This window comes from Notamacropus eugenii, chromosome 5 (assembly GCF_028372415.1).
Source record: "Notamacropus eugenii isolate mMacEug1 chromosome 5, mMacEug1.pri_v2, whole genome shotgun sequence".
In the NCBI taxonomy this organism is placed as follows: domain Eukaryota; kingdom Metazoa; phylum Chordata; class Mammalia; order Diprotodontia; family Macropodidae; genus Notamacropus; species Notamacropus eugenii.
Genome location: NC_092876.1, coordinates 23311520 through 23383380, shown reverse-complemented (window position 1 = coordinate 23383380; position 71861 = coordinate 23311520). Strand labels below are relative to the sequence as shown.

The 71861-nt window shown below is 44.3% G+C and overlaps 1 protein-coding gene and 1 long non-coding RNA gene across 2 annotated transcripts; both read left to right on the top strand.

The window, feature by feature from the left end:
- The first annotated feature begins 17241 nt into the window (after positions 1-17241).
- LOC140503608 (uncharacterized) lies at positions 17242-21656 on the top strand. The gene is made up of 2 exons (XR_011966835.1): positions 17242-17910; positions 18097-21656. It is a non-coding gene; the product is annotated as an uncharacterized lncRNA (long non-coding RNA).
- A 6674-nt stretch (positions 21657-28330) lies between these two features.
- LOC140507414 (sialic acid-binding Ig-like lectin 5) lies at positions 28331-58471 on the top strand. Its single transcript, XM_072615511.1, has 16 exons — positions 28331-28448; positions 28532-28894; positions 29550-29843; positions 30328-30378; positions 31958-32218; positions 32319-32603; positions 32707-32803; positions 38059-38125; positions 38279-38472; positions 51232-51386; positions 51471-51839; positions 52454-52738; positions 53086-53136; positions 54488-54748; positions 56290-56404; positions 56581-58471. The coding sequence occupies exons 1-16, from the start codon at positions 28337-28339 to the stop codon at positions 56636-56638; spliced, it is 3018 nt and encodes a 1005-aa protein (XP_072471612.1). The 5' UTR covers positions 28331-28336; the 3' UTR covers positions 56639-58471.
- Positions 58472-71861: the final 13390 nt, after the last annotated feature.

Here is a 71861-nt window from a genome sequence, read left to right as displayed (position 1 = left end):
TTACCACTTATAGGTTTGAACCCAAAATGCTCAGTAGACATACTTTGGTGGACGTCCTAGTAGCATAGGACACTGAGACAATGGAATGGGTGAGATCACCAAGTTGGTTGTTTCCTGTTTTCTAAGAGGATCAAAATGACATCCTCATGATAAAGTGAAGTTTCACTGTGTCTGACTATGGCTGCTCAGTCCAATAAGAGGTAAGAAAGCTCTACCACAGGTTGGGCACAGATAGCCCATGTGAATATTTGAGGTGAATACTCCAAATTCGTGCATCCTACGTTTACTTTGCTGTGTCTCACTTCTGCTTTGCTCATAGACCACAGCACCTTTCTGATGTGGGCACACCATGCTGAGGGTTCCTGTGAGAGCGTCTCCTATGTTGCACAGTCAAATCCAAAGTTCTTGAGAGAGACCTTGACAGTGCCCTTGTATCACTTCTTCTGACCACCATGTCATCACCTACCCCATGTGAGTTCTCCATAAAATAGTCCTTTTGGCAAGGCTACATTTTGCATTCTAACAACATGGCCAGCCCATTGCAGTTGCTCTCTCTGAAACATAGCATGAATGCTTAGCACTTCACCTTGAGCAGGAGCTTCAGTGTCTGGTACCTTATCCTGCCAGGTGATTCTCAGAATCTTCTTAGACAGTTCAAATGGAAGTGATTCAGTTTCCTGACATGGAGCTGGTAGACTGTCTATGTTTCTCAGGCATACAACAATGAGATCAGCACAACACCTCTGTACACCTTCAGTTTGGTAGTCAGTCTAATACCTCTTCTCTCTCAAACTTTCTTTTGGAGCCTCCCAAACACTCAGATAGCTCTGGCAACGCATGCATCAACCACACTGTCAACATGTACATCCCTGCAAAGTACACTACCAAAGTAAGTGAACTTAACTTAGCATTCAAAACTTCTCCATTTGGGGTAATGGATGGTTCCACACATACACGGTGTGGTGGTGGCTGATAGAACACCTGTGTTTTATTGGTGTTAATTACTAGGTCAAAATTACCACAGGCAACATAGAAATGATCCATACTTTCTTACATCTCAGCTTCAGAGACTGCACTGAGTGCACAATCATCTGCAATCAGAAAATCACCCACCAGCACTCCTTCCACTTGGTCTTGGCTTGTAGCCTTTTGAAATTGAAGAACTTACCATTAATAGAAGAGAGAACAAGAATCATGAATATATAGAGGTTGTAAGATCCTCACAGTGAGTGAGCATAACGTGGATGAGAACAAAACAAAAGCAGCTAAGAAAGAGCAGTCAGACAGGTAGAGGCAGGAGACAGGTAGACAGGTAAGAGTAACCAAGAGAGAGCATTGTTTCAGTGAGAACCTGAAGAGGAAACTGTCCAGGACAAGAGAGCGACCAACAGTGTCTATGACTGCAGAGCAGCCAAGGAGGATGAAGATTGGTAAAAGGTCTGTTCAATTTGGCAACTGTGAGATCCCTAATAACTTCAGAGTTTCTGGTGCTTCATGAAACAGGAAGCCAAACAGAGCAGGATTTAGATTAGAGAGACAGGAGACAGCACAGGCCCTTGTAGAGGGCCTTCCAGAGGAACTTAGCCATGACCAGGAGATGAGATCTAGCAAGGCAGCTATCAAGGATGGCTGGAACATGAGGTAGATTTGGTGTTTTGTTTTCAGTGGGTAGATATAAACATATTTCTAGGGAACAGAAGAGCAGTCAGTAAATGGTGAATGACTCAAAATAACTGACAAAGTGGGGATGATAACAAGGGAAATCCTTTGCAGAAGTTGGGATGGGGTCAAACGTGAATGTTAAGACTCTGGCCTTGACATGAGAAGGTCATTGCTTCATCCAAGACCAGAGTGAAGAAGTATAGGGTAGAGGAGACTTTTGAGTGATAGGAGATGAGGAGGAATAAACAAGAGAAGTTCTTGGGGAAAGGCCTCAATTGTACAGTGAAGTGTGAAGCCAGGTCATCAGCTGCGAGGGAAGTGGGATGGGTACCATGGGAGCCTTCAGAAAGATGAAAGCTTTTGGAACAGTCACTGTGGAGAGTGAAAGAGTGAGATGATTCCAGTGGCTTCCCAGAGGGAAACCTAGTGGAGACTGTATTTGAATACAAATTTGCTGCTGAGAAAGTCTGAAGTTTTCTTTCCCTCTCTTCAGAACTTTCATTGGAGCAATGGTGGCAGGTGGTGGGTCTAATCCAATACTGTGACTTGCCAAGGAATGATCAGAAATAGGTCATGAAGGTGCCAAGGACTCACTTTTAAAGGTAAATATACACCTGAAATAATTAAGAATTTTAAAAATGAAAATGATTAAAAAGTAAGGAGTAGAATGATTAGAAATTATGATGAGAAAAAGGAACAAGGTGAGAGACCATAGGAGGGAGAAGGATAAAAGAGTATAGTCTGAAAAAAGAATTTTGGAATTCATGATCATAGAGGTGGAGTAGTTTGTCATCATGGCCAGATCAAAAAGATGCCTATCTTTGGGTGCAGTTGAACTGCCATGGAAGAAGCAATCACAGACAGTGACTAGACTGACTAACCTGGAAGGTCTGGGGTTTAAGGGAGCATCAGTATGTATGTGGACATCCCCGAATCGATGGGCAGAGGTGGAGGAGGAGACACTGTGAGCCAGGCACTAAAGTCATTGAGGAAGGAGGGAGAACATCTGTAGTTGATAGATGATGGCTGTGAGAATTTCCAGGGGATGATAAATGCGAATGGCAAACACCTCAGAGGAGGAGAGGTTGGCCAGTGATGACGGCAGAATCAGAATCCAGCAGCAGCAAAGAGGAGCAAGGAGAATTCCAGCTAACTTCATCCCCCACATCCAGTAAGTGTAAGTGAATCTTAAACCAGTATTGAACAGAATGGCCAGGGACACAGTAATCAGGAGGGAGCTGTGTCTCAGTGAGGATGAAAAAGTGTAAGGAGGAGAAAGAATCAGCTTTAAGATGAAAGAAGATTTGTTACTTTCAGAGAAGGCATTCTAGAGAGTCCAGTAGAACCAGCAGGTGGAGATAGAACAGGATGGTGTGGGAAGATAAAAGCAGAACTGTGGGTAAGGGGAGGGAGAGAGTGGGCAGCTGGGGATGGACAACACAGTTGGTGTTTCAGGAGGGAAGATTCAGCATCACTGACCTGGGCAGATCATAGGGTGTGGGAATAAAGGAATCCCTGAAGAATGAGTGGGGGGTAGAGCATCAGTGTTTACAGAGAGGTCTGGGGAAACAGGCAGATGATTAGACTGGTAAAGGTGCTCCTGGGTGGACTGACCTCATGGCATCTGATAGTAGAATGTCCTGTGAGGTCCAGGATGCCTATTTCACAACATACAGAGGCAGGAGGAGATCTGTATGGCCCAGGAGAGCCCAGTGAAGAGGCAGAAGGTGGACCTGACCTCAATGTCTGACTCTGACTTCACCATCCCCAAGGTCTGAGCTCCTCTCACGTTAGGGGCCAAGAGGGAGCTGGTAACAGGGTAATGTTATGGGGACAGAAAAGGTACAGTGAGATATGGTGTGGGGGTATGGAGGAGGAATGAATAAATCGTGGAGTCAGATGGGGGACTCCTGCAAGTTGCTGGTTCCTGTGGCCTCAGCTGCTCTGGGGAAGCTTGATCACTGAGAAGGACCAAGGAAGGAGGAAATGGTGTTTACTCCCCTCCCCACTCCCATCCCTCCCCTACCTCCATTACCTGCACCATGTTCCTTTTCCCATAAACCTGATTTCCTATCTTCAGACGAGGCCTTCACAGCAAGGTTCAGGACAAGGGAAGAGCTGAGGGGAACATGTTCAATCACTGAGAATTCTCCTGGTCTTTCCTCCACATCCTTTCTGTTCCCCTTTTTCACACTTCACAAGCTCCTTCCTCCCAGAGACCTGTGTTATCAAGGCTGAGCTGACCTTGGAAAGTGTTGTGGTCTCTCATCAGCCCTGGATCTCACCATAGACCTACTGTTTCTGCTCCTGCCCTTGTTCTGGGGAGGTAAGTGGAGTCATAGCCAGAGCTGAGGATGCCTGGAGGAGAGGGGAAGGGTTTGTGTAGGGGGTGGGAATTAACCTTAGAGGAGCTGAGAGGGAGGATGAAAAACATGGGAGGACCCTGCCTTGAGTTCCTGCCACAGGCAGCCTGCATCGCTGGAAAGCTTCAGTGTGAGATGAAAAAGACTGTCACGGGGAAGGTGGGATGCAAGAGAGCAGTCCATTTATTAATATAATTAAATTATATTCAGCACAAGACATGGCACTAACCTCATCTGTCAAGTGACATTCCCAAAGACCAGAGTGAGAACAGAGACAACAGTCCAATTCAGAGTTGCTGTGAGTGCTGGGAGGGAGTGGGAATGGTACCCACATGCTCCAGAGGAAAGAAGGGCACAGGGGAAACATCAGGTGCAGGGATATGGCCTTGGGTTCAGAGACAATGGGGATAGATGGAGTCTATGGAAGCAAATATTTGGGTCTCCCCTGTTTCTCTCCCAGGTTCTGGTACTGAAGCTTCCAATGTCATCCCATCTCTGAGGATAAAGTTAAGGACACCAGCCTAGATCCAGGCATGGCCTTCCTCAGAACAGGATCCACAGTGTTTCTTAGAGACATGGGACAGAGAAGTTGGGAGGGGCAGTAGTAGATAGAATGGTGGTCTCGAGCAAAGCAGTGACTAGCCCAGCAGTCCTATCCTCTGCTTTCTCTCCAAGCCCAGTATTAAGGAGAAACTTGTCCTCCTTCCTCCTCCCAGAGTCAGTCCTTGCACCCAGGTTATGGGGCAAATAGCAGCCCCTGAGCCACAGAGTAGCAAGACTTGTGCTCCGCCAGCCATTGGACACAAAGAACCTGGACTAGGAACAGCACTCCCTGTAGCATTTGGGCTACAGAACTACTCTTGAGGTCATGCCCAGACTGATTATCTTGGTGGGGGTCACGGTTTCCTTGTCTTTTTCTGTTTCCCATCTGAGTACACAAGAGAACCTACACCCAGGTAAGAAGAGGTGTTGAAGGCAGTATTAGAGACTGGACCCCTGAAATGTGCCTACTGGACTGGGCTCTGTCTCCCACCCTAGAGAAATTCTAGCAGCCTATGGCCTTCAGAATGCAAAGAGAGCACTGTGGTCCTGAAACAGAGTGAGGCTGGAGGGGAAGAACCGAGGTCTGGGGGACAATGAGCCTCCTCCAGTCAGCCCCCAGCCTCCTCTCCCCCACAATCTTCTCTGCCCAGGAAAGAGCTTTTGGCCCCTGGTACACACATTACTAACTTAAGGATCCATTCCTGTGTCCTAGTATCAGTGGGCCGCCAGAAAAGTCTTCTGAGCAGAGAAATGACGTGGCCATGTCTGAGATTTAACAAGAATAATTTCTCATCTTCAGGGCAAAAGAAGACTATGAGGGCAGAAAGAACAATTAACAGGTGCATGCAGGCAGTCAAGGGAGGATTGATGAGGGCCTGAATTCTAGGGTTACCTCCAGGAAAGGAGAGACAAGATGAGATGTGACTGAGAGGAAATGGAGAAGATTTAGTCACTGACTGGGTATGTCAGGGAATCCAATGGAAAGGTGACAACATAACCTGAAGTTGCTGCCCTCAGGAGAATGGTGGTGCCTTCAGTGGACAATTGAGAAGTTTGAGGGACATCCAGATCTTCATAGGACCAAAGGATGCCCAGAGTCACGTAGTTCAACTGATAGCCCCCTAATAACAGGTCCTACAAGGTGACTGGAGCACCTTCCTCCAAGGAGTAAATGACCATTCCAATGTTGGTGACACTCACTCTGGACCTTTGACTGATAAAATGTGCAGGAATGATTTAGAGGGAGAAAGAACAAAATTCAAATGTTAGAAACCTAGGAAAATATCTTAGCTATCTACAACCCAGTGTAACTGAGCTTCCCGAGTGTACATAAAGAAATGACATAAAAATTGTAGTTCTTCCAGAAATATATAAAGTGATGAATATCATGGTAATGGTGAAGAAATCATACAGATCAACTTCACAGACATAGAGGAAATAGAGAGTCAAGCTAAGATCAACTGAAGACAGAGGACACTGACATGGAGAAATCCCACATTTCACTTACTACAAGTGTCATAAATGATATTAGAGTTTCAGGACACAAAAGCAGATGTTGTATGTATACACAAAGTGGGGGAAAAGTTTTATTTTTGTTTTGTTGCTATGCTAAAGTTAAATAATCCCAACTGGGTAAGACGACACTCAATAGAAACTTATTGAGATATTGTAAAATGGTTAGCTCATACTCCAAAATAACATAAAGTGCATTGCTGAGGTTTTTTGTTACAAAAAACTGTCAGCTAATGCAAAAGGAGAAGTGAGGAAGAGCATTTTAATTGTTGCCTAAGTCACACAAGAGCCATTGTTCAGTTCATGCAGAAGAGAAGCTTGAGATTATTCAGCCCTTCTAAGTGACTGGGGGTCTTTGGGGTTATGGTGTGATCCCTGGGGCAGAGAGTGCATAGAATTTGGAGTTAGGTCTCAGCCCCAGAGAAGGATCATATTAGAAAAGTCAATAGAGTGTGTCAGAGGGAACAAGGAGGAGAGATGGTTACAATGGATAGGGCTGGTCTCTAGGGCAGTCTCCCTCTCAGATGACAGACTTTACTTCTAAGGCCCACCAGAAGTTCCCAAACTTATTTGACCCACTGTATCCTTTTAAAAAAAAATATTCAGTGAGCCCCCACATTCCATCCCAGGAAATCTTCATTCTTTAATCCTTTAATTATTTTTTGACATTGTATCATTTCAAAATATTATGATTTTTTAAAATCATACTAAATAAATTTCATAACATGACAAAGTAGTAGTGTTTTTGCTGCATCAAATTTTTGATGAAACAATATTGCATCATATAACTGAATAGTATCATGTTGTAAACTATCATCACATGCACATATTCCTGACAGTGCATGCTGGACTTCCTGACAAAGGGAGACATGCTTGCTGCCAACACTTCCTTGTTAAGACCTGTTGTGGGACTTGACCACTGATGGCTTTACAACATGCATTTTGTGTACTAATTTGGAAAGCAGTGTAATCACTACAACTTTAATCCTGTTGTACAACAGATGAAACAGGTAGGATCAGTTTTTCAAAATGTTCTTCTCTTCTTTACTTATGTCTTCATTGCCTCCTAATTATTATTCAGCACCCACCAACTGCACCCGAGGCTACAACCACCCCAGCAGCATTCCATCAACCCAGGGAGTGATATCACCCACTTTGGGAACCTCTGAGGCCCACCTTCTCCTCACAGAGGGAGTTTCACAGTCCCAGAAGTACTTAGTTCAAATAATTAGCACTATGAGGAAGCAGAGAAGAATCAGACTGGAATAAACAAGCAGTGCTGGGGCTGCCCTAGAATGATAGGAGGGAACTGGGAAGGTTGTTCAGGGGAGGGACGTTTGTGCCAGGCAGGCTGTGCCAAAGTGCAGCTTCCAAGGCAGGGGACTTCAGAGGTCTCTCCACTTCTGCACTGCTACTGATTCTCAGGGACTCGACTTAACTTCACCTTTCTCCTATCACAATCAGGAAATTCATTTTTGTACCTGAGGGTGAGACTTTGCATTTCTCCCTGTTGGAGAAGAGGTAAGACAACAAGAATTTGTATAGTGCCCACAATGTCAGGCATTGGGCTAAGCACTTTTGGAATTGTAAGGGCATTTGATCCTCACAACAACCCTGGCAGGTGGGCGCTGTTCTTACTTCCATTTGACAGTGGAGGAAACTGAGGCAAACAGAGGTGAAGTGACTTGTCCAGGATGACAGAACTCTAAGTGTATGAGCATGGCACGCAGCTCTCCCTGACTTGATGCCCAAAGCTCTATTCACTGGGCCACATAGTGGCTTCTGTAAAATGTTAGATTATTAGATAAAACCCCGTTTTGCAGGCTCTTCACATCTTTTTTCATCTTGCCTCATCCACTGTGTTCCCTATATCTGAGAGCTCTGTGTCATTTCAAAATCTAATGAGCAGATCATGTATGCCTTTATCCAAGTCACTGGTAAAAATGCAGCACAGCACAGAGCCCAGGTCAGATCTCTGGGCTAGTCCCCTGGGGACCTCTTGCTGTGATGATACTGAACCATCAAAAATTGCTGAGTGCAGCCATCGAACTGATGCTAAAGCACTTAACTGTATTGTTGTCCATCTTCTCCGTAGGATGTGATCACCCTTCCAATACTGTGCTCAGGTCCAAGCCTTCTATGTCCACAGCTTCATTCTCTTCCTCTACTAAGTTACTGATTGTGTCCAGAAAAGGAAGCCAGGAGAGTCTGGGATGATCTTTGATTGGAGAAGTCATGCTGGCTTGTCAACATCACTACTTCACTATCTAACCATGATCCAAGTACCTCTTTAATCATCCATTTTGCCATACCCTTGAGTACTGAAGCCAAGCTCATAGTTCTAGTTAGTAGACTGTTCTCTTCCCTCTTGTAAACTGAGACCGTGTTTGCCCTTCTAAAATTTCCTTTCTCATGACCTTTTAAAAATTATTTTTATTTATTTTATCAAATATTTCCCAATCATGTAAACTTCTAAGTGTTACTTTCATTAACTTTGGAGTTCCCAACTCTCTCTTTCCCTCCTATTTCTTCCCTCTCTTTGAGAAATTGAGTACTTTTTGTGTATTTAAGAGAGAGATATGTGAGAAGAGAAAGGGAAAGATAGAAAGAATGAAAGACAACATGGAAAGAGAAAAAGAGAAGAGAGGAAATGAGATGGAGAGAGAGAGAGACAGAGAGAGATGTGGATATTTGAAATATCTCATCCCTGTTACATAAAATCATACTTGTTATCCAGTGAACAAATTCCACTTCTCTCTTGTCTTTTATAGTGAGGTAGTCTGTAGTATGGGAGGGAAATGCTTTTGTTTATTCCATCTTTCGTCTTTCTCCAAACACTCCATTTCATATTTTCCCCAAACTGATTCCCACATTCCCTCTCATGAGAACATGGAATCAATATACAATATTACTCTTTTCTAGACTTTGCTTACTCAATTACTTGGAAATTTAAAAAAAAATGGTAAGGAAAATGTAAAGTTAAAAATTGTAATCCTAAATGTCAATCTTTCCAACTATACAAAAAGAGGGGCAGGGGAAATGGAGTGATAGCAGAAGAAAAGCAATAAATTTTTTCCCATGGGATATATCTATATATACACACAGATAAATATATGCACACATGAATACATATGTACTCATTCAAAACCAATGAGTAGGAAAATGGGGTTTGCTGCACGTAATCCCCCAAAACATACTAAGCAGTAATATTCTCAAACAACATACAAAAGGAGAGTATTAAATGACCAGTTCAACTGTTCTTTTCATCACACGTGAAGTTTTGTCTCCAGGTATCCTTTACCTGGTTGAACCCAATAAAATATGATCACGTGAAGAGATAAAACTAAGACAACGACATCATGGTTGCAAACCTAGCACAAAATGAAGATGGACAAATAGATAGATATACATACACATACCCACATACATATTTTTGTTCCAAAAAGTGCAGCCTTTGAGTCGTTACAGGGAGTGTAAGAGGAATTTGCAGCATGTCTAGATAACCTGAAATGTCATCTCCCACATGGTTGCTTCCGTCTTAGGGTTTCTGAGCTGGACTCAGATTTGCATATTAAAGTATATATTTGTTGTGGACAGATGGGGTTCCAGCCTCACACCAATTAATCACTGGAGGTCCAGACCTCAGGAGGAAATCAATCAATCAATCAGTCAATGCCACCTCAAAGCAGGTGTTAAGAGATTTTCCTCTCAACTCCCCACACTGTATGCACAAGCCTTTAGTCAAATTTAAGGCTTTCTAGGACATTGAGTCATTGAATGAAGGCAGATGTTGCCCACAAAGGAATCATCATGGCACTGAGTGAAAGAATCAGAGGCAGGACTGAGCTGTTGTACCAAGCGGGCAGACAAGGATTGGAAAACTCCAAGCTGGGGAGGACTGGGAGGAGGCTGACCTTGGACCTTGTAGCACAAGTCACTAGAGGGAGAGCCCGGGGGGAGTGTCCCAGTTCTCCCCACCCAGCCTCAACTGTGAGTCTGACCAGTGGGAACTGCAAGAGGGAGCCCAGAAGAGCTTTTCACCAGGCTGTGCAGGAGCTTGTCCTCCCTCTGTCCTGAGTTGACACTAAGCTCCTTGAGGGCAGGGCCCTCTCGCTTGTCTCTGTATTAGCAGTGCCCTTACTGAGCTGGCACAGAGAAGGCTGCTCAGGAGTCATTGCAGGGTCTGTAGCTGAAACCTTGGAGAACAGGCCATGTATGTATAAGCTGATGACTGTTTCTAATGAGATTGAATCCCAATGAGATAAAAGACAAGACCCAAAGGTCCTAGAGCTACTAGAACATCCATAACAAAAGAGATGGTGACCAACATGAATAAGTAAAAGGCCAGGGGGGAGCCAAAGGTGTAGGGAAGCTGAAGGAATTACGTGGGATGAAAACACTGGAAAATAGCACTGGTGACATGACTTGCACTTGACTTTGTTTTGAGTGAGGGAGGGCTGTGCAGGTCACCAGGCTTACTTCTCCTCCAGAGCCATCTGAATCCACTGACCAGATATTCATTAGGACGACTGGAGATGACTCAGGATGAGGCAATCGGGATTAAGTGACTTGCTCAAGGTCACATAGCTAGTGAGTGTCAAGTGCCTGAGGTGAGATTTGAACTCAAGTACTCCTGACTAATGAATTGGTGCTCTATCCATTGAACCATCTAGCTGCCCTGCTATGGTTACAGGAATACAGAGAAGCACATGAAGGTCAGTGAACTGAAGCGTCATAGGAAAGGTAACTACAGAAAGACACTGAGGGCCAAGACCACAGGAATCCACATAGAAAGAACTGGTAGCCAGACAAGACTCACCAAGCATTTATTAAGTGCTTACTGTGTGCCAGGCATTGGATAAGCACTGAGGATAACAAGATAGACAAAACCAGGCCAAATTCACCAGGAAGTCAATAGCCAGGTACTTAGAAGAGACAGGGAGAGCAGAAAAAACAAATGGAAAGGGGAAGTGGGAAGTTGCATTATAGCTGAGGTTTCATTCAAACCAGGGAAAAGGAAATGAGGAGTGTAAGGCTTCCAGGCACAGGACACAGCGAGTGCAAAGGCATGGAGATGAGAGATGGAATGCCATGCCTAAGAAATAGGCAGTTGGCTGCTAGACCTTGGTGGGAGAGACTTTAGAGGAGAGTGAAGTTGTAATCATCATCACCAGCCTTTGTGCCATGGTTCAAGATCTTCACAACACTTGGTGAATATCACATTTGATCCTCACAACAAAGCTGAGAGAGAGATGTTGTAACTGTCCCCATTTTACACATGGGAAAACTGAGGCTCAGACAGAAGAAAGACTGACAGGAGATGCCTGAGGCAGGATTTCAGCTCAGGTCTTCCTGATCCCAGGTGCCCTTTCACAGGACAGGGGCAGCAGTGTTTAACGGTCAGCACCAGCTCTGGGAGAGCCACTGGTCACTGCCCCCCATCAGTCACATAGACAAGCTGGTCCATACAAGACCCACAGCCCCAGCCTGGGCAGCAGATCTGTCCTCCCCCAGCACCTGGTCCTGACTGTTCCTGCACCTGCCCCAGGACAGGAGGTCCCTCCCCACTGAGCTCAGCTAAGGAGGCCAGAAACTCACTGTGGAGAGAGGATAGGAGTTCCTCTTCTGAGGATAATCTTCCCATTCTTTTCACACCAGGGTTTCCTGTTTCCTCTTCCTCTTTTCTCTGGGCCTGACAGAGAAGTCTAGAGGGAGCCATTTGTGTTCAGGGAGTGATGCAGAGTCACAGCAGAGCCTGCCTCTGTCCTGTCTCATCCATGCTGCTGCTGCTGCTGCTCCTGCCCCTGCTCTGGGAGGGTGAGTGGGGTTGGGGCAGAGGGAGACTAGTTTGAGGGGTAAGAAGAGGTGGAGATGCTGACCAGGCCTCTGTCTGCCCTCAGGGTCCCTGTCTCAAAGACTGAATATACAACACTCCGTGACTGTGCAGGAGGGGATGTGTGCCCACATCCTCTGCACCACTGAAGATAACAGCACGTCACCCCATGGCCACAGCACAGTTTATGGCTACTGGTACAAAAACAACCTTTTTTATGACAGTCTCATGGCCACCAATCACCCATATGACAGAGTGGAGAAGGATGCCCAGGGAAGATTTCATCTCCTTGGGGACCCCAGGATGACTAATTGCTCTCTGAGCATCACAGATGCCCAGTCTTCAGACAAGGGGATGTACTTCTTCTATTTGAAAACAGGACATGGTACATACATTTACCTACAGCCTCAACATTATGTGAATGTGACAGGTAGGATGCTCCTCTCCTGGGAGGCTCTCAGTGGATGAGGCAGAGAGGTCTAGGGAATGGGCTGACTTTGGAGACCATGATCCTGCCTGTGGGAAGGGTAAGAGAATGTGGAGAACACATGGGGAAGCCACTCAGGAAGCAGAGCAGACCCAAGAAAGGGTGTGAAGAACTTGACTAAAGCTCCAGAGCTGCAGAAGGGAGGGAACAAGGTGAGTTCTACATTGTAAGGAACCAGGACCCCAGAAAAGGCTTAGAGGGTCCATGGTTGTGCTGGAAAGAACTCTGGAGCTGCCGCCAAAGGAAGGAGATTCAAATCCCAGGTCTGTGCCTGGACTCGCTTTGCGGCATTTTGCCCTATTATTTCCCTTCCCTCTCTGGGATTCAGTTTCCCCTTATGTACAATAAAGGTATTATTCTCTACTGCCTTTAATATACTTTCCTCATGACCTATAATCTATGAGTGACTCAGGGGCTGAGGATGAAGAGGATGCCCCTAGGAGGCTGTTAAGGAGAAGGGGCCTGAATGAGATCCTGGAACACAGTGGGAACCTGAGGGGTGGAGTAGGTACCAGCATCTGGAAGGACACTAAAGGCCTAATTCCTCTCTCCAGACCATGTCTTACTGTCTCTCTCCAGGCTCTCTAAAGGTGATCCAGAAACCAGACATCTGTATTCCAGAGGTGTTAGAGTCGGGAAACCCAGTGACTCTGAACTGTACATTGTCTTGGGCCTGTGGGGATAAAAGACCCTTCAAATTCTCCTGGATTGGGGCTCCCCTCTCTTCCAAGTCACAAAGCTCTGGGCCATCCCACTCCTCACAGTTCTCCCTCATCCCTGGGCACGAGCCTCATGACACCAACCTCACCTGTCAGGTGACACTTCCTGGAGGGCGTTTGAGCACAAAGAGAACTGTCCAACTCAACGTGTCCTGTGAGTGCTGGGGCAGGAGGCCTGCATTCCCCAAGTGAGGGGCTAAAGGAAGAGCACATTGGGGGACCAGACTCCATGACCAGCCCTGGAAAATCATATACCTTTTTTCCTGAGCCAGGGCAGAGAAAGCTGCCTCCTAATGCAAACAAAGGCCGGGATTTCCAATTTTTATTCATTCATTCATTCATTTATTCGTGGAGGGGGGAAGGCAAGGCAATTGGGGTTAACTGATTTGCCCAAGGTCACACAGCTGGTAAGTGTGTCAAATGTTTGAGGTCAGATTTGAACTCAAGCCCTCCTGACTCCAGGTTCAATGCTCTACTCACTGCACCTCCTAGCTGGGCCAGGGATTTCCTATTTTCTCTCTCTCTCTCAGCCTCTGTGGTTTCATGTGCCAATGTTAGTCTGTGACTCAAGAATTCAGTCTCTCCCCTGCCTGATGTTGAGCTGGGCAGAGAGCCCCACCCCCAGCCATCCTGGTCCTTCTGTTGCAAATGTTGTACAGAGTGTGACCATCACCATGGCCCAGGACAGCAGGACAGCAGGCATGAGCAGAGCCTCAGAGGGCAGGAAGGGAGCCTGAGGGTTTCAGCTTCTACTCTAAGGTTGGGTGTGGATATCAAGGAGAGGAGGGACACAGGAGAAACAGGTTCTCTCACTCTGCAGGCCCAGGTTCTCTTTGGCCGGGGCTGCCTCTTCTTCTCCTAGAATTTCATCAGCTCCCATTTACTCATGACTTTAAGGATTAGAAACCACTGTCTTCCCAACATTTCCAGGAGAAAAGGAGTGGAAGAGTTCTTGTGCTCAATTTCCAGATGAGAAAACTAAGGCTCAGAGCTGTGAGGAGGGTCTGACCTAGTGCACACAGGTCACAGCACCAGAGAAACGTGAACTCTAAATGTAGAGATTGAATTGCATGACCTCTCTACTGCTTCAGTCTTGGACTGACAGGAACAAGGTGCACCTTGAGGTCCAGTTCCCAGGGCAGTACTCTGTCTATCTGGACCCACCATGTTCTCCCTGTTTTGGAAGTTGACCCAGATCTCTGCCTTCCAGGCCAAAGCAGGAGATTTTGTTTCCTGGGGCATTGATGTTGCTTTCAGGGCTGATCTGGGGGTTTGAGGGGCTTGTGTAGGAGGAAGCTATGGGGGATGGGTCAAGGAACTGCTGTCAATGGGAGATAGGAGTGTGGTCACCAAGGCTGAGCTCACTGAGAGAGTGAGAGAGACAGAGAGAGAGAGACAGTGAAAGAGAAGAGAAGAGGAGAGAGAGGAGAGAAAAACAGAGACACAGAAAGAGAGACAGAAAGGAAGTAAGAAAACAAAGACAGGATACAAGGAAGAGATGAAGGGAGTGGAAGGTAAAGAAAGCAATATAGAAAGAAAAGAGAGAAGAGGGATGCAAGAAGCAAAACAGAAATACGGTAGGAAAGAAAAAAGGAAAAAGTCATGTAAAAAAAGGAAGAAAACAGAAGGGAAAAGGGAAGAGGGGGACAAAGGAAGAAAAGAGAAGAAAGGGCAAGAAGAAAGAGACAAGGCACAAAGGGAAGATCGAAGGGAGATAAAGAAAGAATGAAAGAAGGAAGAAAAAGGAGATGAAAGGAAAGTAGAAAAGAATAAAGGAAAAAAGAAGAAAAAGAAGAAGAAAAAGAAGTTATTAAGGAACAGAAACAAAATGATAGAAGAAAGAAAAGGAAGAAAGACAGGAAGGAAGGAAGGAAGGAAGGAAGGAAGGAAGGAAGGAAGGAAGGAAGGAAGGAAGGAAGGAAGGGAGGGAGGGAGGGAGGGAGGGAGGAAGGAAGGGAAAGAAAATAAACCAAATTCGATCTGAAATAAAGGCAGGGAATATGACCCAGGCTGAGTGAGGGCTGCTACCAGGAGAAGCAGGAATCCAGGCTGGACTGGAACTGGGGTTTCCCTTCCTGCCTGGGGTCCTGTCCTCTTCCACTTGCTCCTCCCTCATGGCATCTTGGGGGAGTCACACCTGTTTTCTACCTCCCAGTTTTCTGCTGAGTACAGTGAAGTTGGGGACTAGGGAGTCTCTGAGGTCCTTCCAGGTTCTCACTCCTGGGACCTCCTGATCTTTTTCAATTTTTGTCTCAGGAAACAGCTCAGCTCCAGTGGTACAGGAGGGAGAGTCCCTTCACCTGCTCTGTGCTGCCAACAGCAATCCCCCAGCTACACTGAGCTGGATCCTGGGGGACTAAACCCGATCTCTTCCCAGCCCTCAGAGGATGGAGTCCTGCCCTTGGATCTGCCCCACTTGGGCCCAGCAGATGGGAGCAATTACAGCTGCCTGGCTCAGGATCCTCTGGGCTCCAAGCAGGCCTCCCTGAGGGTCTCTGTGCAGTGTAAGTAGAAGGGGGCTGGGCATCATGGGGTGCTTGGGACCTTGTGGGGAAAAGAGAGAGTCACACACTAAGAGAGGGGGTCTCCTGTGTTTTTCCACAGATTCTCCAAGGATTATTAGCCCTTCTTGCTTCTGGCTCAAGGAGGGCTTATTCTATTCATGTTCTGTCCAAGCAGAGCCAGACCCCTCCGTGCTTTGGTGGGTAGAGGGGAAGCCTGTGGATGGCAGTAACAGCAGTGACACTTTCCAGATAATATCAACCAAGTCTGGATCCTGGACCAACAGCAGCCTGAGAGTGAAGGTGGACAGGGTCCCGAACTTCACTGTCAGCCATGAGGGGAAGAAGCCTCAGGGGACCCACACCCTGCTCTTCTAGCTGGTGCTAGGTGAGGGATGGGGAGGAGGCAGCTGGGGCACAGGGCCCTGAGGACAGTGAGCCCAATAAGGCCACCATCCATGTTCACCACAAACCAGTTCTGTCCAAGCAGCACCAACACCATACTAGTGCTAGTGATTCAGGGGGAAACTAATGGAAGGAAATAGTAGCAGACACACTTTCTGAGAGTTCTCCACCAAGTCTGAGGGTCTCCAGCAGCCTGAGGGTGAAGGTGGGGCCCAGTCACTAAATAAGTCCCTGTGGTGAGGTGAGGACCCAGCACAGGGAGGGCAGTTTCAGGGTCTGGCTGCTGCCAGGTAAGAAGGCTGGGGTACATGGAAGATGGGAGATCTGTGAGGGGTCCAATTCAGGGAGCAAGTGGGGGCCAGAGAAGAGAACTGAGTCTGAGGCATGTCAGGGATTGCCCATTTAGACCAGAGAGACATTCTGGGAGGAGGCTAGTACATGAGTCAGGAGTCTGAGCCAGAAGACTGGGGTTTGAAACACACCAGACTTCATATCTCTTTCCTTTACCCAATGAGACAGGAGAGTGTGAATTCCCACAAGGTTTGCTGGAATCCCAGAATGCTTTCTATTCAGTGTTCTCCTAATCCACTAACCTTGTCTAGGGGAATTTGAGATCCAACTCTGAGGTGGGAAACATGTTCCAACGTGTGAATTAACACCAGACTCAGAGGAAGTTGGTCACTAAAGAATGGACAGATATTTGGTGAACCTCTCTCCATACATATCAAAGGCCATGGACTATGTAGGACAAGAGATAGACCCATGCCAAGATATTTTTTTAAAGAGAAAGGAACAGACCATACAAAGCACAAGGTAGTGAAATTCAACTCAATTTTTGGAAAGTCTGAGGACAGAATTTTAAAGAGGTGGTTGGTGAACAGTGAGAAAGAAAAACTGTGGTTTCAGACTTCATGTATTTCAACAACACCAGACCGTGACAAGCAAAGCTATGTGGGTTTGCTCTTACTCTAACCTGCTCAGAGTGAGAAAAGCCAGAACTAAAATTTAGCTCATCTTCAGCCAAGTGTGAGAGAGAGAATTCATGTCATTCTTGTGGAGAAGAAGGAGAACTGTGGATTGATGCCATCACAATTGGTGGTAGGAAAGGAAGCCAGCTCCTTGGTCTGGAGCTAATGGAGGCCATACCCTTCCACATGGGATGCCCTTATCATGGATTCACTTCTCTCCTACTTTAAAATCAGGGCTTGAACTTCATCCTGCTGGCCTAGGCCATCTCTCTCCCTTTCTAAGATGGTGGAAAGACCCCACGAAGGCGTTATGAGGGCCTTGTGTGCCTTGTACCACTTCCTTCAACACCTGGACATCCAACATCAAATTTTCACAGTTTTAGACTTGAATCTCTGGAGGCAGACACATGCTGGCTTTCCATCTCTCTCTTAACCCATCTTCTGCAAAGTCATGTCAGCCAGTGTTTATTAACACCCATCAGGTGCCAGGAATATGGGTGTCTGTGTAGTGGTAGATGTGGTGATCAGGAGGACCAGCACCTGTGGGGAGAGGGCTGCTGAGCCCTTGGCAGGGATGCTCCTCCCTCTCTGAGGTCCACACTTTATGCAGTCTCACCTGGGGCTCCAAGAATCTGTAGCATGGATGGGGCCACACTCTGATCAAAGTGTCTCAGCAGACTGGCATTGAGGCAGAGGATGGATGAGAGGAGAACACTTGGTTGGGCAGCAGAATGAAGGGGAAGGACTGAGGTCTAGGGCAAAATGAGCACCCTCTAACCACACCTGGGTCTCTTCCCCATAGCCTCCTCTGCCCAGGAAAACAGCTCTTGGCCCCTGGTGCTCACACTGCTCAAGAGAACCCTCATGGGGGCTGGCTTTCTCCTCACTTATGGCCTCACCTGGCTCTATTACACCAGGTGAGTGTGTCTGCCTTCTGTCCCACAAACAAATGGCATTCTAATCTCCTCACACCCTGCCTCAACCCCCTCCTCATTGTTCTTCCCAGAAATGGTCCCTAGGGTCAACCCTCACTCCCACAGCCCCTAAATATACAGCCCGGACTCTTCCAACTATGACCAACACTAGGCCTGTTCCTCCCACAGGAAGCCCATAGGGAGGGAGCAGCTACCAGCTCCAGAAGCAGCCCAATCATCTCTTTGAAGGCTCCTGGCTTTGAACCTGACCCAGACCTGCCTCCTGCCCCTTCCACCCAATAGCCTCAGTTCTGCCCTCAGGGACCTTTCAAGTCAGATCTGACCCTGTAGCTATAGGACCAACCTCCCGGACTGGAGAACAGTTGTCAGGTCCCACTGGGTCTCCTCTTCTCCCACTATGCAACCCCCGGTCTGTCCCCCAATTGATGTATTGCATGGCCTGATTGAGGGAGGGATTAAGTGTCTATCCTAGGACCTCCTTCCTAGGACACTCCAGAGTCCCAGCAGCCCTAGTCTCCGGTCTGGAGGACAACCCTCAGCTGTGCACAGAGCATCCAGGGCCACACTAGATGCAGGATGCTTCTGTGGAGGTATTTTCTCCCAGGGTAAGTTTAGATGTCTCCTTGGGCATCAGTTTCCTCATCTGTAATGAGAATGCTGGCACAATATTCTCTGTTCCTGCCAGCAGAGTACCTGGTGCCTAATTCATTAGGGTCACCAGGTTTCTGAGCACTGCATCCCCCACCCCTCACTGCTGCCTTCGAGAAATGTGTGTCTACCACTGGGGTGCAGCGAGTGGAAGGGCTTGCTCCTTCCAAGACTCTGATGCTGTTCTCCATCTTTGCCATGAGAACTTGCCAGGTCCCTTCTTTTACTCATGGGCTCATTTTCCCTGTGAAACCTCACAGCTTCCCCAGGGGTCACTTCCCAAAGATGTCACTTGGGGAGGTCCCAGCCTCATACAAAGGCTTCCAACATTAGTGGGAAGGGTCCCTAGAATCCAACTGGCTCCAATCAGGGCTTCTCAACACATCCACAACAGTCTCAGTCAAAGGAGGTCCCTACAGCAGGGGCATCCTGTTCCCTGGATTAACCAGGCAGGGCAGCAGGCTGCAGTGAATCGGGAGGGTACTTTCTGTCTTCAGTGAAGGCAGGTTGTGTAAGGAGTGTGTCACTCTACCCTCCAGAAGTGGGAGGAGAGTGAGGGGACCTCTTCAGGTTTGCAGGCCAAAACCCCAAGTCATGAACCCACCCAGCCCAAAGTCAGGCCTGGGGAGTCTGCTCTCCAGTCATTGTTTGGTGCCTTGATGAAGTTTTCACTTGGAAGCTCAGAATTACCTCACTTCTAGGTCACTGCAGATGGAAGCAAGGGATGTCTTCTGCAAGCACCAGTAGGGCACCAAATCATTCTTGATATAGGGCAGCCTTTATTTCAGTCCACAAGTAATGTAAGAATGCAGAGAAAGGAAAATATTCCACAAAACTATTGATTTTAATCATATTTGCATTTCCTTTGACTCCCACCTTCCATACAGTGACCAGTCATGGCAAAATTGTCAAGGTTTAGGGATGTTTAAAAGTCAACCACTGACACTGTAATGTGAAAATTGACTATTACTAACCAATAACTGGTGTGGGCAGAGATTCAGAGCTCTCCTCTCTAAAGTCCAGATTTTCAGTTCAGTTCTTAAGGACATCACTCATGATGAGATTGAATTCCCTTTCCCATTCAAGGATCCCCTCTGGAGGAAACTGCTATTCTCCTGGGATTTTGGTGGGATATATATCCTTTGATATGGTGGCCTAAAGCTGGTCTAATAGAGCTAGTAGAGAGATACTTTCCCTATCCAAGAGATACCCAGTTCTTCATTTTAATATAGCCCATCTCCAATCAGGTAAAAATTAGCTTTTGTTGCTGTTTGATAGAGCACTTATTCTTTTCAAGGGAGTTTAAAGTGTGACCTCTGCCTGCCATGATGGCATTTGGTCCAAGAGGGAGGTCAAATGACCATCTTTTTACTAATAATCTGTGGGCTTATTAACAAAATGATAATCACCCAGAAATTATATATTTCTAATGTTTTTAAATGTCACACTAATCAGTCCCACTCTTTAACCTATGGTTGAATAAATCCCTCTTGCCTTAGTGTCTTGTCTTAGAAACTAAATGATATGGAACTGGCCTAGAATGGAAATGAACATGGAATTGTTAAAAGGCAACATCCTTCCCATCAGACCACAGGACACTGAACAGCTCATGTTAACAGTGGGGTACCAAGTCCTGACTTATTCCTCTCCATCATCATTCTCTGGCTTTCCCTCAAGTTTCAGAGCTGGAAAGACCCAGGGAACATGGAACATCAGATCTTGAAGGCCTATCCCAGCAATCTGAGCACAGGACCTTAAAACTGGAAGGAACGGTAAAATCCTCCTCCAATTTTCCCTTGTTGAATGAGCCCACAGCTCTCAGGGGGAAGGATTCATCCACAGCTGCCCAGTGAGGTAGTGGCAGAGTGATGACAGTTCAATCCACATCATTGCCAAACAACTAGAATTTACTTATGGCCAATTCCCTTCCAGGCACAGTTCTGGGTTCTGGGCACACAGAGATATAATGAGACAGTCCCTCAGGCTTCTGGGAGGTTTTGCTGTTCCTAGACATAAATCAGATGTTGCTAGAATATCAAATCAAAGACATGTTCAAAGTCATTTTGGAGAGGAGGGCACTGGTCTGAACTCAAGAGTAGTGAGTTCCCAAAAGACTGAGGTTCCAAAAAACCTCAATGGATGAGCAGAGAAGAAAGAACAGGAACAAAGGAAGGATGGGGCTGCCATGGATGGCTGTGAGGGAAGGGGGATGGTTGTTGAGGAAAGGAAAATTTGACCTAGGCAAGCTAGGGCTAAGGAAGGATTCAGTCAGTCAGTCCAAACATCAGTCCACAATCCTTTTGTAATACTAGGAGCTGCTAGGTGGCATATTGAACAGAGTTCTGGGTCTGGAGTCCTGAATGTCTAAGTTCAAATTAAGTCTCACAAAAACTTTGTAACCCAGGGCAAGTCACATAAACTCTGTTGGCCTCAGTTTCATCCTCTGGGAGATGGGGAAAATAACAACACCCTCAGGGTTGCTGTGAGGATGAGATGAGATGGGAAAGCCTGTGGTGCCCTGCCTGGCACATTGTGGAGCCACCTTGCCAAGGGCTTTGAATGCCCAGTGAAGGATCCAGTCCTGTTTCCTAGGAGCAGTGGGGAGTCAGTAAAGCATTCTGAGCAGGGAAATGACATGACCCTATCTGTGCTTTAGCAATAGTAATTTGCAATCTGAAGGGAGGGAGGAGGCCAGGAAGTGAGAGAGAACAATGAGGTGCATGCAGTGATTCAGGGGAGGGTGGAGGAGGCCCTGAATGCTGGGGCTGGCTCCAAGAGGTGAGACCAAAAGGCCCCATGAGCTGTGGCTGAAGTGAAATGGACATCAGTATCCATGTGTACAGAGAGACACATGAAGAAATTTGATATTGACTATGTCTGCAGAATGAATATGACATTATATATAACTATACCAATGGCTAACTCCATACAAATGTACATATATATCTAAATATATATGCATATTTTTGTATGTATACACATATATAAACTCACACATATACATGGACATGGGTGTACACATCTCTATGTATTTATACACAGATGCTTCGTTTCTTCTCCATTAGAATCTAATCTCATTATGAGCAGCAGTTGATTCATTCATTGACCTTCTCTTTTCACACCTAGAATGCAGACAAGGATGTGGTAGGCCTCAGATAAATACTTACTGATTGACTGGGCCCTCACTACTTCCCTGAGCCCTGTGCCCATCTTTGCTTAGCTCTCACAGTCAGGAAGTCTTTCCTCATATCAAGCCCAAATTGACCTCAGGGCTCCCTCCATCATTTCCTGCTGTTTTTGCCCTCTGGGGCTAAACTGAATAAGTCAAATCCCATTTTTACTGACTGCCCATAAAATACTTGAAGGACATTGTCCTCTCTCCCTTACTCTTCCTGTAATCTGAGTTTAATTACTTAGTGCTTTTTCACTAATTCTCATATGAAAGGCTGGAGAGAGAGTGAGACTGATGACTTTGCACAGCTCTACCCCCTCAAATCTAATTCACGTCCAAGTCAGGATATTATCCCCCTCCTGATGTCATTGGCCCTCCTGAAGAATTCAGGAAGAACAGGTAACTGTGAGGGGAAGCTGCCAACCTGGGGAGGCCAGGTTCAGTTGGGCATTACTGCACTTTTCTCCTCTTCCTGGTCTTCTCCCTCTGTCCACATGGGGAGTCTTTCCCCCACATATGGGTGCTGTGTCTGAAGGAACATCAATCCTGACTGTTTATACTTCACAAGGTATCATGGGGTTTGGCAACTAAGTTTTTCTTCCCATTTTTTCATTTGATCATCGGCTTTTCTTTTAAAGCTGAGACAATTAACTCTTGTCTCATGTAGTTTTCATTTATGATTTCTTGAACTACAGCTCTGGAAAGCCAGGCTTTAATAAAGGCCATTAGAATTCAGAGGGAGCCACTTGACTCTGCCTTTAAATTTAACTTTCTTTTCCTTTCACTGATTGGCCAGTAATGGGTCCCAGCACAAGCCTTGCTTGCTCATTGCTTGTGCTGTGATGGCTCAGAGTGAGTATAAACAGCACTTGTTTCTATTCTGGCCAGAAACTCTAAGGGTCCTCTCTCCTCTCACACTGATTCTTTTTGGGAAGGCCAACTACACCACCTTTTCCCTCTGTTCTTACCTAGTCTTTAAATACTGAATGGGTATTGGCCCAAACAAACTGAGACCTGGGAAAGACCTAGGTGAAAAATGCCAAAGTCTCCCAGTGAACCCTGGGTCATCACCAGTGGTCCTAATCCATGTCTCGCCACTGGACTTCAGTGACTCTGGAGAAGAAAGTGAGACTGATGATTTTGCACAGTTCTGCCCCACTCACATTCAATTCACTTGTTAGTCAAGACATTACCACCCTCCTGATGTCATTGGACATCTTCAAGAATGAAAGACAAACAGCAACTCTATGGAAGGGACTAAATGACCTTTCTCTTTCAGGTAATACCCACTCTGGATCTTTGACTGTTTAAAAGTGCAGGGAGGAGTTAGAAGGAGGAAGAAGAAATCTAAATATTTGAAATCTGGAAAAACAACTAAACTATCTATAACCCAAGCCAATCTAACCAAGCTTCCAGTTAGAATGACAAGAAAGAATCTAAAACACACAATGAGAGAACTACCATGAAGGTGGTTAAGGAATAATACAGAAAACTTCACAGACATAGTGGGGACAGAGAGTCAAGCTGAGATTGACTGAATCAGAGGACAGTGACATGGAGAAGTCCCACACTTAACTTACTAAGAAATGTCATAATTCACCTTTGACTTTCAGATCGCCATAGCAGATGTAGTGTGTGTTCATAAAGAAGGGGAACCATTTTATTGTTGTTATTTTCCATATGCTAAGGATAAATAAAGGAAATTGGATAAGGAGGCTCAGAATCATGTAGTTCAACTGACAGCTCCCCCAATAACAAGTCCTACAAGGTGCCTGGAGCACCTTCCTCCAAGGAGTAAAGGACCATTCCAATATTGGTGACAATCGCTCTGGACTTTTCACTGATAAAATGTGCAGGAATGATTTAGAGGGAGAAAGAACAAAATTCAAATGTTAGAAATCTAGGAAAATATCTTAGCTATCTATATCCCAAACTAACTGAGCTTTCCGAGGGTACAGAAAGAAAGAACTTAAAAACTGAAGTTCTTCCAGAAATACATAATGTGATGAATACCATGATAATGGTGAAGAAATCATACAGATCAACTTCACAGACATAGTGGAAACAGAGAGTCTAGCTAAGATCAACTGAATACAGAGGACACTGACATGGAGAAATCCCATATTTCACTTACTACAAGTGTCATACTTGATATTAGAGTTTCAGGACAAAAAAGCAGATGTTGTATGTATACACAAAGTGGGGGAAAAGGTTTTTTTTGTTGATATGCTAAGGTTAAATAATCCAAACTGAGCAAGATTACACTTAGTAGAAACTGATTGAGATATTGTAAAATGGTTAACCCATACTCCAAAATAACATAAACCGCATTGCTGAGGTTTCTCATTACAAAAGCTAAAGCAAGACCAGACATGAGGAAGAGCATTTTTAGTGTTGCCTAATTCACACAAGAGCCTTTGTTCATTTCATGCAGAAGAGAGACCTGAGATTACTCGGCCCTTCTTAGTGACTGGAGGTCTTTGGGGTTATGGTGTGATCCCTAGGGCAGAGAGTGCATAGAATTTGGAGTTAGGTCTCAGCCCCAGAGAAGGATCATATTAGAAAAGTCAATGGACTGTGTCAGAGGGAACAAGGAGTGGAGATGGTTACAATGGGTAGAGTTCATCTCTAGGGAAGTTTCCCTCTCTGATGACAAGCTTTTCTTCTAAGGCCCAGCAGAAGTTCCCAAACTTATTTGACCTACTGTCTCCTTTAAAAAAAATACTCAGTGAGCCCCCACACTCTATCCCAGGAAATCTTCATTCTTTAATCCTTTAGTTATTTTTTTGAAATTGTATCATTTGAAAAAATATGATTTATTTTAAATCATGCATATTAAATTTAATAACACAACAAATTTTCAATGTTTTTGCTGCATTGAAATTTTGATGACACAGTATTGCATCATATAACTGAATAGTATCATGTTGTAAACTATCACCACATGCACATATTCCTGACAATGCGTGCTGGACTTCCTGACAAAGGGAGACATGCTTGCTGCCAACACTTGCTTGTTAAGACCTGTTGTGGGACCTGACCACTGATGGCTTTATAACTTGCATTTTGTGTGCTAATTTGGAAAGCAATGTAATCAGTATAACTTTAATTCTGTTGCACAACAGATGAAACAGGTATGATCAATTTTTAAAAATGTTCTCTTCTTTCCTTATGCTTCCATTGCCCCCTAATTATTATTCAGCACCCCCCAATTGCACCCGAGGCTATGACCACCACCAAGAGTGTTCCATCACCCCTGGGGGTGGCATCACCCACTTTGAGAACCTCTGAGGTCCACCTTCTCCTGAGGGAGGAAGTTTCTGAGTCCCAGAAGTACTTGGTTCAAATAATAAGCACAATAGGGAAGTGGAGAAGAAGAGAATTGGAATAAACAAGCAGTGCTGGGGCTGCCCCAGAATGCTGGGAGGGAACTGGAAAGGTTGTTCAGGGCAGGGACGCTTGTGCTAGGCAGGCTGTGGCAAAGTGCAGCTTTCTACGCAGGGGACTTCAGAGGCCTCTCCACTTCTGCGCTGCTAGTGATTCTCAGGGACTCTCCTATCACAATCAGGAAATTCATTTTTGTACCCAAGGGTGCGACTTTGCATTTCTCCTGTTGGGGAAAAGGTAAGAAAATGAGCATTTCTGTAGTGCCCATAATGCCAGGTATTGGGCTAAACACTTTTGGAACCATAAGGGCATTTGATCGTCACAACAACCCTGGCAGGTGGGGGCTATTCTTATTTCCATTGGACCGTGGAGGAAACTGAGGCAAACAGAGGTGAAGTGACTTGCCCAGGATGACACAACTCTTAGTGTTTGAGGATGGCACTCAGCTCTCCCTGACGTCAAGCCCAAAGCTTTATCCAAGCCACATATTGGCTTCTGTAAAATGATAGATTATTAAATAAAGCCCAGGTTTGCTGGCTTTTCACATCTTTTTCATCTTGCCTCGTCCACTGTGTTTCCTATATCTGAGAACTCTGTCTTTTCAAAATCTGATGAGTGGATCATGTATGCCTTCATCCAAGTCAATGGTAAAAATGCAGCACAGCACACACCCCAGGACACATCTCTGGGCTAGTCTCCTGGAGACCTCTTGTCATGATGACTGAACCACCAGAAACTGCTGAGTACAGCCATCAAACCAGTGATAAAGCACTTAACTGTATTGTTTTCTGTCATCTCCATAGGATATGATCACCCTTCCAATACTGTGCTCAAATCCAAGCTTTCTATGTCCACAGCTTCATTCTCTTCCTCTACTAAGTTACTGATTTTGTCCAGAAAAGGAAGCCAGGAGAGTCTGGGATGATCTTTGATTGGGGAAGTCAAGCTGGCTGGTCAACATCACTACTTCACTATCTAATGATGATCCAAGTATCTCTTTAATCATCCATTCTGCCATAACCTTGAGAACTGAAGCCAAGCTCATAGTCCTTCAGTTAGTAGACTGTGCTCTTCCCTCTTGTAAACTGAGATCATGTTTGCCCTTCTAAACTTTCCTTTTTCATGACCTTTTAAAAATTATTTTTATTTATTTTATCAAATATTTCCCAAAGACGTAAAACTCTAAATGTTACTTTAACTAACTTTGGAGTTCCCAACTCTCTATTTCCCTCCTATTTCTTCCCTCTCTTTGAGAAATTGAGTACTTTTTGTGTATTTAAGAGAGAGATATGTGAGAAGAGAAAAGGAGAGATAGAAAGAATGAAAGACAAAAAGACAGAAAGAGAAGAGAGGAAATGAGATGGAGAGAGAGACAAAGAGAGATGTGGATATTTGAAATATCTCATACTTATTGTATAAAATCATACCTGTCATCAAATGGACTAATTCCACTTTCCTATTGTTTATTATATTGAGATAATCTCAATATTGGAGGGAAATGCTTTTGTTTCTTGCATCTTTGGTTTTTTCCCAAACACTCCATTTCATATTTTCCCCAAACTGATTCCGACATTCCCTGTCATGAGAACATGGAATCAATATACAATATTACTCCTTTCTAAACTTTGCTTACTCAAATACTTAGAAATTTTCTTTTAAATGGTGAGGAAAATGTAAATTTAAAAATTATAATCCTAAATGTAAATCTTTCCAACTATACAAAAATGGGGGGGCGGAGGGATGGGGTGATAGAAGAAAAGCAATAAATTATTTCCCATGGGATGCATCTATATATACACATACATAAACACATACACACGTGCATACATATGTATATAAATTCAAAATAAAAGAATAGGAAAATGGGTTTTGCTGCAAATAATCCCTCAAAGAATAATATGTAATAATATTTTGAAAGAACATACAAAAGAAGAGAAATAAATGACCAGTTAAACTGTTCTTTTCATGACACTGGAATTTTTGTCTCCAGGTATCATTTATCTGATTGAATCCAATAAAATTTGATCATGTGAAGAGATAAAACTAAGACAACAACATCATGGTTGCAGACTAAGTACAAAATTTTATAGATAGACAGACAGATAGATATACAGATACACATATACATAACAACATATATATTTTTGTTCCAAAACAAGCAGGATTTCAGTAGTTATAGGTAGTGTAAGAGCACTTGGCAGGGTGTCTAGATGACCCAAGATATCATCTCCCACATGGATGTTTCCATCTTAGGGTTTCTGAGCTGGCCTCAAATTTCCATATTAATGTGTATATTTGTTGTGGAGGGTTGGGGTTCCAACGTCACACCAATTAATCACTGGTGGCCCAGACCCCAGCAGGGAATAAATCACTCAATCAATCCCACCTCAAAAGAGGCATTAAGGGCTTTTCCTCTTAACTTTCCACAATGTATGGACTATCCTTCAGTCAATTTGAAGGCATTCTAGGACACTGAGTCATTGGATGAAGGTAGACATTGGCCACAAGGGAATCATCATGGCACTGAGTGAAAGAATCAGAGCCAGGACTCAGCTAACCCATGAAGGGGGCAGCCCAGAGCTGGAAGACTGTAAGTTGGGGAGGGCCTGAAGGAGGCTGACCTTGGACTTTACAGCACAGGGTAGCAGAGACACCAGAGGGAGAGCCCAGGGGGAGTGTTTTAGTCCTCCCCACTCACCCTCCACTGTCAGCCTGATCAGTAGAAGATGAGTGAGCCCAGAAGAGGTTTTCACGAGGTTCTGCTGGACCTTATCCTCCTCCTGCACTGAGCTGACCCTAAGCTTCCTGAGGGCAGGCACATATCCCTTGTCTCTGCATCAGGAGGGCCCTGCACAGTGCCTGGCACAGAGGAGGCTCTTCATGCGTCATTGCTGAAACCTTAGAGAACAGGATCTGACCTGCATAGACAAGCTGATGATTGTTTTTACTGAGATTGAATCCTAAGGAGATAAAAGACATGACCCAAAGATCTGAGAGCTGCTAGAACATGCAAAACAAAATTCATGACACCAGCATAAGTAAAAGGACAGGAGGCCCCACTCCTTAGCTGAGCTCAGCTAAGGAGGACAGAAACCCCCTGTAGGGAGAGGACAGGAGTTCCTCTTCAGAGCATGGTCCTCCCCTCCTTTTCACACCAGGGTTTCCTGTTTCCTCTTCCTCTTTTCTCTGAGCCTGACATAGATGGCCACAGGGAGCCATGGTGTTCAGGGAGTGACACAGAGCCCCAGCAGAGCCTGCCTCTCTCCTGTCTCATCCATGCTGCTACTGCTGCTGCTGCCCCTGCTCTGGGAGAGTGAGTGGTGTTGGGGCAGAGGGAGGCTGGTCTGAGGGGTGAGAAGAGGTGGAGATGTTGACCAGGCCTCTGTCTGCCCTCAGGGTCCCTGTCCCAGAGACTGAATATACAACCCTCGGTGACTGTGCAGGAGGGGATGTGTGCCCACATCCTCTGCACCATTGAAGATTACAGAATATCACCTTATGGCTACAGCAGAGTTCATGGCTACTGGTTGAAAAAACAATATTACAGTGACCGTCTTGTGGCCACAAGTGACCCATCTTGGACAGGGTTGAAGGAAGTCCAGGGGAGATTCCATCTCCTTGGGGATCCCAGGATGAACAATTGCTCTCTGAGCATCACATATGCCCAGGCTTCAGACAAGGGGACATACTACTTCTTTTTGAGAAAAGGAGATGGTACATACAGTCACCTACAACCTGAACTTTATGTGAATGTGACAGGTAGGATGCTCCTCCCCTAGGAGGCTCTTAGTGCATGAGGCAGGGAGGTCTGGGGAATGCGCTGGCTTTGGAGACCATGATGCTGCCTGTGGAAGGGGTAAGACAATGTGGAGGACACACAGAGAAGCCACTCAGGAAGCAGAGCAGATCCAGGGAAGGGTGTGAAGACCTTGCTTAAAGCTCCAGAGCTATAGAGGGAAGAGAACTTGGTGGGGTCCCCTTGGTGAGGAACCAGGACCCCAGACAAGGCTTAGAGGGGCCATTGTTCTGCTGAAAAGATCTCTGTTGAAAAGGAGCTGCTGCCAAAGAAAAGAGATTCAAATCCCAGGTCTCTGCCTGACTCTCTTTGGGGCATTTTGCCCTATTATTTCCCCTCCCTCTCTGGGATTCAGTTTCCCCTTATATACAATGAAAGTGTGATTTTCTACTGCTTTTAATATACCTTCCTTTTGACCTATAATCTATGAGTGACTCAGGGGCTGAGGATGAAGAGGATGCCCCTAGGAGGCTGTTAAGGAGATGATGGGGCCTAAATGAGAGCCTGCTATGAGGGGAACACTGTGAGAACCAGAGGAGTGGGGTAGGTACGAGCATCTGGAAGGACACTAAAGGACTAACTCCCCTCCCCAGACCATTTCTTACTCTCTCTCTCCAGGCTCTCCAAATGTGATCCAGAAACCAGACATTGCTATTCCAGAGGTATTAGAGTCAGGAAACCCAGTGACTCTGAACTGCACATTTTCTTGGGCCTGTGGGGGAAAAAGACCCTTCAAATTCTCCTGGATGGGGGCTGCCCTCTCCTCCAAGTCACAAAGCTCTGAGCCACCCCACTCCTCTCAGGTCTCCTTCATCCCTGGGCACCAGCATCATGGCACCAACCTCACCTGTCAGGTGACACTTCCTGGAGGCCATTTGAGCACAAAGAGAACTGTCCAGCTCAATGTGTCCTGTGAGTGCTGGGGCAGAAGGACTGCATCCTACAAGAGAGGGGCTGAGGGAAGATTGTATTTAGGGACCAGGCTCTAGGCCCAACCCTGTGAAATCAGATGCCTTTTTCCTGAGCCAGGGCAGAGAAAGCTGCCTCCCAATGCAAACAAAGGCTGGGATTTCCAATTTTTGTTCACTCATTTGTTTATTTATTCATGGAGGTGGGAAGACAAGGCAGTTGGGGTTAAGTGATTTGCCCAAGGTCACATAGCTAGTAAGTATATTAAGTGTCTGAGGTTGGATTTGAACTCAGGTCCTCCTGACTCCAGGTCCAGTGCTCTACTTACTACACCTCTTAGCTAGGCCAGGGATTTCCTATTTTCTCTCTCTCTGAGCCTCCATGGTTTCAATTGTAGTCTGTGATTCTGGAATTTAATGTCTTCCCTGCCTGATGCTGGGCTGGGCAGAGAGCCCCACCCCCAACCAGCCTGGTGCTTCTGTTGCAGATGCTGTGCAGAATGTGATCATCACCATGGCCCAGGGCAATAGGACAACAGGTATGAGCAGAGCTCCTGGGGGAGGGCAGAGAAGGGAACTGGGGGCTTCAGCTTCTCCTCTGAGGGTGGGTGTAGATATCAGGGGGAGGAGGGAGATGGGGGAAACAATTTCTCTCACTCTGTAGGCCTAGGTTCTCTTTGGGTTAAGTGTCTCTTCACCTCCTGGACTTACATCAGCTCCCATTTACTCTTGACTTTAAGGATTAGAAACCATTTTCCTCCCAACAGTTCCATGAAATGGAAGTGAGAGAGTTCTTGTCCCCACTTTCCAGATGAGGAAACTGAGTCTCAGAGCTATGGGCAGGGCCTGACTTAGCTCAGAGAGGTCCCCAGCACCAGAGAGGTGTGAAGTCTAAATGTAGAGACTGAACATAGTGACCTCTCCACTGTACCAGTCTTGGCCTGAGAGGGTCAAGTCCTACATTGAGACCCAGTTCCCATGACAGTGCTCTGCCTACTGGACCCATCAAGGTTTCACTGTTCGGAAAGCTGACCTGGATCTCTATAGTCCAGGCCAGATGAGGATGTTTTGTTACCTGGGAAACTGATGTTGATTTCAGAGCTGATCTGGTCTGGTGTGGGGGTGGGTTTGAGGGGCTTGGGGAGGAGGAGGCCATGGGGGATGGGTCCAGGAGGTGCTGTCAGTGGGAACAGGAGTTTGACCATCCAGGCTGAGTTTGAGCATTCAGTCACAGCAGGTACAATATTGGCCCTGAGGTCCCAGGGCAGCTGGTGGTAGGAAAGTGGATCCTAGTGGTGAGTACAGGGGGTTCCAGCTACAGTGATGACATCTCCCCAGATTTAGATTGTCAGGCTCAGTGTGCAGACATTTCAGTCTCCTGCGACCTTGTTTGTTGTGTCTGTGATTCACATTAACTTTCGCTTAATTAGTACAGTGACAGAGAGAGACAGAGAGAGGAAGTAAGAAAAAAAGACAGGATACAAGTAAGAGATGAAGGAAACGAAAGGTAAAGAAAGTAATATAGAAAGGAAGGAGGGAAGAGGGATGGAAGAAGCCAAACATAGAAATACAGAAGGAAGGAAAAAAGCCAGATAGAAATAAGGAAGAAAACGGATAGAAAGGAAAAGGGAAGAAGGGGACAAAGGAAGAAAGGAGAAGAAAGGGCAAGAAGAAAGAAAAAGGCACAAAGACAAGATGTAAAAGAGATAAAGAAAGAATGAAAGAAGGAAGAAAAAAGGAAAGGAAAGTAGAAAAGAATGAAGGAGGGAGGAAAAGAAGACAAACAAAACCCAACCTGAGGCAAAGGCAGGAACACCACCTAGGCTGAGTGTGCCCTGGCAGCAGCAGAGGCAGGGGAGGCCTCCATGGTCTGGGGAGCAGCCAGGGAAGATGCAGGGCAGGGAGAAGGGGCAAGAATCCAGGCTGGGCTGGGCCTGGGGTTCCCCTTCCTGCCTGGGGTCCTGTGCTCTCCCACTTGCCCCTTCCTGGTGGGATCTTGGGGGAGTCACACCAGCTTTCTAGCTGCCATGTGCCTGCTGGGTACCTTGAAGGTGGGAAACAGGGGGTGTCTGAGGTCCCTCCAGGTTCTCAGTGCTGGGACCTCCTGATGTTTTTCAGTTTTTGTTCCAGGAAACAGCTCAGCTCTTGTGGTGCAGGAGGGACAGTCCCTTCACCTGCTCTGTGCTGCCAACAGCAATCCCCCTGCTACACTGAGCTGGATCCTGGGGAACCAAACCCTGGCCTCTTCCCAGCCCTCAGAGGATGGAGTCCTGCCCTTGGATCTGCCCCACCTGGGCCCATCAGATGGAGGCAATTACACCTGCCTGGCTCAGCATCCTCTGGGCTCCAGGCAGGCCTCCCTGAGGGTCTCTGTGCAGTGTGAGTGAGAGGGGGCTGGGCACCATGGGGTGCTTGGGTCCTGGTGGAGAGAGGAGTGTGTCACGCACTAAGAGAGGGGGTCTCCTTTGTCTTCCCACAGATTCTCCAACGATTATCAACCCTTCCTGCTTCTGGCTCAAGGAGGGCTTGTTCTGTACCTGTTCTGTCCAAGCAGAGCCAGCCCCTTCCTTGCTTTGGTGGGTAGGGGGGAAGCCTGTGGGGGACAATAGTAGCAGCGATACCTTCCAGGTAACATCAACCAGGTCTGAGTCCTGGGCCAACAGCAGCCTGAGAGTGAAGGTGGACAGGGTCCCCAACATCACTGTTAGCTGTGAGGGGAAGAACCCCCAGGGGACCCACACCCTGGTCTTCCAGCTGGTGCCAGGTGAAGGATGAGGGAGGGAAGGCAGCTAGGGCAGAGTATCATGAGGACAGTGGGCCCAATATAGCCACCACCCTTCTTCACCCCAAATTCCCCTTCTGTCCAGATGGGTCCACGCCATCTCATGTGTTCCCACAAGGTATGATCCTGGGTGTCCTCTGTGGAGCTGGTGCCACAAGTCTGCTAGCCCTCTTCCTTCTTCTGTGAGTGTGGGGGCTGGGAGGATGAGGGGATTGGATAGGGGTTTGTGGGGGGAGGATTCAGGAAATGATGGCCTGCTGGGGTGTCTCAGAAATCCTCAGATGCTGATGTGTCCCTAAGTTCAGGCACAGATTATAAGACTGAGAATCAGAAGAGAAATCCAGCACCCTTCTTTTTTCAGATTAAAAAAACAAGAGATTCATAGAGGAAAAGTGAGTTGCTCAAGGTCACACATATGACCTTATCTAGTCAGGTCATGATTTCCAATAATCCAGGCCCCTGAGTTGACCTTCCAGGAGTACATGGGGAAGCTGGGGTTGCAGTGACTAGAGCACTGCGGCAAGTCCTGCCTCACACATTTAGAAGCTGTGTGAACCTGGGCAAGTCACTTAAAATGTTTGCCTCAGTTTATTCATTTACCAGCTGGGGTAATAAGAGTACCGACCTAACTCGTAGGGCACTGTATAAATGTTAGCTATAACTAAATGGGATCTATTTGTAATTGCGTGGTGCACTTCCTAGCACACAGTGAGTGATACAGGAACGCTATCTACTGTTATTATATTTTTAAGTATAGTCTTTGGCACAGTGCATGGCTCATAGTAGGTACTTGTCACATTCTTGATTCCTGCCTTGGTCCCTCCCCTCTTTCAGTTCCCCAAGCTGAATCATGGGTTCAGTGTCACAGTCAGTGAGGGGCCCACCTGAATTTAGCCCCACATCATCCAGGGTCCTTGCCCCAAAGTAAGATGAAGGAGAGGTGGTCTGCTGCCTGGCTTGATCATTCCTCCAAACAGGAATTTATATTCTCCTGGACATGAGGAGGAAAGATTCCAGGGTAAGAGGCTAAAAATTACACTCTTTAAAAAAAAATAAATTAGGACACTTATCCTTCTCCATTTTGTGGAGCCTCTGATCTACTGAAAAAGTTTTTTTTATTTTATTTTAGTATTTTCTCTCCCTCTGAATTAAGAAAAAAAATAAAATCTTGTAAGAAATTTACGAGTCCAGCAAAAGTCCAATTAAACACAGTAATGGCAATCAAAAATTGGATCTTCTGCTATTTTTGTTTTACTAAAAGTGCCTCTGATTGAATAATGTGATTAAAGAATTGCTGGGCCTGCCCCTTGAGGGAAACCAGATTAGGGAAATTGTTTTGTAGGAAGGTGCCAAGTACTTTTTTGTTTCTATTGAGGCCCTGGGTCAGAGGGTTATGCTGTAAAAAGTGTATAAATACTCTGAGGGTGAGGTTTTACTTTGGGGCTTAGTTTTTGGAAGGAAGTCTGTGTGCCAGATGAGAATCTGGAAAGCTGCTAAGCACCCCCTCCCCCACGAGGCTTTTTGAAAACCCAGATGCTGGTGCTTCCTTCTCTGGCAAAGATATGTGGATGTTAGTGGTCAGGCAGTCTGGAAGCTCTGTCTGTTGATTTTGGATTTCTCTGAAATTTTGATTTTGATTTTCTCTGATACACGTACTTGATTCAAGTGATCGTTAACCCCTCCAAAGTTGCCTTTCCTTTTATGAATGCAGATCTAAGAGCCTGTGAGTGCATACGTTGGGGTGCTTACTGTTACAAACACCCAAAGTGAAATTCTGCCATGCTTTCTCAATTCCTTTGTCACTTTCATTACATTCTTTTCTGTCCATTGGTCTTTCCCCTTGATGGAGAAAACAGAAGATGAGAATCTGCCTTTTCTCTGCAGGGCAACGTCCTTTCCCTCTACCATAGACAGTGGCCCTGTGCCTTTTCCTGCCTCTCCCCTCCACCCTTTTCATCATCCTTAGCTTTTCTCCCAGTTTTGTCTCCTTCCCAAGCTTGAAAAACCCTGATCACACCTTCCCACAGCATTACTACTGATAATGTTTAATATACAATTTTAGAATAACCTCTTTGTTCTCTCTGAAGCAAACTCAGAGGGTGCCTCTTCCTATGTCAACAAAGCCAGCCAAGGCTGACTTAACATTCCTTAAGAGACCTTTAACCTAAGACACTATCTTGAATAATGGGACGTTGTCCATATCTTAATATTTGTAGACATATACTATTTTATGGCATATTAATGGTAAAGAAAACACAGACATCTTAGGTCGTAATTTCTATTGAACTTTGTTTACCCTTTCCTATGTCAGTTATCTGTTTAGGGCAGGAAGCCTGCCAGTCACTAGTGGTGGGATTTCCTTCTTTATCACTGAAACATGTTTACCCAGCTGGAATCCCAAGGCCTGACCAACATTACTTTGTTAATTGTCTTGTCTTACTAAATTTATGATTTGTTCAACTAGGAGAGTTCCCTTCTCACGGCAAAATGTATATAAGCCAGAACATTTCTGGCTCCATAATGCATTATGTTACCGTTTTCTTTAATAGGGAATTGATCAATTAATTAATTAAATCATAAAATGTATGCATTTAGCCATGTTGCCTTTTCTCTAACCAAGTTTTCAGGTTAACACTACACTTGTATTCATTCTTCTTTATGTTGCCTGTCTTGGTTGAAAAGCCAAGCGGGTTGGTGAGCTCCTTCTGCATCTGTATCAGTCTTTTTACTTTATTTTTTTTTCATTTTTAATTAAAATTTTTACTTTCAGTTTTAAATTCTTACCCCCCCCAATTCATTGAGAAAGAAAGAAATATAATACCCATTATATATATGAAGTCATGCAAAACAAATTTCCAAAACAGGAAAAGCAAAAACAAAGAAGGAAAACATGCTTCAAGCTACATACAGAGTGGAGGCTGAGAAGTTTTTCATCGTGAGACATTTGGAATTTTTGGATCACTGTCTTAATCAGAATAGATAAATCTCTCATGGTTGAGCATCCTTACAAAAAATGCGTGCTGTTACCATGTACAAGGGTCTCATTCTGCTCCCTTCACTTTGCATTAGTCTATATAAAACTTTCCATGCTTTTCTGAACTCATCTACTTTTCCATTGCTTATAGCACAAGAGTATTCCACCATAATCATATACTACAATTTCTTCAGCTATTCCCCAATTGATGGATATACCCGCAGTGTCCAATTTTTTGCCCCCATCAAAAAATTCTTCTCTTATCAATAGATTTGGCAAGTAATTTTCTCCATATTCCTCTAATGTGCTTATGTTATTATCCTTTGCATGTAAATCATGTATCCACTTTGAGCTGATCTTGCTAATCGGGATGAGATTTGGTGTATACCTTATGTTTGCTGGACTGCTTTCCAGTTTATCCAATGGTCTTTGTTGAGTAGTGAATTCTTAGCTTGGTTTTTGAGTTTGTCTTGAGCAACTCTAGGTACTGTGGTCATATCCTTTGGAATGTTGTGTGCCTGATCCATTAATAAACCACTCTATTTCTTATTCAGTATGAAACTGTTTTGATGACTGCTGCTTTGTAGTAGAGTTCTGCTTGGCCTCCTTCCCTGTTGGATTAGATGAATTTTAAAATGTGACTCTTTTTGTGCCTGTGGGGGGGGATGAATATGTGTTTGAAACAGAGAGAGGAGGGATAGAGGGAGAAAAAGAGAGAGGGAGAGGGAGGGAAAGAAAGAGAGGGGGGGACAGAGAGAGTGAGAAAGAGAGAGAGAGAGAGAGAGAGAGAGAGAGAGAGAGAGAGAGAGAGAGAGAGAGAGACACACACACGCAATTGTTTCTCTTTGAGTCAATTCATATGAGAGTGAATTCCAAAGGATACCACTCCCCCCTCTACTTCCTCCTGCATTGTAAAAGCTCTTCCTTTTAGGCCTCTTTTATGTGTGATAATTTTCCCCATTCTTTTCTCCCTTTCCCCTTCTCCCAGTACATCCCTCTTTCTCAGTCTTCCATTCTTTTCTTTGACATCATCCCAACATAATAGTCTTGTACCTCTGCCTCCTGTCTATGTGCTTGACTCCTAAATGCCTCAAAAGTGATAAAGTTCTCAGGAGTTACAAGTATTATCTTCCCACATAGGAATTTAAACAGTTTAACCATATGGGGCCCCTCATGATTTCTCTTTCATTTTACCTTGTTGTGCATCTCTTGATTACTATTTTTGAATGTCAGATTTCCTATTCAGCTCTCATCTTTTCACTAGGAATGCTTGAAACTTTTCTGTTTCATTCAGTGTACATTTTTGTCCTATAAGATTATAATCAGTTTTGGCAGCTGGGTTATTTTTGGTAATAATCCTAGCCACTTTGCCTTCTGGAACATGATATTCCAAGCTCTCTGTTCCTTGAACCTGTAGTCCAATTGTGTCAGTTGGGCCTAACTCTTTGTGACCCCATTTGAGGTTTTCATGGGGAAAATACTAGAGTAGCTCACCATTTCCTTCTCCAACTCATTTGACAGATAAAGAAATTGAGGCAGAGTTAAGTGACATACCCAGGGTCACATAGCTAGTAAGTGTCTGAGGCTGGATTTGATCTCAGCAAGAAGAGTTTGCTGAACTTAAGTCCTGGCATTCTATCCACTCTCATATATAGCTGCCCTGTGTAGCAACCAAAGCTAAATCTCATGTGATATTGACTGTGGTTCCACAGTATTTGGACTGTTCCTTTCTGGCTGCTTACAATATTTTCCCACTGATCTCAGAGTTCTGGAATTTGGCCATGATATTCCTGGGAGTTTTCATTTGGGGATCTCTTTCAGGAGGGGATTGATGATTTTCATTTCTTAAAGATGGGGGCAACATAGAAAACATTTCTGGCAGTTAAATCAGGAGATAGGCAGAGATTTCAGACAGCAGAGAGTACTGCTATGGTGAGTGGGATAGAAAACTGATTAAAGAGGAGTAGAAGGATTGCCTTGCTCCAGTGAGGACCCATTAGAAAGCACAGTGGATAAAGCATTCAGCCTGTGATGACTGGGAACAGTGTTACCCCATAGGATCACAGGATGTAGAACTTGAACAGACCTTGAACACAATTTTATCCAAGCCTTTCATTTTACAGATTAGGACACTGAGGCCTAGATGGAGAAAGGGATTTCCCCAAGACATCAGGGGGAAATATTTCCAAGTGCAAGTCTCTTGATCTTGTGCCCCACGCTCGTGTTGTTCATTGGCTTGTGGAATTTGGAGCCCTGAGATCACTGAACAGGAGAATGTCATAGGGGAAGGGACCTTAGCGACCCTGGAGTCTAAATACCTCATTTTACAAATGAAAAAGCAGGAGACCATTGAGGGAAAATGGTATGTCCAGAGTCAGGCAGAGAGTGAGTGACAGGGCCCTCCTCTGCATCCACATCTCAAGTTTTCTCCCCTGTACCAACTCTGTCTTTCTACTTCCTCAGGGTAAAGAAGCTCAGGAAGAAGTCAGTGGAAGCAGCAGCAGCACAAGCATCCAGGGGGCGAGTAGAGGTAGAGTATGCCAGCCCTGACCTCCCAATTTTTCAACCAACTCTCTCACTCCCCACTCCCTCTCTGCCACAAAGTCATCTCCCCCCACTTTCTACTCCTTCTCTCATGATACTGGACCTGCTTTGACTGAACTCCCCTTTTCCCTTTCTCCAGGATCCCAAGAGACCATCCAGGGTGGACCTGTCCCTCAATCCCATTTCACCAGCTGTAGACAGAGCCCCAACTCCAGCAGCTCCAGAGGATGGACTAGATGACTTACATTATGCCTGCCTGAACTTCCAAGCAGGGAAAGCTAGAGAAGACCATGGATCCACTGATACCCTCAATGAGTACTCAGAGATTAAATTCCAATGAGTTGAGTCTTCAGCCTTGGTTCTACACTGGGTGGTTCACAAGTCAATTGCTTCCCTCCATTATCATATTCCACAACTATTTATTAAACCCCTGCTAGAGACAGATTTGTATAAGATATATCCCCGATGCTCAGGGAACTTTCAGTCTAGTAAACGGACCAAACACAAGCCCAGGGTAGTGGTCCCTCCCCAAACTTGGACTCCTCTTCACAGATTGGGATCCTGAGAGAGTTATCTGGCATCTTGTACTCTAGGAGTCATTTTCATGGACCACTATTATTTCAACTCCATAGCTCCTGAGCCCCCACCAGTGTGCTTCCCAATAACATTCAAGTGGAATAACAAGAATAAGAATTCCAAAACATCCATCCCCAAAACCTGGGACTGACTTTCCAACAAATACACAGAGGGTATGTCTGTATGGAGAGAAGGATCTTAGTGAATGATAATGAGGTGCATGGAGAGGGAACACATATGTCTAAGCTAACTAAAAACTCTGAAACTGCAAGTCCTCAATGACTTTTCTCCTTCCTGAAATGTCCTTGCAAAGTTCACTGCTGAGCATGGTATGTATGCTAGCTTTCTGGCCTTGTTGCTTCATTCGTCCAGTTCACTGCTAGGCTGGGTCACTCTACTACTGGGCAATATTAGCACTTCACAGGATATAGCATCTCACCTGAGTGGTTCAATCCCTTGTACTCACTTGGCTGAGTGTCTTTACTGTGCCTTTACTAAGCTTAGTTGGCTCCATTGTTAGAGCTACAGTCTCCAAAATTTTCCATTTCAGACTGTACACAAGAAGATACAAGATTTAGTTATTCCAAATTCACTGCCCCTGTGCATCTTCCAGTCAAGCAAGGAAATAAGATGCAAGCACAAGAAGTGCTAATATGTCAGAGTACTGAGTAAGTCCCAAGCAGTAAGGGCATTTATCAAGTATTTCATCTTAATATTTACTAAGTACCTACTATGAAGGTGCCTGGGTATTTCCAACTTCATCACACTAGTGAGGAAACTGAGGCTCAGAAAGAAACAGGGTATCTTAGATTTAGCCAGAAAAGGGACCTGTAAGGTTACTGAACCCAACCCTCTCATCATATGCATCAGGAAACTCAAGCAAAGAGAGATTAAATGACTTATTCAAGGTATACACACAAGTAACTATCAGATAAGATAGCATACCCATGTCTTCCTGACGCTGAGTCCAGAACCTCATCTTCTACACAGCACTGCACAAAAAACACAACCAGGAAGGGATAAGCCAGAACTCAAACTCCAATTTACTGTTTTTATTCCTTACTTTCTTTCTTCCTTCTTTTCTTTTTTCCCTTACTTTTTTACTTCTTCTTTCCTTTCTTTCCTTCCTTCCTTCTTTTTTGCCTTTCTTCTTTTTTCTGCCTTTCTTTTTTCTTTCTTTATCTTTCTTCCTTCCTTTCTTCTCCTCTTTTCTATTCTCATCTTTCTTTCTTCTTTTTTCTTTCCTTCATTTCTCTAATTGTCTCTGACTCTGTCTTTATTTTTTATCCCTGTTTGCTGTCTGTCTCTCCTGTGATTTCACTGGCACAGGAAATTCCATCTTTCAATGCATATTGGTACTTTTGGACTTAAAGAGTTATCTGAATTACTTAGGGTATTAAGAAGTTAATGACATGGCCATAATCGCAACATTAGTTGAGGCAGGAGACAGGATAGCACTGGCTAATGAATTATAGGATCTGTGTTCAAATTCCACCTTTGGTACTTCTTACCCTTGTGAACTTGCATATATCTCTTATCTTTCCTGGCTTGAAATTTCCTCACCACTAAAATAAGGAAGTTCCACCAGATCATCTTGAAGGTAGCTTGTGACTCAACATTTAGGATCCCATGACTTCAACCTAATTTTTCCTGGTGGAAAGGCCAACTCTACACCAGATTTAACTTACAATGACTTAACTGAGTATATATTGTATCTCCTCTTCCTCATACTCTAGGGGTATGTAAGCTCCTTGAGGACAGGCCCTGCTTCTCCCCTTTTGTCTCCCTGGTTCCTTCACCACAGTTCATATTTAATAAATTTTTCCTTATGCATTTCCAATAAGATCGGGGTTGAAACAAAGATGTCCACTATCACCACTATTATTCAATATAGTGCAAGAAATATTAGCTTTAGCAATAAGAAAAGAAAAAGAAATTGAAGGAGTTGGAATAGGCAAAGAAGAAACTAAGGTATTACTTTTTGTGGATGATATGATGATATACTTAGAAAACCCTAGAGAATCAAAAAAAAAATACTTGAAATACTAAACAAACTTAGCAACTTTTCAGGATATAAAATAAACCCACATAAATCATCTGCATTTCTATGTATTACTAACAAAGGTCAACAGCAAGAGATGGAAAGAGAAATGCCACTTAAAGTTACTGTAGACATTATAAAATATTTGGGAGTCTACCTGCCAAAACAAACACAGGGACTATATGAACACAATTACAAAATATTTTTCACACAAATAAAGTCAGATCTAAGTAATTGGAAAAATATTAGTTGCTTGTGGGTAGCACAAGATAATATACTACAAATGGTAATTCAACTCAAATTAATTTACTTATTCAGTGCCATCCCTACCAAACTACCAAAATATTATTTTATAGAGTTCAAAAAAATATATCAATATTCATCTAGAAGAAGAAAAGGTCCAAATATCAAGGGAATTAATGAAAAGAAATGCTAGGAAAGATAAGCTCAACATAGCAGTTCTTAAATTGTGTTATAAAGCAGCTATCATCAAAACCACTTTGTACTGGCTAAGAAATAAGGGGTAGATCAGTGGAATAGGTTAGGTATATAAGACACAGCAGTCATTGATTATAGCAATCTATTGTTGCATAAACCCAGGGATCCTAGCTTCTAGGATAAAACTCACTGTTTGATAAAAACTGCTGGGACAACTGGAAAATAATAAGGCAGAAATTAGGTATAGACCAGTATCTGACACTGCATACCAGAATAAAATCCAAATGGGTACATGATCTAGATGTAAAGACTGATACTATAAACAAATTATATAAATTATAAGGAATAGTTTATTTGTCAGATTTATGGAGAATCAAGAATTTGTGATGAAATAAGAGATAGGGAACATTGTGAAATACAAAACAGATAATTGTGATTACATTAAATTGAAAAGTTTTTGCATAAACAAAGCCAATGCAATCAAGATTGGGAGAAAGGCAGACAAATGGGAAAGAGTTTTTACAACTTGTGTCTCCGACAAAGGCCTCATTTCTAAAATATGTAAAGAACTGGATCAAATTTATAAGAATACAAAGTTACTCTCCAATTGATAAATGGTCAAAGAATGTGAAGGCAGTTTTAAAGTTATCTATAGTCATAAAAAAGTACTCTAAATTACCATTGCCTAGAGAGATACAAATGAAAGCAACTCTGAGGTACCATATACTCCTATAGATTGGCTAACATGACAAAACAGGATAACGATAAATACTGGAAATGATATGGGAGAGTTGGAACACTGATTCACTGTTGGTGGAGCTGTCAACTGATCCAACCATTCCGGAGAGCAATTTGGAACCCTCATATGACTCTTCAGATGTAACAGGAGGAGATTGAAAGCTTATGGTCGTTGTCACTTCTAAATCTATAATGCAATGATCCAATGTGGGATATCTCATGATAGTAGTTGCTAGCATTTAGATGGCATTTTAAGGATTCACAAGTGCTTTACAAATATTCTCTTACTTTATCCTTACAACAAGCTTATATTATCCTCGTTTCACAGATGAGTAAACTGAGTCAATCAGCAGTTAAATGTTTTGCACAGAGTCACAAAGCTAGGAAGTCTCTGAGGCAAGTTTGGAACTAAGGTCTTCCTGATTGCAGGTCCTGTGCTCTGTGCACTATGCCCCCATCTGGCTGCCTTCACAAACCTAGAAGTGTTATCTGTTATTACCTACAAAACCTTTTTCATGTCCCTTTCTCAGTTTCACTACATGCATTATAGTGTTTAAAAAACTTGACTTTCTGTGTGATCTTACAAGAGGTCCTTCCCCTCTCTGGGACTTTGACCACTTGTCACAGGTGACAAATCAATTATCTGGTACAACTTTCTTGCTTAGCAAATGGGAAAACAGAAGAGCAGAGGAGACATATAATTTCCATGAAGTTACATGTCTGGAAAGTGACACAGCCTGTTTTCAGACCAGGTTCCCCAACTACAAAGGAGGGTTTCTTTGTACACCCTGATGCTGTGGCCTTTTAAGCATGCAAAAGTCTGTCCCAGTGTCAGAATGAGTTGAACTGAGATACAGATGGTTAGGTAGAAAAATAAGCAGAAAGATATATAGTCACATAGCAGATAGAGATAGATTCAGAGAGGTAGATACAGAAAAACAGAGAGAGACTATGGTGGGTGAAATCTGCAATAATTGAGGAATCAAAGGTTCTAGCTTCTGAGAATATTAATTTATTCATTTTACATTTTTATTTTTTTCTCAATTACATATAAACAAAAATATTTAACATTAACATTTTAACACATATTTTGCTTTCTGTGTTCCTTTCCTTTCTCCTCCCCTCCCCCCTACTTGAGAAGGAAAGCAATTTGATATAGATTATACATGTAGAATCATGCAACATTTCCTTATTAGCCATATTGCAAACAAAAATGCAGATCAAAAAAGAAATAAACTAGAAAAATAAGAGAAAGTTTTAAAAGTATTCTTTATTCTGTATTCAAATGCCAGTTCTTTCTCTGGAGATGGATAGCATTTTTCATTATAAATCCTTGTCTTAGATCATTATATTGCTTAAAGTAGCTGTCATTCACAATTGATCATTGTACAAAATTGCTTTTCTTGTGTACAGTGTTCTCCTGGTTCAACTGTCTTTATTTTGCAGCAGTTCATGTAAGTCTCCCTAAATTTTTTCTGAAAACACCCTGCTAATCACTTCTTATAGCAAAGCATAATTTGTCCAGCCATTCCTCAGCTGATAGACATCCCCTCAATTTCCAATTCTTTGCCCCCACAAAAAGAGATGCTATAAATATTTTTGTCAATATAGAGCCTTTTCCTTTTTTCTTTGGTCTCTTTGGGGTATAGACCCAGTAGTCCTATTTCTGGATCAAAGGGTGGTTTATCAATTTTTTAAGCAATGCTTGTCACTTGCATAGCAAATTAAGAGCAGGTTACCTCAGTTTGGCACTGGACCCCAAACACAGGGGGACACAGATTTTTATACATTAAAAGATAACAAAATACGATATAGTCTGATTTCATATTGGGGGAAAGAAAGCTTAGGGACTTTTCGAGTTGGGAGAGGGAGTGAAAACAGATGCAATTCCCTCAAATCAGAAAAAGCTACATCACACTCCCCCCAAGTACCTGTATTCAATCACAGGAACAACGACACAATAACTCATTGATGAGTATCAGGCCAATTTTCAGATAAGACATATGGTGATTGAGATGTACAATTGTGAGAAAACTCCTTGCATGCATCTTTGGATCTGCCTAGGTTTCTGGTTGGTATAACCAAGGTCCATAGTTAAATGTCTCTAAGTAGCAGGTAGAGGGAGTCCAGCTTCCCAGCCACATAGGTATAGGTTGAAATAATGAAATGTAAATTCCTCACAATTCCCATAATTGAATGAAGTTATCTCAGAAGAAAGAAACTGGACAACAGTCACTAGACCCCTAATTGTAAAAAAAAAAAGAAAATGGAGCTAGATTCAGAATTGAGTCACAATACGGAATCAGTGAGGTTCATTCAAATCCCACACTTCCCAGAGAGAGAGTGGGAGATATGATAAAAACAGATAGACTAACAGACAGACAATAGAGATAGACAGATACAGATGGATATAGATAGCTAGAGATAGATAGATAGATGAGATAACTAGAGATAGACAGACACAGAGGTAGCCAGATACATATAGACAGTTAACTCCTCACATGCATATATATACACACATATACATCATATAGATGAATATATACATGCATATATATATATATACATCATGTAGATGTATATATATATACACATCTATATGATATATATAGATATGTATGTAAACATACATATTGTTTTCCTCAAAACTAGTCTTATGAGCTTGGGTCTACTCTTATGAGCTTGCTATGATCACAATTAAATATAACATTGATTTCATACAAACTTAATTAAAATATAAATTGGGAGGATGTGCCAGTGGAATTACCCACTGGTCTCAGACTGGGGAGAGGATTTTTTTTACTTCTGATTCTTCCACCAAATCTGAGTGACTTTATGCAAAGACTCTTCTCTCTGTCCCCCTGTCTTCTCATCTGTTGGAACAGAGAGCTAGCAGTGGGAGCATCAGAGACATAAGGTAAGGGGAGATAATAAAACAGAAATCCCGTGGGGACATATAGGTCTCTCCAGGGAAAAAAAGAACTCATCCTTCAAGACATCTGTTATTTCTACATGAGGGATCCCTCTTTCAATATAACCCTCTTTAAATTCCATTTAATGAACACACTTCAAGGGGATGGAGCCAAGATGGCAGAGAAAAAACAGGGACTTACTTGAGCTCTCCTCCAAAAAACACCAAATACTTGTAAAAAAAATGACTCTAAACAAATTCTGGAGCTGCAGAACCCAAAGAAGGAAAGAAATCCCAAAAGGAAAACTTCTAGCAACACTACAGACAAATTCTAGAATTCCCAAGTCAAGAAGAAAACATTGCAAGCACCCAGAAAGAAACAATGCTAGTACTGTGGAAACACAATCAGGATGACATGAGATTTAGCAGCTTCTACATTAAGGGAATGACGCGTTTGGAATATGATGTTCCAGAGGTCAAAGGAGCTAGGATTAAAATGAAGAATCACCTACCCACCAAAAGTGAGTATAATCCTTCAGGGGAAAAAAATGATTATTTCATGAAATAGAGGACTTTCAAACATTCTTGATGAAAAGGCCAGAGCTGAATAGAAAATTTGACTTTCAAACACAAGAATCAAGAGAAGCAAGGAAAGATAAACAGGAAAGAAAAACCATAAGAGACTTACTAAAGCTGAACTGTTTACTTTCCTACTTAGAAAGATATAATTTGTAACCCTTTAGAGTTTTCTCAGTATTGGGGTAGTTGGAGGGATTACAAATATATGTATATTATATATATATATATATATGTATAGATATATATATATGTATAGATATATATATATAGATATATACACACACACATATATATACATATATATGCATATGTGTGTGTATGTGTGTATAGAAAGAGGGCACAGGGTGAGTTGAATATGAAGGGATGACATCTAAGAAAATAAAATTAGGGGGTAAGGGGAATATGTTGGGAGAAAGAGAAAGGGAGAAATAGAATGGGATAAATTATCTCAAACATAAAAGAGCCAAGAAAAAGCTTTTACATTGAAGGGGAAGAGGGGGGAGGAGAGAGGGAAACAGTGAACCTCATTCTCATCAGATTTAACTTAAGGAAAGAATAACACACACTCAATTGGGTACCAAAATATATCTTACCCTACAGGAAAGGACAGGGGAGAGGGATGAGCAAGGTGTGTGTGTGGGGAGGGGGGCAGTAATAGAAGGGAGGGCAAAAGAGGAAAGGGGATAATTAGAAGGAAGCACTTTTGAGGAGGGACAGGGTCAAAAGAAAGAACAGAATAAATGGGGAAAAGGATAGGATGGAGGGAACTATAGTTAAAAAAGTGTTTTGTATGACCACATAAGTAATAACCTATTTTGAATTGCTTGCCTTCTCAATGGGAGTAGGGGGAGAGGAAGGGGTAGAATTTGTAACTCAAAGTTATAAAAACAAAGGTTAAAAATTGTTTTTACATCCAAATGGGAAATATGACACACAGGCAATGGAGTATAGAAATCTATCTTGCCCTACAAGAATATGGAAGGGATGGGGATAAGAGAAGGGAGCAGTGATAGAATGGAGGGCAGGTTGGGGGAAGGGGTCATCAGAATGCACGCTGTCATGGGAGGGGTGGAGGGAAGGAATGGAGAGAAAATTTGGGACCCAAATCTTGTAGAAGTGAATGTTGAAAACTAAAAATAAAGAAATAAATAATAAACAGAACTGATCCCTCACACGGGATTTCTTGAGGCAGGGACAGCTCTACATCCAATCTTGGTAGAAAGTAGTGATAGAAGAAGAGATCTTTTCCCCTGTAATGGTAATTTAAATGGGAAGATCTTTCCTATTCATTAATAGGGCCATGTGATCTGCCTGGGTCACATGGAAGCCCGAGTCACATGAGTCTATGATGGGAGGAATTGGCTGAAAGGGTGGAAGAAGAAGAGGCAGAGCTAGAGAAGAGTTGAGAGGAAGTAGGTCAGAGCAGTCAGAATTGAAGGAGACAACTTGCCAAAGGGGTGGGGCAAGAAGAGCAGAGCTCAGGGAGAGTGAAGCAGAGAGAGTGAGTGAAAGAGGGTGAAATTTTGCCTAGGGGAGTTTTTTTGTGATGAGGCCTAATAGAGAAAAGGCTTGACGGTGGCCTTGCTCCCTGCATTGATAATGTGTATAGATTTCTTTGTTACTAAGGTGGATGTGGCTCTCTAATATCTGAATAAATATTTTGGTTTTGTGTTCGAGGGAGAGAGTTTATATTTTGTGAATTTACCCTGGAAACATGCATGTCTATCCATAGCAACTGTTGTGGGTATCACATTGGCATTACAATGGCTTTCTCCTATCACACTTGGGAAATTAATTTTTGTCCTCAAGGATAAGACTTTACATTTCTCCCTCTTGGGGAAGAGAAAAGAGAATGAGCATTTCTATAGTGCACAGGAAGTGCCAGGCATTGTGCTAAGCATCTTTAGAGCTATTAGGGCATCTGATCCTCACAACAACCCTGGGGGTTGGGAGCTATCCTTATTTTCATTTTACAGTGGAGGAAACTGAGGCAAATTGAGGTGAAGTGACTTGTCCAGGATCAGACAGCTCTAAGTGGCTGAGGCTGAATTGGCATTCAGTTCTCCCTGACTTCAGGTCCAAGGGTCTATCCACTGGATCACACAGCAGCCCCTGTAAAATGCTAGATTATTAGATAAAGCCCAGTTTTGCAGGCTTTTGACATCTTTTTTCATCCTGCCTCATACACTGTGTTCACAGCTTCTGAGAGTTCTGTGTCATCTCAAAATCTGATGAGCAAATCACATATGCCTTCATGCAAGTCTCTGATAAAAATGCTGCACACCACAGAGCCCAGGACAGATCTCTGGCTTAGTCTTCTTGAGACCTCTTACCTTGATGACATTGAACCATCAACAACTACTCTCTGAGTGCAGCCATCCAACCAGTTCTAATGCACCTGACTGTATTGTTGCCCATCTTCTCCATAGGATGTGATCACTCTTCCAATGTTGTGCTCAAATCCAGGCCAACTATGTCCATGGCATCATTCTCTTCATCTCCTAAATTAGTAATTGTATCCAGAAAAGGAAGTGAGGAGACTCTGGCATGATCTTTGGTTGGGGAAGTCAAGCTTGTTTGTTACCATCACTCCATTCGTATCTAAGCATTACTCAAGTTTCTCTTTAGTCATTCATTCTACCACATCCCTGGAAACTGACGTCAAGTTCACAGTTCTTCAATGAGCAGAATGTCCACTTCCCTCTGTAAACTGAGACCACATTTGCCTTTCTTCAATCTCCTTTCTCATGGCTTTTTAAAAATTATTTATTTTATTAAATATATCCCAATTATGTAAAAATTCTAAACATTACTTTATTAACTTTTGAGTTCCCAATTCCCCATCTCCCTCCTATTTCTCCCCTCTCCTTAAGAAAGCAAGCACTTTGTGCAAGTTTAAGAGAGAGAGAGATGTGTCAGAAGAGAAAACAAGAGAAAGAATGAAAGACAAAAGAGAAAGAGAAGAGAGAAAATGAGAAAAAGAGAAGAGAGAAAATGAAAGAGAGAGAGAGGTGGATATTTGAAATATCTTATCACTATTATATAAAATCATACCTGTTATCCAAATGTCATAACCGTTATCCAATTGACAGTCAACTTTTCTCCTATCTTTTATATTAAGGTAATCTGTAGAATGGGAGAGAAATGCTTTTCTTTCTTCCTTTTTCTGCCTTCTTCCAAACACTCCATTTCATATTTTCTCCAGTGGATCCCCAGATTCCCTCTTAGGAGAACAGATAATCAATACACAATGTTCCTCCTGTCTTGATTTTGCTTACTCAATTACTTGGAAAAATTTTTTTAAAGGAGTGAGAAAAATGTAAAATTAAAAATTATAATTCTAAATGTAAATTTACCCAACCTTTTTTTTAAAATAGGGGGAGACTGGAGTGATAGATAAAAAAAAGCAATAAATTGTTTCCCATGGGATCTATCTGTCTATGTACACATACATAAATACATACACACATACATACAATTGTGTACAAATTCAAAATAAAGGGATAGGAAAATGGGATTTGCTACAAGTAATCTCCAAAATTGTAATCAGGAATAATGTTTTCAAATAAGATACAAAAGGAGAGAATTAAATGACCAGTTAAACTGTTCCTTTCATCACACATGCTTGTTTGTCTCAAGGTGTTGTTAGCTGGTTGAAACCAGTGAAATTTTATCATGTGAGGAGAGAAAACCAAGATAACCACATCAAGCTTGCAGACATCGTACAAAATTATATAGCTAGACAGGTAGATAGATATAGATATATATAAATACATACCTACATATATATTTTCATTTCAGAAAGTGTTATAGTGAGTAATTACAGGTAGTGTAACAGGACTTTGCAGCATATCTAGATGGCCTGGGATGTCATCTCCCACATCGATGCTTCCATCCTCAGTTTTCTGAGCTGGCCGCAAATTTCCATATTAATGTCTTTCCATATTTCCAAATTTCCATATTAATGTTGTGGACCAGTGGGCTTCCAGCTTCACACCAATTAGTCAGAGGATCTCCAGACCCTAGGAGTGAATCAGTCAGTCAATACCAGAGTAAGGCAGGTATTAAGAGACTTTCCTCTAAACTCCCCACAATGTATGGACAAGCCTTCAGTCAATTTTAGGCATTCCAGCACATTCACTCATTGGATGAAGGCAGATGTTGCCCACCAGGGAATCATCATAGCACTGAGTGAAAGAATCAGAAGCAGGACTGAGCTGGTGCACCAAGGGGGCAGTCCAGGACTGGAACACTCCAAGCTGGGGAGGGCCGAGAAGAGGCTGACCTTGGTCCCTATAGCACAGGGTAGTAGGGGCACCAGAGGGAGAGTTCAGGGGGAGTGTTCTAGTCCTCCCCACCCAACCTCAACTGTAAGTCTGATCAGTGGGAGCTACAAGTGGGAGCCCAGAAGAGCTTTTCACTGGGCTCTGCTAGAGCTTATCCTCCCCCTGCCCTGAGTTGACACTAAGCTCCCTAAGGGCAGGCACATCTCCCGTGTCTCTGCATCAGCAGCTCCCTGTACAGAGGAGCCTCATCATGAGTCATTGCAAGGGTTGTAGGTGAAACCTTGGAGAACAGACCCTGGTCTGCATGGATAAGCTTATGATTGTTTTTACTGAGATTGCATCCCAATGAGATAAAAGACAAGACCCAAAGGTCCTAGAGCTACTAGAACATCCCCAGCAAAATCATGGTGGCTCACATGCTGTCATTAGCACAAGTAAAAGCGACAGTGGGGATCCAAAGGTGCCAGAAAGCTGTCTCAATTATATGGGATGAGAATCCTGGAAAATGTTGCTCATGTGGCTATGGGAATACAGAGAAACATAGGGAGATCTTTTTGAATTGATACAGCATGGGAAAGGTGAATCCAGGGGAAAGCCAAGGGCAAAGGTCACAGGAATCCAAATAAAAGAACTGGGAGTAAGTCAAGAGTCATCAAGTGTTTATTAAGCACTTACTGTGTGCCGGGCATTGTGGTAGGTACTGAGGATACCAAGAAAGGCAAAGCCAGCTCAAATCCACCAGAAACTTTTGTTCTGTTAGGTAGAACACCAAGTGAATAACCAGGTATTTAAAAGAGAGAATGAAAGTAGAAGAAAATAAATGGAAAGGGGAAACAGACAGTGGCATTGGAGCTGAGGTTTGGTTCAAGCCAGGAAAAAGGAAAGGAGGAGTGAAAGACATTCAGGCATGGGGCACAGTCAGGGCAAAAGGTTAGAGATAGGAGATGAAATGGCATGCCTAAGAAACAGTTTGCTAGTGTAGCTGGATTAGAGGGATCTTAGAGGACAGTAAGGTAATAATAATAGTAATCACCAATATTTCTACAGTGATTCAAGATCTGCAAAACACTTGGCAAATCTCACATTTGATTCACACAACTAGGCTGAGGGGGAGGGGCTATTATTATCCACACTGTACAGATGGGAAAACTGAGGCTCAGACAGAGGAAAGACTGACAGGACATGCCTGAGGCAGGATTTCAGCTCAGGTGTCCCTGATCCCAGCTCAGCTTGCACAGGACAGGGGCAGCAGTGTTTAATGGTCAGCACCAGCTCTGGGACAGGCACTGGTCACTGCCCTCCATCAGCCACATAGACAAGCTGGTCCATACAAGATCCACAGCCCCAGCCTATGCAGCAAATCTGTCCTCCCCCAGCACCTGAGTTCTGACTGTATCTGCAGCTGGCCCAGGACAGGAGGCCCCTCCTTACTGACCTCAGCTAAGGAGGCCTGGAAACCCACAGACGGAGAGGACAGGGGCTCTGCTTCTGAGCATGCTCCTCTCCCTCTCTCTCCACACAAGGACTTCTTGTTTCCTCTTCCTCTTTTCTCTGAGCCTGACAGAGATGGCTAGAGGGAGCCATGGTGTTCAGGGAGTGATACAGAGCTGCAGCAGAGCCTGCCTCTGTCCTGTCTCATCCATGCTGCTGCTGCTGCTCCTGCCCGTGCTGTGGGAGGGTGAGTGGGGTTGGGGCAGAAGGAGGCTGGTCTGAGGGGCTGAGAAGAGGTGGTGATGCTGACCAGGACTCTGTTTGCCCTCAGGGTCCCTGTCCCAGACACTGGAGGTGCAGCCCTCGGTGACGGTGCAGGAGGGGATGTGTGTCCATGTCCCCTGCACCTTCAGACACTACGGACTATCACCCAATGGCCACAGCACAGTTTATGGCTACTGGTTCAGAGAAGGTTCTGACATTTCAAATGACAGGCCCATGGCCACTAATGACCCATCTCGGTTGGTGGAGGAGCGAGCCCAGGGGAGATTCCATCTTATTGGGGATCCCAGGATGAACAATTGCTCTCTGAGGATCATGGATGCCCAGATCTCAGACAAGGGGAGATACTTTTTCCGTTTTGACTATGTACATGACAGATATAATTACCGCAATAAGCCACTTTATGTGAATGTGATAGGTAGGATGCTCCTCTCCTGGGAGGCTCTCTGTGGATGAGACAGGCAGGTCTGGGGAATGGGCTAGCTTTGGATACCCTGATCCTGCCTGTGGGAGGGGTGAGAGAACATGGAGGACACGTGGGGTACCTGCTCAGGGTGAGGGGCAGACCCTGGAATGGTATGAAGACCTTACCTAAAGCTCCAGAGCTGCAAAAGGGAGGGAATGTGGTGGGGTCCTCTTTGTGAGGAACCAGGACGCCAGACAAAGCTGAGAGGGGCCATGGTTGTGCAGGAAAGAATTCTGGAGATGCTGCCAAAGGAAGGAGATTCAAATCCCAGATTACTGACTGACTCTCTTTGGAGCTTTTTCCTTATAATTTCCCACTCCCTCTCTGGGACTCAGTTTCCCGTTATGTAAAATGAATGACTAGTTATCTATTGCCCTTAATGCAAATTCCTCTTGGCCTATAATCTATGAGTGACCTGGGTCCTGAGGATGACAGGGGATACCCAAGAGGCTGGTAAGCAGCAGGGGCCTGAATGGGGTCATAGTATGAGGGATGGGGTAGTTACCAGCATCTGGAAGGACACTTCTCCTCCCCAGGCCATGGCTCACTGTCTCTCTCCTCTCCAGACTTGAGCGAGAAACCAGATATCTCTATTCCAGAGGTGCTAGAGTCAGGGAACCCAGTGACTCTGAACTGTACATTTCCTTGGGCCTGTGGGGAAAACAGGCCCTTCCAATTCTCCTGGATGGGGGCTGCCCTCTCCTCCAAGCCACAAAGCTCTGGGCCATTCCACTTCTCACAGGTCTCCTTCATCCCTGGGCACCAGCATCATGGCACCAAACTCACCTGTCAGGTGACCCTTCCTGAAAGTCATTTGAGCTCAGAGAGAACCGTCCAACTCAATGTGTCCTGTAAGTACTGGGGCCAAGGGGCCTGCATTCCCCAAGTAAGACAGTGAGGGAGGAGTGCATTAAGAAGCCAGGGTCCTGGCCCAGCTCTGAGACACCAGATGCCTTTTCCTGGGCAGGGCAAGGAAAGCTGCCTCTCTGAAGAGACACATGCTGGGATTTCTTGTTTTTTCTAACTCTCAGCCTCGGTGGTTTGATGTGCCAATGTCAGTCAGATTGAGTTATCCTAGATGGCCTCTGAGTTCCTTCTACTCTGATATTCTGTGGTTCTGGAATTTAATCTTTTCCCTGGCTGATGCTGGGCTGGGCAGAGAGCCCCACCCCCAGCCAGCCTGGTCCTTCTATTGCAGATGCTGTGCAGAATGTGACCATCACCATGGCCCAGGACAGCAGGACAACAGGCATGAGAAGAGCCTTTGGGGGAGGGCAGGGAGGGGACCCGGAGCTTTCAACTTCTACTCTGAAGGTGTGGGTAGATGTCAGGGAGAGGAAAGAGACAGGAGAGACAGGGACTCACTCTGCAATCCCAGGTTCTCCTTGGCATGGGCTGCTTCTCCTGTTGGAATTATATCAGCTCTCATTTACTCATGACTTTAAGACACAGCAACCGTTTTCCTCCCAACAGTCATATGAGATAAGGAGTGGGAGTGTTCTTATCCCTACTTTCCAGATGTGAAAGCTGAGGCTCAGAGCTGTGAGCAGACCTGACCTAGTTCCCAGAGTCTACAGTAGGAGAGAGGTGTGAACTCTAAATGTAGAGTCTGAATGTAGTGACCTCTCCACTGCACCAGGCTTAGGCTGAGAGGGACAAGGCCCACCTTGGAGTCCAGTTCCCAGGGCAGTATTCTGTCCCCTGGACCCATCAAGGTTTCCGTCTTGGGGAAACTGACCCAACTCTCTACAATCCAGGCCAAACAGGGAGGCTTTGTTCCCTAGGGCATTGATGTTGGTTTCAGAGCTGATCTGGGGGTTTAAGGGACTTGTGTATGAAGAGGCTATGGGGATGGGTCAAGGAACTGCAGTCACTGGGATCAGGAGTCTGACCATCCAGGCTGAGCCTTGAGCCTTCAGTCAGGTCAGGGCAGTATTGGCCCTGAGGCCTTAGGGCCGCTCCGGGTAGAAAAGTGGAACCTTGTGGTGTTTACAGTGGGCTCCTAGGATGTGAGATCTCCAGGCCCAAGGTACAGACATTTCAGTCTCCTGAGACCTTGTTTGTTGTGTCTGTGATTCGCATTACTTTCCCCTTTAACTGATAAAGTGAAACAGTGAGAGAGACACAGACAGAGACACAGACAGAGAGACATACAAAGAGAGAATAAAAAAAAAGTAGAGAGAAATAAGGAAGGAAGGAAGGAAGGAAGGAAGGAAGGAAGGAAGGAAGGAAGGAAGGAAGGAAGGAAGGAAGGAGGGAGGAAAAGAAGATAAACAAAACCCAGTCTGAGGCAAAGGCAGGAAAATGACCCAGGCTGAGTGTGCCCTGGCAGCAGGAGAGGCAGGGGAGGCCTCCATGGTCTGGGGAGCAGCCAGAGAAGATGCAGGGCAGGGAGAAGGGGGCAGGAATCCAGGCTGGGCTGGGCCTGGGGTTCCCCTTCCTGCCTGGGGTCCTGTCCTCTTCCACTTGCCCCTTCCTTGTGGGATCTTGGGGAAATCACCCCAGCTCTCTAGCTCCCAGGTTCCTGCTGGGTACAGTGAAGGTGGGGTCTCTGAAGACCCTCCAGTTTCTCACTCCTGGGACCTCCTTATCTTTTTCAGTTTTCATACTAGGAAACAGCTCAGTTCTTGTGGTGCAGGAGGGAAAATCCCTTCACCTGCTTTGTGCTGCCAACAGCAATCCCCCAGCTACACTGAGCTGGATCCTGGGGGACCAAACCCTGGCCTCTTCCCAGCCCTCAGACCATGGAGTCCTGCACCTGGATCTGCCCCACCTGGGCTCAGCAGATGAAGGAAATTACACCTGCCTGGTTCAGCAACTTCTGGGCTCCAAACAGTCCTCCTTGAGTGTCTCTGTGCAGTGTGAGTATGAGGGGGCAGTGAACTTGACCTCAATTTTTGGAAAGTCTGGGGATAGAATATTGAAGGGCTAGTTGGTGAACAGTAAGAAAGGGAAATTGTAATTGCAAAGAGTTGATAGGCTTCACCAAAACCAGGCCCTGACTAAATAACCTTGTGCATTAGTTTGATCTGGTTCTAACCCAGTCAGTGGGAGGAATGCTAGAGAAGATATTTAGCTTGACTGTAGATAAGCATGACATAGTGAATTCATGGCAGTGTTGTGGAGAAGGAGGAAAACTGAGGATTGATGCAGACCAGAATTGGGTCTGGAAAAAGGGGACAGCTCCCTGACCTGAAGTTAATGGTGGCCATGCCCTTCCACATGACCCACCCTTGATCACTGATTCACTTGTTTCCTGCTTTAAACTCAGGGCTTGACTTTGGTCCTGCCAGCCAGTGGCATCTCTCTCCCTTTCTAAGATGGTTCAAAAACCCCAAGAAGGTGTTATAAGTACCCTGGGCTGCTTCTTTCATCACCTGGGGATCCAAAATCCAATATGTCAGGGTTTAAGACTTGAATTCCTGAGGGCAGACACATGCTGCCTTTCCATCTATCTCTTCACCCATCTTCTGTGAAGTCATGTTAGCCAGCCTTTATTAAACACCCACAAGGTACTGGGGGGGGAGGGGGAGGAGCGGGGGGGGGGGGGTGTATGTGTAGTGGTGATGTAGGGATCAGAAAAGGCCAGCTCCTGTGGGGTCAGGGCCGCCGAGCCTTTGGCAGGGCTCCTATTCCCCTTGGGGGTTCCCCTCTCAACCAGTCTCACCTGTGACTCCAAAAAGCTGTAACATGCATGGGGCCACACTCTGGTTATACCATCTCAGTAGCTGGGCTAAACGAGGTTAAGGGTGACTGAGAGGCTTCAGAGACATGGGTGAGTTAGGGGGTATTTCCCCAAAGCATGTGAAGACTTCCCCTGGAGAAATGGGAGGACAAGGACAACTTGTTCTAAAAGTCGTGAAGGCAGAGGTTAGAGTTAGAGTTGGGTTGGATGTCAAAGATGTCAAGGTCATCTGCAGCATCCCAGGCCAGAACCCTAGTGCTTGAGTAGGAACACCAAGGCAGAGGATAGATGAGAGGAGAAAGCCTGGGGTGGGTGAGGCAGCAGAGTGAGTGCTGGGGAGGGTCTGAGAGAGGCAGATGGTGGGGGGTAGCCCCCATAGTATTTGGGCTGGAGAGCCTCTCCTGAGATCATGCCCCTCGTGATTATGGTGGTAGGGTCACAGTTTTCTGCCTTGTTCTGTTCCTGATCTGAGCACACAACACCCCCTAGACTCAGAGAGAAAGAGATGTTGAAGGCAGTTATCAGAGCCTGGACCCCTGCCCTGTGCCCACTGGGATGGGTTCTGTCTCCCACCCCTAGAGAAGGCTGGCAGTCCTGGGACTTGGGAATTCAAGGAGGGACCTGAGGTTCTATGAGGCAGTAAGGCTGGAGGGAAAGGATTGAAAGCTGGGGCACAATGAGCCCCCTCTAACCTTCACCTGCTCCTCTCCCCCAAAGCCTTCTCTGCCCAGGAGATGAATTGGTGGCCCTTGGTGCTCACACTGCTCCGAGGAGCCCTCATGGGGATTGGCTTTCTCCTCACCCATGCCCTTACCTGGCTCTATTACACCCGGTGAGTGTGTCTGCCCTCTGACCCACAAGTCCATGGCATTCCATGCCCCTCACTCTCTGCCCAACCCCCTCCTCACTCTTCTTCCCAGAAATGGTCCCTGGGGTCGCCCCTCACCCCTACACCCTTGGCCTTACACCCCTGGTTCTTCTAGCTGTGACTGAGTATTTCTCCCACAGGAAACCCCTAGGGAGAGAGCAGCCACCAACTCCAAAAGGGGCCCAGTCATCTCTGTGATGACTCCTGGCTTTGAACCTGTCCCAGACCTGCCTCCTGCCCCTTCCACTCAATGGCCCCAGTTCTGCCCTCATGGACCCAGCCAGTCAAGTCTGACCCTGCAGCTACAGGACCAACCTCCAGGTCTAAAGGACAGTTCTTAGATCCCCCTGGGTCTCCTCTTCTCCCTCTAAATAGTCCCAGGCCCTTCCCCTGATTGGCCTATGACATGATCTCATTGATGGAGGGAGTATGTCCTTATTCAAGGACCTGCTTCCCAGGACAGGTCAGAGCCCAAGCAGCCCTGGCCCCAGGACTGGGAAAGCACCCTCATCTGTGCACAGAGCACCCAGGGCCACACTAGATGCAGGATGCTTTCTTGGAGTTTTTCCTCCTGAGGTGACTTTGGCTGTGTTCCTGAGCCTTAGTTTCCTCATATGAAATGAGGTTAGCATGATACTCTCTGTTCCCTCCAGCAGGGTACCTGGTGCCCAAGAAATGAGGGTCACCAGGTTTCTGAGCACTACCCCCCAACTATTCCAGCTGCTTTAAGTATATGTGTGTCGTCTCCTGGAGGGGTGCAGGGAAGGGAAGGTCCTGCTCCTTCCAGGACTCCCCTGCTTTTCTCCATCTTTGCCACCAGAAGATGCCTTGTCTGTTCTGCACTATCTCAGTCTCCCCACCCCACCCCCATCACTCCCTGTGAAACCCCACAGCTTCCCCATGGGTTACTTCCCAAAGGAGCCATTTGGGGAGGTTCTGGCCTTCTACAAAGATTTCCCACACTGGTAGGGAGTGTCCCTAGAATCCCACTGGCTTCAATCAGAGGTTCCCCAGAGCAGGCTCAGTCAAAGGGGTTCACTGGAGCAGGGGTATCCTGTTCCCTGGATAAACCAGGAAGGACAGTATATGTAGAGTGGAGTGAGCTGGGAGTGCACTTTCTGTCTTCTATAAAGGCAGGCTGTGGGAGGAATTTGGCACTCTACCCTCCAGAGAGAGAGAAGGCTGAGGGGACCTCCTCAGGTCAAGTCATGAACCCACCAAGCCCAAATTCAGGCCTGGAAAGTCTGCTCCCCAGTCACTGTTTGGTGTGTTTTATGCTGAAGAAGTTTTCACTTGAAAGTTTAGGATTACCTCATGTCTACGTCAATGCAGATGGGAGCAAAAGATATCTTGTGCAAGCACCAATGGTACATCAAAGCATATTTCATATAGGACAGCCTTCATTTTAGCCCACAAACAATGCAATGACTGCAAAGCAATGAAAACAGTCTATAAACTATTGATTTTAATAATCTTTCTATTTCTAGTGATTCCCACTTTCCATACAAGGACCTGTCTTACGGCACAATCCTAAATGTTTAGCGACATTCTAGAGTAAACCTCTGACATTCTCACATGAAAAATGATTATCAATAAGCAATAATTGGGGTGGGGGAGATTTGGAACCCTTCTAAAAGTCCAGACTTTAAGTTCAGTTCTTAAGGACATTGCTAATGATGAGATTGGACTCCCTTTCTTGTATAAGAACTCACCCTGGGGGAAGTTCTCCCATTCTGCTTAGGCTTGGGTGGGGTATACATCCTTTGAAATGGTAGCCCAGTGCCTGCCCTGATACAGAGATACTGTCCTCATCCAAGAGATACCCAGCCCTTCGTTTTAATATAGCCCATATTCAATCAGGTTAACCAATTGGATGTTACTGATGCTTGATGGATCACCTACTGTTTTTAAGGGTATACAATCTCTTTTCCACTTTCATTATTGTCTTTGAACTAAGAGAGAGATCAAATGGCTATCTTTTTACTAATAACCTGTTGACCCTATTAATAAAATGAATAAATCACCCAGAAACTATGTCTTTGTAATGTTTTTAAAAGTCACCCTAATTAGTCCCACTTAATCCTCTCCATCAACTGTCAATCCCTGGTTCTTCCTCAAACCATAGAGATGGAAGGACCCTTAGAACATGGAACATCAGACCCCTTCCAGAAATCTGAGCACAGGACCTTAGACCTGAAAGGAACTTTAAAATCTTGTTCAAATTTTCCCTTGATGGGAGTGTCCCCAGTTCTAAGGGGAAGGGATTCATCCACAACTGCCCAGTGAGTTAGTGGCAGAGTGATGACTCAATTCAATCCACATCAATGCCAATCAACAAGAATTTACTTATGACTAATTCCCTTCCAGGCACAGTTCTGGGTTCTGGAGACACAGAGATGATATGAGACAATCCCTAGAACTTCTAGGAAGTTGTGTTCTGCCCAGGTGCACATCAGATGTTGCGAGAATATCAAATCAAGAAAATACTCAAAGTCATTTTGGAGAGCAGGGCACTGGTCTGACCTCAAGAGTTGGTTGTTATCCTTCGTCTTTGAAGGGGACCAAAATAACACCATCATTGTAAAGTGAAATTTGAGTGTGTCCGACTGTGGCTGATCAGACCAATATGATCTCGGAATGCTCTACCACAGGTTGGGCACAGATAATCCGTGTGAGTATTTGGGGTGGATATCCCAAATTTGTGCATCCTGCATTTACTTTGTGCTGTCTCAATTCTGCTTTGCTCAAAGAGGACAGCACCTTTTCTTATGTGGGCATGCCATGCTGACCAAGTTCCAAAAAGCTCAATGGATTAGTAGAGAAGAATGAATAGGAACAAAGGAGGGATGGGGCTGCCTTGGATAGCTGTGAGGGAAGTGGGATGGTTGTTCAGGAAAGAGAAAGTTGTCCTAGGCAGGCCATGACTAATGAAGGATTCAGTCAATCCATCTACCAATCAACAATCCTTTAATAATGCTGGGGGCAGGGGGAGGAGCCAAGATGGCGGAGTAGAAAGACACACATATGCTAGCTCCGAACCCACAGCCCATAAAATATCTGTAAAGAAGAACTCCCAACAAATTCTGGAGCAGCAGAAGCCACAGAACAACGGAGTGGAAGCAATTTCTGTTCCAGAGAGCCCTGAAAACCTGTCGCGAAAGGTGCGTCATGCCCTGGACCCAGAGCCAAGCCCAGCCCTGCCTTGGCTGCGCAGCACCAAGAGGAGCAGATCCCAGCAGGCTTCAGGGACATAATCTCCAGTGGCCGCACAGGTTCCTCCACCCACAGGCGCCCAGGCTGAGTGAGTCTTTTTGGCTTGCAGAGAAGGGAGTAGGGTATCTCCATAACTCAGGCCCCCTTGGGAGGCAGCAGCAGGGGCAGCAGAGGACAGGGGCTCCCCAAGCAGGCAGGAGCCCGGATCCATTGTTGAAGGTCTCTGCATAAACCCCCTGAGGGAACTGAACCCTGTGTGGTGGCCCTGCCTCCACCTGAGCAGCTGAACTTAATCTCACACTGAATAGCAACCCCACCCCCGCCCAAAGCCCTGAGGCTGGGAAGCAGCATTTGAATCTCAGACCCCAAGCACTGGCTGGGCAGATATGGAGGCAAGGTGGGGGTGGAAAGAAAACTCAGAAGGCAAGTCACTGGCTGGGAAAATGGCCAGAAAAGGGGAAAAAAATAAGACTATAGAAGGTTACTTTCTTGGTGAACAGATAATTCCTCCCTTCCTTTCTGATGAAGAAGAACAATGCTTACCATCAGGGAAAGACACAGAAGTCAAGGCTTCTGTATCCCACACATCCAAAATAAATATACCATGGGCTCAGACCATGGAAGAGCTCAAAAAGGATTTTGAAAATCAAGTAAGAGAGGTGGAGGAAAAACTGGGAAGAGAAATGAGAGAGATGAAAGAAAAGTATGAGAAGCAGGTCAACACCTTGCTAAAGGAGACCCAAAAAAATGCTGAAGAAAATAACATCTTGAAAAATAGGCTAACTCAATTGGCAAAAGAGGTTCAAAAAACCAATGAGGAGAAGAATGCTTTCAAAAGCAGAATTAGCCAAATGGAAAAGGAGATGCAAAAGCTCACTGAAGAAAATAGTTCTTTCAAAATTAGAATGGAACAGATGGAGGCTAATGACTTTGTGAGAAACCAAGAAATCACAAAACAAAACCTAAAGAATGAAAAAATGGGAGATAATGTGAAATATCTCATTGGAAAAACAACTGACCTGGAAAATAGATCCAGGAGAGACGATTTAAAAATTATGGGACTACCTGAAAGCCATGATCAAAAAAAGAGCCTAGACATCATCTTTCATGAAATTATCGAGGAAAACTGCCCTGAGATTCTAGAACCAGAGGGCAAAATAAGTATTCAAGGAATCCACCGATCACCTCCTGAAAGAGATCCAAAAAGAGAAACTCCTAGGAACATTGTGGCCAAATTCCAGAGTTCCCAGGTCAAGGAGAAAATATTGCAAGCAGCTAGAAAGGAACAATTCAAGTACTGTGGAAATACAATCAGGATAACACAAGATCTAGCAGCTTCTACATTAAGGGATCGCAGGGCGTGGAATATGATATTCCAGAAGTCAAAGAAACTAGGACTAAAACCAAGAATCACCTACCCAGCAAAACTGAGTATAAAACTTCAGGGTAAAAAATGGTCTTTCAATGAAATTGGGGAGTTGTTCAAGCATTCTTGATGAAAAGACCAGAGCTGAAAAGAAAATTTGACTTTCAAACACAAGAATAAAGAGAAGCATGAAAAGGTAAACAGCAAAGAGAAGTCACAAGGGACTTACTAAAGTTGAACTGTTTACATTCCTACATGGAAAGAAAATATTTGTAACTCTTGAAACTTTTCAGTATCTGGGTAGTTGGTGGGATTACACATACACACACACACAGAGAGACAGAGAGCACAGAGTGAATTGAATAGGATGGGATCATATCTTTAAAAAATGAAATAAAACGGTGAGAGAGAAATATATTGGAAGGGGAAAGGGAGAAATGGAATGGGGCAAATTATCTCTCATAAAAGAGGCAAGCAAAAGACTTTTTAGTGTAGGGAAAAAGAAGGGAGGTGAGAGAAAAACATGAAGTTTACTCTCATCACATTCCACTAAAGGAAGGAAAAAAACGCACACTCATTTTGGTATGCAAACCTATCTTACAATACAGGAAAGTGGGGGAGAAGGGGATAAGCAGGGTGGGGGGGATGATGGAGGGGAGGGCAATGGGAGGAGGGAGCAATTTAAAGTCAACACTCTTGGAGAGGGACAGGATCAAAAGAGAGAATAGAAGCAATGGGGGGCAGGATAGGATGGAGGGAAATATACTTAGTCTTACACAACATGACTATTATGGAAGTCATTTGCAAAACTACACAGATATGGCCTATATTGAATTCCTTGCCTTCCAAAACGAATGGGTGGGAAGGGAGGGATGAAGAGAAGTTGGAACTCAAAGTTTGAGGAACAACTGTTGAGTACTGTTCTTGCCACTAGGAAATAAGAAATACAGGTAAAGGGGTATAGAAAGTTATCTGGCCCTACAGGACAAAAGAGAAGATGGGGACAAGGGAAGGGAGGGATGATAGAAGAGAGGACAGATTGGTGATAGGGGCAATTAGAATGCTAGGCGTTTTGGGTTGGGGGGGAGGGGACAAATGGGGAGAAAACTTGGAACCCAAAATTTTGTGAAAATGAATGTTAAAAGTTAAATAAATTAATAAAAATAAATAAATAAATAATGCTGGGGGCAGATAGGTGGCATACTGGACAGAACACTGGGTCTGGAGTCAGGAAAGCCTGAGTTTAAATCCTGTCTCAGACAAACAGTGTAACCCAGGGCAAGTCTCTTAACATCTATTGGCCTCAGTTTCCTTATCTTTGAAATGGGGATAAGAACACTTGCCAATACCCTCAAGGTTGTTGTGAGGATCAGATGAAATCATAATGGTCAAGCACTTGGCACCTTGCCTGGTACATTGTGGAGCCAGCTAGTCAAGGACTTTATATGCCAAGTGAAGGAACCAGTCCTATTTTCTAGGACCAGTGGGGAGTCAGTAAAGTTGTCTGAGCAGGGCAGTAGTCAGGGGGTAGTCAGGATGACTGAACATGGTGAAAGGAGGCCATGAAGACAGAAAGAACAATTAGCAGGTGCATGCAGTAATACATGGGATGTTTGATAAGGGCCCGAATTCTAAGGTTAGCTCCAGGGGAGGAGAGCAGGCAGGACCCTATGAGATGTGACTGAGGTGAAATGGAGAAGATTTGGTATGGCAAGAAGGCTGAGGGAAAGTTGAGGATGTCCCTGAACCTGCTGCCCCTAGAGGAATGGTGGTGCCTTCAGTGGAAATTGGGAGGTTTGGGGGAATCCAGAACTTCATTGGTCCAAGGGAAGTTCAGAGTCTTCTAGTTCAACTGACAATCCCCCAACAATAAGTTCTACAAAGTGCCTTGCAAGCTTCCCTCTTATGAGTAAAGGACTTTTCCCATTCTGGTGACACCCACTCTGGACCTTTGATTGTATGAATGTGTAGGGATGAGTTACAGGGATAAAGAAAAACAAAATTTATATTTTAGAAGTGTGGGAAAATATCTTAGACATTTACAATGCAACCCAAATGAGCTTCCAGAGATTATTAAAAAATATATATATAAAAATTATAGTCCTTCCAGAAATACATGTTGTGATAAATACCATGAAAATGTTTAAGGAATCATACAGATCAGCTTCACAGACATAGTGAAGAGAGTGAGTCAAGCTAAGATTGACTGAATCCTGAGGACACTGACATGGAGAAATCTTACATTTCATTTACCAAGAAGTGTCATAATTGATATTAGACTTTCAGGACCCAAAAGCACATGTTGTATGTATACACAAAACTGGGAAAGAAGTTTGTTTTGTTTTATTTTTCATATGCTAAGGTTAAATAATCCAAACTGGGTAAGATTACACTCAGCAGAAATCGATTGAGATATTGTAAAATGGTTAGCTCATACTCCAAAATAATATAAACTGCATTCTGCAACTGCTGAGGTTTCTCAGTCCAAAATTTAACATGGTATTCAGCTTAAGGAAGAGAAGAGAGAAAGAGAAACTAGGCATTGCCTGAATTGTCCTCTAGTCATTGTTCAGCTCATGCAAAAGAGAGACCTGGTTCTGTGTGGCCCTTCTTAGTGACTGTGGGACTTTGGAGAAGTGGTGTAATCCCTGTGGTACAGAGTGTATGATATTTGTAGTTAGGTCTCAGCCCCAGAGGAGGATCATATTAGAGAAGTCAATACACTCTCTCAGCGTTGGAGGGGACAAGGCGTAAAGATGGTTACAATGGGTGGACTTGATCTCTTGGGTAGCCTCCCTCTCTGATCACAGGCTTTTCTTCTAAGGCCCACCAGAGGTTTCCAAATTTATTTGACCTACTGACCCCCTTTTTTATGAAAATTTTTTAAAATTATTTTATTTGTTTTTAACATTCATTTCCACAAGATTTTGAGTTCAAGATTTTCTCCCCATCTCTCCCCTCCCACCCACCCTGAAATGGCATGCATTCTGATTATCCCTTTCCCCATTTTCCCCTCCCTTTTATACTCCCCACTCTTTTATCCCCTTTCCTCTTACTTTCTCATAGGGCAAGATAGATTTCTATACCCTGTTGCCTGTATGTCTTATTTCCCAGTTGCATGTGAAACTAATTTTTGCCATTTAGAACTTTGAGTTCTAAATTCTCTTCTTCCCTCCCCACTCATCCTCATTGAGAAGAAGGTAAGCAATTCAATATAGATAATACATGTGTAGTTATGCAAAACACCTCCATAATAGTCATGGTATGAAAGTCTAACTATATTTCCCTTCATCCTAAGCCACCTCCCTACTTATTCTATTTTCAGCTTTAACCCTGTCCTTTTTGAAAAGTGTTTGCTTCTGACTACCCCATCTCCCAGCCTACCCTCCTTCCTCACATCTCTCCCCCCCCCCACTTTATGCCCTTCCCCCTTACTTTCCTACAGGTTAAGATACGCAATTGAGCGTGTATATTATTCACTTCTTAAACCAAATCTGATGAGAGTAAAATTCACTCATTCCCTCTTATCTTCCCCCCTTCTCCTCCACTATGAAACCTTTTTCTTGCCTCTTTTACCCCATTCTAGCTCTCCCTTTCTCCTTCCAATATATTCATCTTTCACCCCTTAATTTTATTTGTTAGATAACATCCCTTCATATTCAACTCACCCTGTGCCATCTATCTATCTATCTATCTATCTATCTATCTATCTATCTATCTATCTATCTATCTATCTATCTATCTATCTATCTACCTGTCTGTCTGTCTGTCTGTCTGTCTGTCTGTCTCTATAGATGTATTTCCTCCAACTACTCTAATACTAAGCAAGGTATTATGAGTTACAAGTATCATCTTTCCATGTAGCAATGTAAACAGTTCAACTTTAGTAAGTCCCTTATGATTTCTCTTTCTTGTTTACCTTTTCATGCTTCTCTTCATTCTTATATCTGAAAGTCAAGTTTTCTCTTCAACTCTGGTCTTTTCAGAAAGAATGCATGAAACTTCTCTATTTCATTGAAATTCCATTTTTTCCCCTGAAGTATTATACTTAGTTTTGGTGAGTAGGTGATTCTTGGTTTTAATCCTAGCTCCTCTGACTTCTGGAATATCATATCCCAAGCCCTGCATTCCCTTAATGTAGAAGTAGCTAGATCTTGTAGTATCCTGATTGAATTTCCACAATATTCAAATTGTTTCTTTCTAGATACTTACAATATTTTCTCCTTGACCCGGGAACTCTGGAATTTGGCTACAATATTGCTAGTTTTTCTTTTGGGATCTCTTTCAAGAGGTGATCAGTGGATTCTTTCAATTTCTATTTTACCTTCTGGTTCTAGAATATCAGGGCAGTTTTCCTTGATAATCTCCTGAAAGGTCATGTCTGGGCTCTTGTTTTTTTTCATCACTTTCAGGTAGTCTACTAATTTTTAAATTCTCTCTCTTAGATCTATTTTCCAGGTCAGTGGTTTATCCAGTGAGATATTTCACACTCTCTTCTATTTTTTCATTCTTTTGGTTCTGCTTTACAATTTCTTGATTTGTCATAAAGACATTTATTTTCATTTGCTCCATTCTAATTTTGAAGGACATATTTTCTTCAGTGAGTTTTTGGACCTCCTTTTCCATTTGACCAATACCTGCTTTTTAAGGCATTCTTCTCATTAGCTTTTTGAAACTCTTTTGCCATTTGGGTTAGTCTATTTTTTGAAGTGTTATTTTCAGTATTTTTTGTCTCTCCTTTAGCAAGCTGTTCTTGTTTTTCATGATTTTCTTGCATCACTCTCATTTCTCTTCCCAATTTTTCCTCTACTTCTTTTGCTTGATTTTCAAAATCTTTTTTGAACTCTTCCTTGTCCTGAGACCAATTCATATTTTTCTTGGAGGCTCTTGATGCAGGAGCTTTGACTTTGCTTTCTTCTGGTTGTATGTTTTGATCTTCTTTGTCACAAAAATATGATTCTATAATCTGAATTTTTTACACTGTTTGCTCATGATCCCAGACATAATACTTGACTTTCTAACTCTTTGTCCAGGTGGGATGCTGCTTCTAGTGGGGATAGAGGTGGGCACAGGTGTATTATCCCAGGCTTCAGGGGTTTAGTATCAGCCACTCAATCCCTCACCTTCTGTAGGCCCAGAACTCTGGAAGCAGCTGCATCAGCTGCCTCTGCCAGCACCAGCTCCTATTCATCCTCTACCCCAGGGCTGGGGCTGGACCCCAGCCAGGCCAGGTCCCACAGAGTTCTCCCACTGACCTATGCTATTTTTCATATTTCTAAGTTGAGAAGTCCAGAAACCACCACAGCTGCCAGCAGTTTAGTCCCCTGAGACCTGCTCTGTCCCTGTCTGCACCATGACAGCCTGTTCCAAACTGTACTCTACTCCTTGCCCAGTGCAATAGACACCTCTTATCAACCCTCCAGGGTGTCTGGGGCTGGAGATTTGTTTCACTCCATCATTTTGTGGGTTCTGCAGTTCTAGAATTTGTTTAGAGTCATTTTTACAGGTATTTGGATGGGTTTGGGGGGACAACTCAAGAAAGACCCTCTGTCATCTTGGCTCCACACCCTTACTGCCCCTTTTTCAAAAAAAAAAAAAAATTAACTCAGTGTACCTGCCCACCAATTCTTTTTTCTTTAACCTTTTAATTAATTTATTTTTTGAAATTTGCATTATTTCAAAAAAATCTAAATGCATCTTAACATGCATTTTTAAATATGCATCTTAAATTTAATAACTTATTGTAAATACGTGGGGTTCTCTGCATTGAAATTTTGATAACAAGGCTGGAGCCAGGATGGTGAAGTGAGAGCATGTACTCACCTAAGCTCTACCACAAAATCCTTCAGATACCTCTAAAAAACAATCTGAACAAATTTTAGAGTGGCACAATCCAGTAGGAGACAGAGTATGGCAAAATTCCAACTCAGGACAGCCTGAAAGATTGATGGGAATGATCTGTGTGGCCACAACACATAAAGCCTAAGTTCTCAGCATTAGAACTATGGGACAGAGCCCCTGTGCCCCAGAAGCAGAGATCCACTTTAAAAGCCAGGAAAAAATCGATCATCATGAGCAAGAAGCAAACCAGAAAAGAAACGACCATAGAATCTTACTATGGGGACAAAGATCAAAACACAAATACAGAAAAGGTCAACATTGAGACTGTATTCTCATTTGAAATCTCAGAAGGGAATATGAACTGGTCTCAAGCACAAAAAACATTTTTGGAAGAGCTCAAAAAGGATTTTAAAAGCCAAATTAAAGAGGCAGAAGAAAAAAAATGGCCAATAATTTTAAAAATATGAAAAAGGAATTCATGGAAAAATTTAAAAGAAAAATTGGACAAATGGAAAAGCAATTACAAAAACTAACTGGAGAAAATAACTCCTTAAAAGGAACAATTTGACAGATAGAAAAGGAGATGTGAAAATTAACTGAAGAAAACAATTTGATAAAAATTAGAATTGAGCAAGTAGAAGCTAATGACTCCATGAAACAAACAGAATCTAAAGAATGAAAAGATAGAAGAAAATATAAAATATCTAACCGGAAAAAAAACTGACCTGGAAAATAGATCCAGGAGAGAAAATCTAAGAATTAGTGGTCTACTGGAAAGCCATGATGAAAAAAAGAGCCTGGACAATAGCTTAATGAGTCTCGTGGCAGATGACCTATGGCGTAGTTTTCTCAGCTGAAGATTAGAAGAACTTCCCCTTTTTTGTTAAGTTTCTACATCTCATCTTAAGTCTCAGTAGCCCCTGGTAAGTTTCCATTTCCCAAAATTCACCTCAGCCTGGGTGGTGCTACTGGAAAGTGGCTTTCTGGTGAGGTAGTGAGATTATACATCCTGAGTACTCAGCAAATGAGGAAACGGATAGGGGTGGGTGGGGGTGGGTAGGGGACTTGCTTAGGGCTATAAAAATCTGCTTTTCATGGCCAGCAAGCGCACTTCCCCCACTACTGCTACTTGAGTATCCTGGGACTGTGCTCTTTTTCCAGAAAAAGAATAAAAAGCCCTTTCTGTACTCAAACCCTGACTCCAGCATTATTTGGGGTGATCATGTCCCACACACTCTGAAGGCTTCATATCAAGACTAGGCTGTGTGGTTGGCTAGACTTCCCTAATCCTAGGCAGTGAATCCCTGTGTCTTGGGCAGGCACCACTGTAGATAGCCAATGAATGGGGCCTAGAATGTAGAGGGAGGAGGTGAGAGGAGTGAATGGTCTTCATGAAACTGAAAAGTCCTGGTTTAAGTAGTACAATAGAGAGCTGTGTGACCCTAGAAGGTCTGGGGCAAGTTGTTCAACTTTGATACACCTGAGTTTCCACATGTAAAAATGACCTGATGATGCCTGTGGTCACCTCCAGCTCTAAATCTAAGAAACCTGGATCTGCTTAAAGTCAAAAGGCTACCTCATAAATAATGGAGTCCAATTCTTTATTGACCAAGGGGGGAAACTGAGGACAAGAGGGATAAGAATTTATCCACAAGGATGGTACAGCCCCAGGTCAGCCACTGATTCCCTGGGGTTAACCAAGGGGTTAAGGGTATTTTAGATCCACTCCAAAAATTCATATGGACTATCTGTGCCCAACCTGTGGTAGAGCATTCTGAGCTCATATTGGTCTGATCAGCCACAGTCGGACACACTGAAACTTCAGTTTATCATGGTGATATCATTTTGGTCCTCTTCAAAAATGAAGGACGACAATCATTACCAAGAATCCTCAGACTTGGAAGGGAAAGGTGCCTCCCAGGTAACCTGACCTAGCTAGCCTTGGGAAACTTCTAAAACATACTACCAATAGTCACCAGTAAGAATTTCCTAACCTGGGGGCCTCAACTCCACACCTTTGTCTCAGGCTGGGGGTAGAAGAACCTCTCCCACCACCTGCTTAGAGTGAAGCTGTGAGACCTGGGCTCTCTTTACGGATCCCCATCAGATGAAAAGAGCCTCCAGAAGGAAGGCTAGCCAGCTAATTACCTCCCTCCAACCCCCTGTTGTGGACTTCAAAGTCCCAGATCCCCATTTACATACTGGTAAAGAGGACCTGGGAGGTATCTGGTTGGCTCTGTGGAGAGAGTGCTGGACGTGCAATCAGCAAGACCTGAGTTCAAATTTGGCCTCAAACTCTAAGTAGTGGTGTGATGGTGGACAATTCACTCAATCTGTTTGACTTAATCCCCAAATGGAGTCACCAAGAGTCCACACTATGATCAACAACATTCAAAGGAATCTCAGTTTCTCTCTTTGGGGGATCTATGTCTTTCTAGGGTACCTCCAGGTATTGCTTCCACTTTTCTCTCTGGGGAAATCTGTCTATATCAGAGTTTGGGGGATGGAGGTGGGAAGATATCTGTTTATCTAAGAGAGTCTATTGGGATGGTTTGGGTGTTTATCTCTGGAGGAGTATTTGGTCTGGAGGGTTTTATTTCTCTGATTGGGATCTTTGTCTAGAGGAGGAGTTCCTTATCTTAGAGAGATGTCACTGTCTACCAGGGAAGGTGTATGAGGTCAAGGGCAAGAGGGGCTGTTTCTGCCTCTTTGTGGAAGGGGGGCAGTCTACATCACCCCCTTGAGGGAAATCTCTCTGGGCGGAAGTGGGAAGATGGGGTTGCTGTCCAGGAGTGGATGTGTCTCTTTGTGAGGAATCTCCATCTCTCAGTCTCTTCCTGTGTAAAGGGGTAGGGACTCTATTTCTTTGTGCAGCAGGAAAGGGTAATCTCTCTTCACTTGGAAGAAGAGACAGTTTCCCATTTTTCCTGTCTTTGAGGGCATTTGTCTGGGGTGGGGAAGTTGGGAAGAAGGTGATGTGGATAGAAACAGTGCCCCAAGAGTTAAAAGTGATTAAAATGATTGACCCTGTGAAGCCCTTGGTGCCCTAAAGTCTCCCCTTACCACAACTTCCCCTTATTCTGGACCTTAAGATTCCCTGTCCCCACTTCTCATCCTGGGGAATGGGATTTCCTTATCTTGTGTCATTCATAATCCTCATTCTATGCCTTTATCTTGCAAAATTTACCCTAGATCTTCAACCCCCACAAGAAAACCCTAAAATCATCCTATATAAGTTTGACCCTTTTCCTATATCACTGCCTTTGTTTAGCTCCTTGCTAACCCTAAAGCCTCGCTGCTTTTGCCATCAATAAATCTCCAAATGACTAGAGAGGTCTAAATGAATTCATTCACATTTTGAACCAGTTTTCCTATCTCTCTCTTCAACAGAGGGATCCCTATCTCTCTGGTAAGGTGTCTCTCCCTTTTTGGGGGATGTCTGTGCAGAGGGATAACTATCTCTTCCTTTTGGAAGGTGTCTCTAGAGGCCGATCTCCATCTATCTTTTGGTAAAGTGAGTAAGTTTGGTAAGGTGAAGGGGCTTCTGGCTTTCTGCTGTGTAAGGTCTCCATTGCGGGGATAGGGAAGATATCTCGTCCATCTCTGCCTCCTGGGGAGGATGTCTTTGTCTTTCTCTGTCCCATGGGCACCACCCATCCCTCAGCTGGCCTGGGGTTCTCTAGGTGGCCTCTCTCAACCTTGGGGTATGGGTGGGGGGAGGAGGTTGGGCTTGGAGAGAGGGTGTTTCTGCTTCTGTTTCCTGTAACCAGGAGGCAACCACAGACCATACCTCTTCTTCCAGGTCCTCTCCCCCAGCAGATGCTCAGATTCCAACCTACAAACTTTGTATTATTCAGCTTCTACCCCTCTCCCCCAACCATGGAAAGTGATGGGATAAGTGAAGGGAGGAGGGAGATCTGACTTGAGAAAGTGGAAAAGGCAGAGAGCACACCAGGAGAGGGAGAAGAGGAAGAGAGGGCTTCCTGGAGGTGGGGGCTCCAGACAGGAGTTCAAGTTGGTGCAAATGTGCTGAGACTGAAGAGGGAAAGATGGAATCAGAGAATTTTAGCTAGGTTGTCTAACTGCTACTAGCATAGAATGAAGGACCACTCATGGTCCAAATGAGTGAGCCAAGGTCTAGAAAGATTAAGCCAGGTTTACACAGGTACCTAGTGTCTGATCAGACATGAACCTGTTGAGGTTTAGGGGTGCTGGGACCCCAAAATAGGGACCCATGGGTCTTCCCAGACCCAAGTCTCCTGTCAGTCAAAGAAAAACAAGATTTATTAAAGATCCACCATATTGGCCAGACTCTTAAGGAATTTGAATGTCAGGAACCTGAGCAACATGGGAAAGTCCAGGGGCTTTTCCTTTTTTGGGTCCAGATCCCAAAGACATGGTCTTTTCCTTTTGGAGGTTCAGATCCCATCCCCATCATTCCCCCTTCAAATAAATGGGACCCAAATTCTTTTGGGGTAAAAGGTGAAGGTCTTGGCTTCTGAAACCGCTTCCTGCTGGCAAAGGGCATAGAGCTGTCCCTGCCTTGAGGAGGTCCCAAAGAGGAGGCTGACTGGCACCTAGCACAGGCTGCACCCAGGGAATGATGGGTGTGAAGGTGTGCTGCCAAGTGTATGTGAATGGGCTGTAGTCTAGAAGACACAAAGCTAACAAGCTGAACCAGAACACAGGGAAAAGTAAAAGTGCAAGAGCCCCATTAAAATCATTTGCATTTACCCTGTAGAATTATCTGATCTTGTTACTTCCTCAAAAGTTTAAGTAATACTTTTGCAGGTAGAAGTTTTCCACCCCTGGGTTCAACAGTAACACAAATGAATTTGCCAAAGACTGACTTTCTCCTCCAAGTATAACAAAAGGTTGGGAGGATAATTAAGTAATGATTAGGCCTCCCTCTAAGAAAACTGATTGCAATGAAATTTTCTTCTCCAAACCAATCTGAAATGTTTCTAATTTAATTTCAGGAATTTGGGGTATGGAATGACT

Bases quoted from the DNA above. Each gene is read 5' to 3' on its own strand.
- LOC140507414 (XM_072615511.1), top strand. From the start codon at position 28,337: ATGGCCACAGGGAGCCATGGTGTTCAGGGAGTGACACAGAGCCCCAGC. The intron at 32,219-32,318 runs GTGAGTGAGAGG...GTCTTCCCACAG, and splicing joins CCTGAGGGTCTCTGTGCAGT to ATTCTCCAACGATTATCAAC. The intron at 32,604-32,706 runs GTGAAGGATGAG...CCTTCTGTCCAG, and splicing joins GGTCTTCCAGCTGGTGCCAG to ATGGGTCCACGCCATCTCAT.